We start from the raw sequence: 72089 nt of genomic DNA on the forward strand, positions 1-72089 counted from the left end.
ACCACCAGCCAGGTGCAAACACACGAGACAGAGCATACATGCGATTATGCACATTAGTGGGTGTTCTCTGTTTAGACACAATTTGTCATTTAAACAAAAGCTTAGAATTTAAGTAAAACAGATGGAGCCTGGGTACAAATGCACCATGCTGTACCTCAGCACGCATCCACTACAAGCCGTGCTTTAAAAAGAGGCGTGCCCACCTTGGGTGCTGCCCTGGGGGACACGCACCATCACCAGCCCGCTGCCGCAGGCTCAGCGATTGACACAGCTCACTCAGGTTTGACGAGACCACAAACAGGTGTAATTTTGTCAGCTCTAACGCAGCTCTCCCGGCCGCAGCATCGGAGCAGAGGCACCCCCAGGAGCCTGCCAGTCCTGCCGCGACGCTCCAGGGTGAGAGGTTCCAGGGAGCATCCTGTGTCCCGAAGGCGGGTGGGCGGGCAGAGCATCCGTGGCAGCAGGACGGCCCTCCCCCGGCCAGCCCCGGCACCGGGCCCGGAGCTGCGGGAGCGGCGCCATCCCGCCCGGAGCGCGGGGCCATGGAGACAGCCGCCGACAGCGCCCGCTTCGGCTACATCTTGGACCTGCTGAAGCGGGACAAGGTAGGGACGGCGAGCGGCCCGGCAGCCCCGGGACACCGCGGGGCGGGCAGGCAGCGCCCGCGGGGGGAGACGGCCCCTTTGGCGAGGGGCTTTGTTAGGTCCGGTTTTTTAGGGGAATGTGGGGGCGCGAATGACTCCTCTTTACGGCTAATGTACTCTGGAGGCTCGACTGGGTGTTTGTCGCACACGTCCGATGCTACGGGGTGAAAAAGTTAAGAAGTAATTTCCATGCGAAGTGTCCCTCAGCCCAGCACAGCTGGACGGGCATCTGTCGCGTTTGCAGCCCTGCTCCTGCTCCTGCTCCTGCTCCGCCTGCTCCTGCTCCGCCTGCTCCTGCTCCTCCTGCTCCTGCACCTCCTGCTCCTGCACCTCCTGCGCCTGCACCTCCTGCTCCTGCTCCTGCTCCTGCTCCTGCTCCTGCTCCTGCTCCTGCTCCTGCTCCTGCTCCTCCTGCTCCTGCTGCTCCTGCTCCTGCTCCTGCCCCGTGCGCGGCGGAATGCCCCGCTCCAGAGCGGGAATGGGATGCGCCCTGCCCGGGGGGCTGCTGCTAGCCACCCTCTGCCGGCAAGGCTGGAGAGGGAACCTTCTCCCCCAGGCACTGACTCAGAGTTTTTTGCCGCAAGTATTTTGAGGAAAACTTGCGCGCGCATTTCGTAGGGAAAAAAAAAAAAAAAAAAAAGGAGGGAATCCAATTTCTTGTACTGCTGAGCTGCTATGTGTGAAAACCAGGGAGCACCAAAGATTCAGGTGTGTTTTTTGTTGTTTTTTTTTTGTTTTTTTTTTTTTTAAAAAAGGAAGCACAATATGTTTAAATTAAAAATATATGTTTCAAAAAATGGTGCTATTGGAAAAACTGCTTGTTCCAGACTCATCCTGATGACTTTCCAGCAAATCCCCCAAGGCTACCTTCACAGCCAGTTGTTTGTGCACATCTTTCTCCCCCTCCCTCTCCTTCACTCCCTCTTCTAGAAGTTCTGGAAAAACCTTTAGAGCAGGTGAATGAGGAGTTTCCTGTGTGATTTTCTGCTTCTCCTTGCCTGGGAGTAATCATGCCAGGGCTTTAAAGCAAAAAGCAATTCTCGTTCTGTGCATTTTACACACCAAACAAAATCATAAAGCGTTTCAGGCTAGAAATTCCTTGTGCCTGGAATGTCTCTGTAATAAGGTGCTACATCTGTCCCTTATGCCACAGTTAAGCAGTTTGTACTTAATTCAGACACCCTCTGCAAGAGCATATGGCTCAATAGACAGCAGAGTTGGCACAGTAGTGTGAAATATGCATGTTTATTACAAACAGTGCTGTTGTTTATAGATAGACAGTGACATTGCCAAGTCCCATCATCACAGACACTTGATGTACATGAAGAAAAGGAGAGCAATACCAGTTGTGTGACCGCCACAGACTTCCCATGGCGGTGATCACTGCTTGAGTTTCTCCAACACCCTGCTCTGAGAGCTCTTGCTCTCCATATTTTCCTTTTGCATTTTTTGAACCTTCAGACCAAGGTTTTAGATTACAGCCTCTTTGTAATTTATTGATGTTATCCAGCAGCTTGGAGGTGTTCTACTGGGATAATTAAACTGCTTTCTCAGATGACATAAATCATGCCAGCAAAAGCACTCTTCTGCATGGTAAACTGTATTTGCTTGGGGTCAGGGTATTGCTGCTTAGACGTTACAACACACCAGTTTTCCTGTTCCCATTTCTCCTCATCAATAAAGCTTTTGCAATAAAGCCTGGAAGCATTAACATTCTCTGAGTTAACTGCTGAGCATCTGGCTTTCACTGAACGAAGACCCATTAGAAAATCAGGACGCAATAAGAATGCTTTACACTTGCACACTCACCTCTCAATATGCAGGGTCCCTGCAAGTACGATGCATCAGCTCTTGAAACCTGGGCACATGACCCCTTTTGGCGAGCATGCTGTTTTTCCACTTAGCTGGCAACCTCCGTCAGAACTCTCAAACAGGGCAAATCATTATATATCACTTTTCCCCGGGGGAATGTCACTTCAAAAACCTGTTATCTCTTTTAATGATCTGTACTCATTATTCTCCTGTGACTCCCCTTCACACATACAAGTTGCACAGAGTACCTAGAACAGAAAGATGCATGTAGCACTTTTAGTTCTAATAAAACTGTCCTTGTGTAATCCATATATCCACAACATCTGCTTAGGCTCACTACAATACTCTCTGAGATATTCTGGGCCTCCATGGCACCTGTCACAAATGTCACAGGAGCATCTGAGAAATCTGAAATGCCCCTGAGAGACAGATTAGCAACTAACTGTGTTTTGTATCAGAGGCACTGGTGCAGAAGGAGGTGGTATGACCTTCTTCCAGGACCCTGAAATCTCAGTTCAAACCACAGAAAGAACACTTATCTGTCCCAGAATGATGTATTATTCCAAAAAAGGTCTCAGGCTTCTTCCAACCCTTCCTCTTCCCCACCCCTCCCCCAAATTATTCCCTATAAGTTTACTTTTGCAGTAGTCAAAACACACACACCCCTACAGCAGTTATTCACCCAAACTCCAGCTCAAATTGTGTTACTTTCATAGGTGTATGTTTTCTTCTTTTGAAATACATATGGTTCTCTTATAGTATTAACTTCAAAGAATTTTTAGATGCTATAAGAAATAATCATATCTTACAGGCTAGATTATACCAATACTTGCCATGTGTTTTGTTAAACCATTTTTGAGCATTTTTCTGTAGGCAGAATAGAATCAATAAGCTGATATAAACCAATGTGAGTTTCAGAGGGAAGCTCACAACCCCAACACTCTCCCTGAGATCCCCTTATTTAATTGAAATAAGGATCTTGGCATGCTCCATTTTTTAATCAAGGCACTCACCCTCTCTTTTTTTCCTCACTTGTTTGCATTGTTTTACCATCTATTCCTACACTCCACATGGTTTGCAGAAACTGACAGTTTGTGGTTCATAAGGAACAGCTTTAAAAACTATTCTCCAGAAAAAGCATTTAGAGAGATAGATACTGCTAAAAACAAGCCCTAAAACTGATATGAACATGAGAAATATATAAAAATAATTTTAAGAGCATTTCAAGTTCTGCATGTTTTCCACCTGCAATCTGCAAGTGACACCGATTTCTGTCCCTGCCTTCTGCCTGGTTTCATGTAATGACTAATGTAAAATTCTCCTGTGGTAGCATTTTAGCTTTTGTCCAGGTGACACTAAGGGATAGAGCTAAATAGGGGTTCGAACTGAAATCACAGTCAGGAGCTGGAGAGGAGAAATGCAGCATTTACTGTGGTGCACCACTTGGCTGTGGTGGCTGGCAGGTGACTCTGGGCTGCCTGACTCAGCCGAAATGGAGCTCTGCTCCTCATACTAAAGAAGATAAGGCTTTTCATATTTCTTGCTTATGTGCAGGAAAAGTGTTTCTTTGGGCTTTGGGTCCCTATGAGAAGAATCCTCCTGTTACAGCAATTTTCTTCCATTTACACAGTATTAAAAAAGCATGCCAGAATCTATGTATATTGTGAGGGGTATTTGTGCAAAGAAGTGACTTTGGTTGAAAGACTATGTAAAGATAACTTGGAGCTCAGTGTCAGGCAGCAGCATTAAGTTAGGTACTTCAGAGGGGCCTACGTTTGAAATCTTGCAGTCAAGAGCAGTTAAATTCCAATTTGCCTGTCTACACAGCTTTTAGTCAGTTACTTGGCTGGGTTAGTCTGCCTGTGTGACAAAGGTGTGTTTCCACATGTCAGACATGTCCTCATCACTCCCACAGTTTCCCTGAAGCACCTAGAAGCACATGGGTTGTGACATGGCAAGGGTGAGCTGCCAGCTTTGTCTTCTGTAACAGGGCTATCCACAGTCTGATGCGAGGGAGAGAAGCTCCCCATGTGTACTGTACTTTTTATTGTGTCATATTTTTATGACAGACACTGAACCTGTGACTTGTTTCTTGTAAATTTGTTGGGTGGTTTATTTGTTTCCATGTAAATGGTTTATATTCTAAATCCTTTTCAAAATAACCTTATATTCTCTTTCTGCTAAACAGTAATAATTTAGAGGTAGGACTCTTTCTCAATTCAGAGCTGGAAGATATTTTGATTTGAATGTTCTTGTATTTTTGGGAAGCTTTTTGATTAGAATTCTTTCTTTTGCTTGGCAAGTGATTACAGTCTGTGGAGGGAAAGAGCAGAGTCCTCTGTGTGGACTATTGTATGTAGCTTCTCCGTGGATCCTCTGCTGCATTCCAGGTGTCCTGGAACTGTACTGGAGTACTGTACGTGTGGCAGTCAGGTAAAAAGTAAAGGCACACTGAACCAGTTTAGCACACTTCGAGACATGAAAGCTCGCCCAAATCCTGCCCAAAGTTAATTTCAGACCCAGTATTCTGGCAGTTCAATAAGTGCAGTCTTTATTGACTCAGTGCTCTGTGCACTGCAGTGGCACGTGGGACCTTCTGAACTTGTCCAGTCCAGCTGATCAGGTTATGGGATCTGTTAAGAAACCCATCCATCCTTGAGGATAATGGACACATCTTTGCAGAGAAGACAAACAACCTTGAACCAAGGGATTAGGGACTGATATTTTTGTTTTATGATGAGATCCTCAAGCCATAGTTATGTTCACTTTGAAACACCCAAGGTTCTAAAGAGCCTTGCTAGCTCCTCAGGGTCACACAGTTGAAGGGCAGCCATTGTGAAGACAAAACTGAGCCTCTATTTCTGAGCCAAAACAGGCACATTTCTCTCAGGCAGCATAAATTCCTGCCCTATTACTGAGGGGACAATATATCTTACAGCCTGTATGACTGGGAAAATCCTGTGGATAGAAGTCATCTTCATTAGGTTCAACTGCTCAGAACCAAGTAGAGAAAAAAATTGCATCACTGACAATTTACAGAGAGCAGGATGAGGGCTAATACCTCTCTGAATTCATCCTGGAAGAAAACAGATTGTGCAGGGAGAAAAATGTGTGCTAGCTCAGTCCTCAAGTCAGTCATACTAGCTCAGGAAAAGGTCTGTTCTCATCCTGCATATCTCCACTTTGATGGATTGGCTCTAATATTTTCAGTCAGAGGAAGGCAGACCAGTAGGAAACTGACTCAGTAGCAAGCTGTGCTTGCAAAAACAGCATGCAAATAAATGTCTTGAAAAGCTTGGGTCTGAGGATCTGCTGAAGGCAGGGGAGGTGTTGGCAGAACCTTCTTGGTACTTTGGGACAGGCTTGTGTTTTTTCCTGCAGTAGAACTGCATCTGCACTGTTTAACAAGTGTAGGATTTTTACAGTTTGTTAGAAAGCAGTGCTGCATCCTTCTTGAAATTAACTTGATAGTTAATGCAAATGAGCACTTGGGAGATTTCTGAATAACAATTATTAAATTAACAAGCATATTTAACCTGAGGTAGGTGGGGAAATAGGATGGCAATGCCTAGCCATCCTAGTTTCTGTTTTCTGCTGCTGTTTTGGGAGTGCAGGGTATGCTGTAACCCCTGGTCAGATCCTGTCTGCAGAGGCAACAAGGGTGAATTTTGAAGGATGTGTAGAGCTACTTAAACAATACCCAGGTATTACTCCATGCAAAAGGAGTCCCTTGTGAGCAGAACAAGTGTCCAACTGATGCTCATCTTTGGCTGGAAACAAAGCAGAAGAGTAGGTCTGACTTCTGTAGTCACATTGATCTTATTAACCTTTTAACCTTTTTAATGTATCAGTCATTCTTAGCTATTGCTTTTTCCTCACAATACCTGAAGCTAATAAGACTTTTGGCACTGCAAATTTAGTAGTCCTAGGTCAGGGGAGGATCAAAAGGCTACTAAAAATGTGTGAGTGCAGAAGAGTGAGTTTTGCCCTTTGGAGGCCTTCAAAGACATTTTCTTCCATGTAACATCCTAATGTGATGGAGCTGGTAATTAAAACCTTGCTCTAAACTACCCTTAAACCAGAGCAAACAGGTACACAAACAATCTATTAAGAGATTGAACAAAGAATCATTCACAAGTCTGGGCAGTAACAGTAGCTGGTGCTGTGGTCCATTGAAGACTTCAGGAGAACACGGGAAAATGTGTGGTCTCTGTCTGCTATTAATACCCACCAGCCCTGGCATCCACACCTCTGCCATGGAGCGCAGAATGGTTTTCCTTGCTAAGCCACCAACATCCTTTCTTACTGTTTCAAAGGCAGCCTCAGAGCCAGGGTGTCTTTGTTCTAGTCTGAGGCTGATAGTTTATTTGGCCCTGCATCAACCACAGGCCAGTGTCTATGGTGGGTAGTGTGCTAGTGCAGACAAGTGCTTATTAAAAGCTGCCTGCCTGTAAGGAAAGCTGGAATCAGGAAAGCTGAGGAATAGTAGACATCAGTAAGAGATAATATACTTATTCAGAGGCTTGCAAATCATTATTCAAAACATAGTTGGAAGGCTGACAACACATGACCTTAGCAACTTGTTCTCCCCATGCCCAGTTAAGTGACATGTTTCAGTTTGAATACACATACTGTACACTTGCGGGCATTATCAGAATAACTTCACATGGAGCACTCTGTATTTCTATGACACTGGTTACTAAAATAAATGCTAAATAATATCTTTATAAGTTTTCTGTAGAATGTTCTTCTTTGTTGTACTGGACATGTAACAAATCACCTCTGTCTTCATGATTTCTGAGGGTAAATTTCCATTCAAGTTTCACATCTGGGCCACTGAAAACCAGGTGTAAATAATGCCCAAGTAAGGCATTTCAACTGTGTTTGTTTTATTGACTCTTACGAAAAGTAGTTTTGAGGGGAAAAGGGAACTTCTTATCCTGATGTTTTTCTTTAAATAGGCAAGTAGGTCAAATTTGGTGTTTGTCAAACTGACAACGTTTCATCATTCATATAACCCAGGCTTCAAGTATTTTAATTAACTAAACCTCCTTCTGTGGTGTAATGTGAGGACAGTGCATGCTTTCACTTCAAGCTTGCTAACTGGTGTTCTTCCTCCCTTAGCCTAATGCTGTGTGAACTATTGCCACTGCAATGGCTGTGTCCACACCCTTGCCAAAACATGAAGGTGCTGGAAATTTAAAAGTATTTTTTGTTTGTTCTGGTGGATGGTGAAAAGGGTATTTTACCTTTTCCAATGGAAACATGCTGTAAGAGAAGGGTAGGAGGTGCTGGCAGTCATAACCACTTCCCCGCCCCTTTTTAATCCTAGGTGCCACAAAAGCTGTCTGGTGCATGCCTCCTGCATGATATTTGAGAGCTCATGGCAGTCAGGCAATGGGACAGAATGGGACAAGAACTCATTGAGAGCAGCCTGAGGAGAAGGACTTGGGGTTCTCATGGCTGAAAAGTTGTATATGAGGCAACAGCGTGCACTTGCAGCCCAGAGAGCCAATTGTGTCCTGAGCTGCATCAGAAGAAGTGTGGCCAGCAGCTTGGGGGAAGCGATTATCCCGCTCTACTTTGCTGTTACTCTCTCTGCCTGGAGTACTGCATCCAGCTCTGAGATTCTCAGCTCAAGACAGACACGGATCTGTTGGGGTGAGCCTAAAAGACGGACACAAAAATGATCAGAGGGCTATAGCACTTCTCCTGTGAAAACAAGCTGAGAGACTCGGGACTGTTGAGCATGGAGAAGAGAAGGTTTCATGGAGACCTTATTGTGGTCCTTCAGTACTTAAAGGGAGGCTTATGAAAAAAAAAGGGAGAGGGAGTTATTACATGGCCAGGTTCTGTAAAAAGGGGAAATGAATTTAATGAGGGCAGGCTTAGATTAGATATTAGGAAGAAATTCTTCACTGAGAGGATGGTGAGACACTGGCACAGGTTGCCCAGAGAAGCTGTGGGTGCTCCATCCCTGGAGTAAGGCAAAGTTGAAGTGGAATTGAGCAATCCATTCCTCTGGAAGGTGTCCCTGGCCACAATGCAGGGGATTGGAATTAGATGTCTAGGATGAGAGGACACCATCTTAAACTGTGTCAAGGGAAATTTAGGTAGAACATGAGAAAGAATTTCTTGAAATGCCAGGGAGGTGGTGAAGAAAGAAAGAATCGATGTGGTACTTAGTGCCAAGGTCTGGTTGAGAAGATGGCTCTAGGACACAGATTGGACTCGATGGTCTCAGAGGTCTCTTCCAACCTGATTGAGTCGGTGATTCTGTGATCTTCAAGGTCCCTTCCAACCCAAACCGTTCTACAACTCAGCGATTCTATGACACGAGTACCACGGGAGGCGGTCAATGGCAGGGGCTGAGCGGGAAAGCGCTCAATGCTGCCGGCCGCCGGGACGGGCGGCATTTCCGGTGCCGCTCGCCGAGAGAAAAGGACCAAAACAATAGCAGCGCAATAGCCGGTGTCCCGCGGGGAGCTGCGCGGCGGGGGCGGCTGGACAGCTCCGCTGTGCGGCTGCTGCCGCGGCCGCGCCCGCCCCGCCCCGCCCGCGCTGCCCCGCGCCCGCCCGCTCGCCCGCCCGCCCGTCCGCTCGCCCGCCCGCCCGCTCGCCATTTTGCGCCGGGCGCCGCCGCGGGCGCCGCACCGTCCGCGTCCCGCCCGCCCGCCCGGGCTGAGGGCGCCCCGGCACAGGAGGAGGAGGCAGAGGAGGAGGCGCGGGGATGGAGAGCGATCGGCTGGAGAGCCCGGTGAGCGCGGGGGGAACCGGCGGGGCGCGGCTGCCGGGGCGGGGTGCGTCGTCCGTCTTCTTGTGCTGCGGGGGGCTATAGGGCGTGTGCCTGTCTGTCCGTCCGTCCGTCTGTCCGTCTGTCTGTCTGTCGGTCTGTCTGCCTGCCTGCCTGTCAGTCCCCGCGGTGTGCGGCGACAGGTTCGTCCCTGCCCGGCTGACAGCGCAGCCGGGACGGCGGGCAGGGCTGGCAGGGAGCTCCGACGGGCGCGGTGCGCGGAGGGGAAGCGCTCCCGGAGGGCGCAGGGCGCTGCCTGCGCCCGCCCGACACCCGGCGCTTGGCGGGGGGCGCTGCCAGGGGCGGCCGCGGGGGTCGCGGAATTACTGAAGAGCCGCACCGATCCACAGGCGGCTCTTTGTGCGACAGATAAAAGACGTAAATAAACATATAAACAAACAAACAGACAAATAAATAAAATGATGTTCCTTACTCGGAACTACTACCCTAATGAAGTCAAGACAGTTTCAGCCCTTAAACGTGAATTACACGTCAGGAAAGCCTGTTGTTTGACCAGTCTGACACTTAATTTCTTTTTTTTTTTCCCTCCTCCCTCTTCGTGAGCAGCGAGCAAGCTAAACGTATGGACTCCTATTGTTGAGAAGCATTCGTTTCACTAGGTCCTTGAGTGGAATTAAGACTACTCCCCTCCTTTCCTCCCCTGCAATGCAGACATGACCTAAAGATGAACTGAGTTTGCCTAGTGGCAGTGCTCAGTTCAATTGAAATGAATGCTGTCAGTGCTTTCATAAATGTTAATTGAGATTTGTTTTAGCCCGAGAAGTGCCTCAAACCAGATAAAACTGTGTGTATTTATTCTGCAGGGCTGGGGTTTGGTGACATAGAGCAGTGCCATAAGTCTTGGTGGCTTTCGTTTTCCTGCGCTTATACTTGTTTCTCCCTCTTTCTATCATGAAGGTTGCCATTAAGGGTATTGAAAGAGAGCTTATCTGCCCAGCATGCAAAGAATTGTTTACCCATCCACTGATCCTTCCCTGCCAGCACAATGTCTGTCACAAATGTGTGAAAGAAATACTTTTTGCATTTGAAGACTCCTTTGCTGATGGAGGCTCTGAATCCTCTAATCAGAGCAGCCCTCGAATTAGAATCTCTGCTTCTAGCATGGACAGAATTGACAGAATTAATAGATCAGGTATGTATCAGAATTTCTGCATGTTTGCCTGATTTTATTATTAGACTGGCTTGAGCTGAATGGTGTATGCATTGGTAAAATGTCTTCCTGGTACTCCTGATCCGGTTATAGAGACGACTTAGGGATAGTGCTACTCTTGTTCATTTTGTGTCAAGAACAATGGGAATATTTTTAAGGACAATGCACTCTGTTTAATCTATAATAGATTCATCTTTGTGGCATTCTATACATCTTTATAACCATTGTGTTTGTTTATTTCTGTATTTCAGTTGCGTGGAGAAGCAATAACATCATCTTCAGTAGCGTGAAGATGTAGATTTTGGCGATTTCATTGCCTGCCAGTGGCTTGCTCTGGTTTCAACCAGCCCCAATGCAGTAGCTCTGACTTCCTTCTCAGCCTGTGTAGACTTTGCAAGCTAGTTTTGTCCTGCCCACTTCATTAGGCATACAGTAAATAATTTTTTTAATTGGTTATGATTATTGCACGGTTGCAGATTTGAAGGACAGATGACTGTAAGCAGACAGCCCTAACAGCCTCCTTCATTGTAGTCTGCTTGAAGATTTAAGGAGTGCTTAGCTTTAGGACTCCTCGTACTCTTTATGTTATCGTGGTAGAAAGATTCTTGCAGTCTTTATAATCCATGGATGACTTGCTCTGCTTTTATACAGATGCATTGAAAGTGCTTTGTGCATGATTTACTTCTTGAAAGATACTTCATCTTGGCTTTCAGGCCTTCCTCTGACATAATTATCCACTTTAAAACCACACTCCCTGTGCTCTGGAAGAGTTACCAACAAGACAAGCTCTAAAGCTCTTTCTTACTAAAGTTCACCCTTCCCAGCTTTCAAAGATCAAATGTGCAATTTCACCAGCTTCTCTTAAACTACAGTTTAGTACTATTTAGTACTGAATTGTTAGTACTGGTTCTCTTTCAAATCAGTTTGTTAAGGAAAAAGCCACTAGTTATTGGTATTCCCCCTGCCACCACCACCTTATCCTGAGATACATGTACACAAATTGTTGCAGAATTTGTAATCTTTAAATCCAGTGTGGTCTGACATCATCTCAGCAAACTGATGGGAATATATCTCCTCATCTGACCTGCTAACAGAGAGGTGATTGCTTTCCTAAAGACCTGTTTGATGGGTAGCAAGAGAGGGTTGAGATTTGGAAATAATGAGCTTCCCCTCTCTTACCTCAAAGAGCGTTGGGTAGACGCACATCACAGGAAAATTATCATCTCAGACAGTTCAAATTTGCAGAATGAAAAGCATATGGAAATGGAAGCAATAAAGAATAAATTTTTAACTTCAGATCATGCTGTCTTCACTTCTAATGTTGCAGGCATTATAGCTCCATTGCTATGTTGAGTGTGAGATTTGCTCTCAGACCAGTTTGGTACCAGCAATGATCGCCAGCTTGCAATTTACATTTGCACAGTTGTTGTCTTGCATTTGGAGTACTCACACTGTGCATTGCCTTGCTAAATTGGCTTTGTGGTCTGTAGGGGAATTTCCAAGAAAACAGCTCCATAAGAGAGAAAATGTAAGGAGAAGATCCAAAGTGGGGTCTCACATGCATAACAAAAACCCACTTGAACTTCTGGGAGGCTTGTGCAGGGCATGTCAGTGTCAAGACCTTAGTGTCACATTTCAAAATGCATATGACACCTTCTTCCCATTATGGAATTTTTATTTTTTTTTTCCCCCACTTAAAGAATCCCTGATGTCTCCATAAGGAATGTAATCTATTTAAAATGGGTTGGCATTTAAATTCTTGGTATGCCAGAGGGAGCCGGTCTGTATTTGGTCATATTCTGTGTTTGTTGCACACACACAGCTTGCATTTACAAGTACAATTTATCTTAATTTAAAAAAGACAGAACTTGTTGAAATGGAGTGTATGTGCTGCTTAAAATCCAGTGTGTTGGTTTAAAAATACTCCTCTGTTTATATTGTATTTAAAATAATTTTTAATTAACAAGATTTTGCTGTATATAACATGAAAATGAAGGCTATTTCTTATTGCTGTCCCATTATCTCTAATGTTACTATAATTATAGTGTTGGTGTAATTAAATCATGTAATGTGGTTATGTTGACACTTGTGCAAACGTTTGAAATATCTCTCCCTGTGTCCCTCCCCCTCAATGCCTTCTTTCTCCCTTTTCCTGTTCTGCTTAAATCTTACAGTTGTTTGATATGCTAGAAAATTAAACATTCTTGCCTTTCAACCCTGCAGGATTTTAACAGACACAGGAGAGAAAAGAGTTGATGCTTTTCATTTGAACCATTGTAAACCAATGGTATATCTCATTTTTTGATGTCTAAACAGCTCTCTGTTCATTGTTCGCAGCCTCACAGAGGAGGTCTTTTGGGTGCAGAGGTAGAAATGCTTCACTTCTTGTGTTGGCTAGAGATAGTCTAGCATTTAGATCTCGAGTTAAATATTGTTGGTTAGCATATAGCTTTTTGTCAGTGGTCAAGTCCACAAAAAGGCTTTTGCAGTGAGCAAAGGTACAGCAAAGAAGTTCTATAAGGACAGCTTTTCATTCTGTGCAAGACTGATTTAAAGGTCAACTGGATTGGAATTCAGTTAAGGGTTGGATTATATTTTTTTCTATGTGTGTATATGACTGAAGATACACTGGTGGGTACAAAAATGCACACAGAACCCCAGCAATCACCACACCACCTCCTCCATACCCTGCTTTTTAATTTTCAGGAGTTTACATGCTCAAGTTTCAATGAAACTGCTGTTTTAATGAAGTGAGATTATTGGATTATCTTCCTTACGTTTAGAAAGTGTTTAACTACTGCTTCTGAGTGGAATGTAATATTGGCTCTTTATTGTATCTGAGCCTGCTTAATTTGATGAAGAACAGATTGAAATTTACGCCATGTTGATATGAGTAGGTAGTTCTAAATCTCACAGTTTATCACAGCGCATGAGTATGTAAGGAAAACAAAACATTTTATACTTCTAGACTTGTAATATTTGGTGTGTCTAATGACACAATCAGGTTGAAGGGTAGTCAGTCTTTTACCTACATCTCATTCCCAAAATTGAGCTCGTCTGAGCAGCTCAGCCACTCTGTGGACATTTTTTAATACTGATTATGTTTTTTTGTTTTTTTAATGTAATGGTTGTTCAAAAACAGGAGAAAAGATCCCTAAATTCCTTGTTGCCAAAGTATTGGCAGACACATGAGCAATCCATAGGAATATGGTGTCCTTCAAGAAAGATGTGAACTGAGCTAAACACAAATCTGAATTTCACATTCAGTGGAGGACAAAGCAGCTGATCGAAAGAGGAAGTTTATATTGCCTCAGCTGAAGGCTGAAAGTGTCATGAAACAGAGATACCATGCAATGCCATCAGACCTCTTGGAAGGCTGTCCGTGTCTGCTCTTTTTGCAGAAAGCTCTTCTGATTTGTGAAAAACTAAAGTATCTGAAAGTAACATTTTAGCTTGGCTGACTTCTTTTATGAGGCCTCTCCCTTCTCCCCTCTTCCATTTCCTTCTCCCCTTTCCCTCCCTCCTCTTCCCTCTCCCCTCTCTCTTTCTCTCCCCCTTCCCTTTTTCCCCCTTCCCCTTGATAACACCTTTTTCCCCCTTCCCTTTCTCCTTCCTCCTGAAAGCCCATCCAAAAACATTAACTGAGTTATAGGGTGGCAACATAATATCTATTTAAAAAAAAACCAAAAGAAAACCCCAACCTTTCAAGGGAATCCAGTTGACTTTTAAATATTTTTTTTTTTTTTTAACTTTCACACATTTAATGTCCATGTCTTCCACAACCATGGAATTCTGCTAATACTGTTTACTTGAAAAATACAACTTTAAGATGTCTTATCCCTTTGCTAAGCATTCACTGCAGCTTGGACTTTTCAACATTTTAAGTGTTGGTACCTCTCCTTGGGAAGATGATGTTTAAACATTGTCTTTAAAGGACATACTTAAGATTGCTCTTTGACTTGAGTCTTTGCAATCTGTATGGTAATATTTGTGACTGACCATGAGTGTATGTTGTGATTTTTTTTTTTTTGTAACTGATTGAACAACTTATTCCAAGTGGAGCAATCAGTTTACAAATCACAGTGGAAAATGTTGTGTGATGATTTCTAATATTTTACAAAATACATATTTGCTTGTTGTAAACTGAAATGGCAAAGTTTAAAAGAGAATGTGGGTCAGAGCTAAGTTTCTCTGAGCTGCACATCTAAATATATCTATAAAATCCAAGGGGTTTGCTGCTGTGGGGTTTTTTTTTTTTGTGTGTGCTTTTGTTTGTTTGGATCATCTTTTTTAATATAACAAGAATTTAGTTTCAGCAAATTAGACACAATACAGACAGGAAAGACAGTGTCCAAAGTAATTCATTACTTCATCAGTGCTTTCTTACTAAAATACATGTGTAGGAATCCTCTAGGCAGAAAGCAAACTAGAGTGTTAATATTTTAACACTCTCTAGGCAAAAAGAGAATGTATTATTCTCTTTATATATGTATTCCTTATTTTTGAGTACTGAAGTGGCAGAACATGCCAAGAAGCTTAGCAAATAAATTTACAGGATTTAAAACAGGAAAACCACCCCAACCTAGACTCTCAGAGTTCTGTCAATGAAAAGGGATGAGACATCTGAAGGTGTACAGGACTTCCTTGATACTGGATTGCTTTCCATAAACAATGTCACCAGTCTTTGCAGAGCATGGCTCGTGATGACAGTCTCATTTTGGTCCGCCACAGGCAGAATGAAAGGCCTCCATTGCAATGGATATGAATTTCAGATTGTATTTTTAAACTTGACCACTGCACCATGATTTTTTTCCCCGTGTTATCTTGCTTTGTCATTGTTTGCTCTCTGCTCTAGCATACTACTTGTAGGCAGTCCCGATATGTGCTGCATTGTATGATTATTTTCTTAATTTCAGCAAATGTATGTATTCTTGATCACTTTTTGTAGCTGTTGTCTGCATGGCACTGCATGTGAAGTCATCTTTTTGTCTAGGACATTGTAGAAGTCTGTGTAGAAGATTTCTCTGTGTTCCTGTGTGCAGTGCTAGCTTGGAGCATACACTGGAAATACAGGTTGTGTTTCCCTGTTGTTGCTGTGCCTTGCATGCATGTGTTGCTGTGTATGCCAAGTTATAGGTACTGCAGGATGTGCAGTAATGTATTCACTTCAAGTAAGTACTAAAAAAATATCAAATCAGACAAAAATCTCTGCTCCCTTAGGCAGGAGGTTGCATACCTATTCCTTGTGTCAGCCATCCTGTTCTGTAAATGCAGTCTAGTTGTTCTGCTCAGAACTTACAGAAAGGCATGAGACCAAGCTGGGTGGGAGACTGTCAGTGCATGCACACTTATCCATGCTCTGATTGTGACTTCTTAGCTGACACTCATGCTTAACTACCACGGGTCAAATTTCAAAGATATTTAAAGGAACTAATTCCTTACTGGAGGGTTGGTTTGGTGTTTTATTTGAAGAGACTTGAAAAGGCATGATAGGAATGGAGGTTTTGGATTATTAGGTGAAGGAGGAATAGGAAAAGAGCCAAGGCAAGTTTAGTTTGGATAGCATCATAGGACACTTCAGAAAGAGATAAAGCATTAGCATTTTTGATGGGAAAATACTGATTAAATACAGAGAAGAACAAATTTCCCTTTCTGAAGAAGAGCTGGATTCAACACTAAGAATTCAGCTTTAAGTCATACCTCCATTTACAAATTTGTTAGTGTCCTGGTTTCAGCTGGAATAGAGTTAATTATATATTGGAGTAATAATAATAATAATAATAATAATAATAATAATAATAATAATAATAATAATAATACTACAAAAGAGAGAGAGGAATAAAATCCAAGAGAAACAAGTGATGTCCAATACAATTGTTCACACAGTGCCCACCCTGTTGCACTTGACGGTCCCTAGTTTATGTCCTGGTTATGATATTCTATGGTATGGAATATCCCTTTGGCCCTGTGGGTCAGCTGTCCTGGCTGTTCTCCCTCCTGGCTTTTCATGCACCTGCTCTCTGGTGAAGCATGGAAAACTGGAAAGTCCTGGATTTAGGGTAAGCACTACTTAGCAACAGCCAAAACACCAAAAACACCTCATACTGAATCCAAACCACAGCACTGTACCAGCTACTAAGAAAATTATCTCTAACCCAGATGAAATCAGGACAGTTAGTTATACCAATATGCAGTGCTCTTAAAGAGAACTTAAAACAATGCACCAGTGCTACAGAAGATGTTCTTTTTGGTTTCTTTGTAAGGGGAAGCTGAGAGGATACAAGTTAAGCCTAAAGACTGACTTAGCCTGCTTTTGAAATAAAGGATTTCAAAAATCCTAAAGGATTCTTTCTGGTAGCTGCAGCCTGTGGGTTCTTGAGTGAGATGGGATGCACTCCTGGTTTGATAACCTCAGGAATATTACCTTGTGAACATCTGAGTCTGTGTGAGCCATCTCCTTAACAGAGTCAAAAGGCTTCTTAAGGTAGTGGCTGTTCTTGAGCCTGTGATTTTATTTTGGAGAGAGGGGGAAATTTGTGTAGCTATTTGGTAGGAGTGCAGCGTTGCTGCAGTTCCCCCTTTAGAAGTTAATAAAGATAGATGTACACTGTTTAACAGATCCCTGTGGAGATCTGTGGCCCTTCAGTTGAGGATACAGTAACCTCTCGGATATAACTACTTCGGATTCCCCTCTGATGTGCAGGGATTATTCAGCAGCCCCCCTTTATTGAGGCCTTTCAGGAGGGGCCAAGTCAGCCTTAGCATTTTTTGTCTAAACGATTTGGCTGAGATGTCAGACTGTTCCCTTGTTTTCCTGGTTTTTATGTTGCCACTTGAGATGAATAAAGTAAGTTTGAACTCAACTAAAGCAAACTTCAGGGAGCTCAAGGTTGGCTATATATTTCTGTTGCTCTGGGAGTAAGCATCTTTCACTTCAGTATGTTAGGAAGCTCTCTCTACGGGTAACCAGTTAGTCTAAAACCATGAGGCTTGGCTTCCATGAGGTTTTTTGTTTATTGTTTCAAAAGGTTACAGCTTGAGTGCATCCAAAACTCGATAAAGAAGATGGAATTGGAAGAGCTAAATTTAACATAAAATTAAGCTTTAGAGTAGTAGTTTGTAATGTCCCTTGGAGTCAGACGTTACACTACCTTGTCAGGGCAATCGTTATTTTCTTTGGCTTGGCAAATTGCATATGAATTGGTGTTGTACTGGTTTGGACAATGTGCTACAGTCTGGAATAGATTTGTAAATTCCTGTGCTGCTTTTAAAATCTAAACCGGTTTGGTTTGGGCTCATGCTAAATTGGGTTTTGGTGTCTACACAGGCAGAAAACGCAATTCACTGACTCCTAGATCGACTCTGTTTCCTTGTCCGAGTTGCCAGCGGGATATTGATCTCGGAGAGCGTGGCATCAATGGCTTATTTCGCAACTTCACCTTGGAAACCATTGTGGAGAGATACAGACAGGCAGCCAGGGCAGCCATTGCTATTATGTGTGATTTCTGCAAACCTCCACCTCAGGAGTCCACAAAGAGCTGCATGGACTGCAGTGCAAGCTATTGCAATGAATGTTTCAAAATACACCATCCTTGGGGAACTGTAAAAGCCCAGCATGAGTATGTAGGACCAACCACCAACTTCAGACCCAAGGTAAGTATACTGTACCTTACAGAATTTGGTTTGCAGCATCCTCTAGTAGCTGTAGACACATCTGCAATGAGGGTTGCTTTTTAGGACTGTGATTGCTTTTTTGCCCATTGCTGTTATTTATCAAGTGAACCACAAGCTTTTGCTCCTTGCTGATGTTCAAGTGTTGTCATTGAAGGGGACATTGAGAACATACTTGAAGAGTCCAGTAAAAATAAGGTTTTTTACTTCATGGAATGGATTGTGTTACTTGTGATTTAAGTCTTTCTTTCTTTCCTTTTTTTGTTTTCTTAAGGCTTCATGATCACAGAATATTCTAAGTTGGAAGGGACCCACAAGGATCATCAAATCAGCTTTTAAGTGAATAGTTCATACAGGGATTGTATCCACACCCTTGGTGTTATTGGCACCTTGCTCTTGAGCATCTAGAATGGCACTGCCTAGGGAGGAGGCCTGTGTGCAGTGAATTAAAAACCCCAATAAATCTGGCTCTTTAGGCACATCCCCGTTGGACGCTTTGTGCTTGAACTTGATCCATCACCAAGCATCTTCTTGCTTTCCCTCCTTGTGTCTAACAAGACCAAAACATGGAATTAAGGTCTCTGTTGTTATTACACCATTTTTTTTTTTTTTGTAATCTATAACAGAAGAGATAAAAATGTTATGGCAAAGTTTCTACTTTATAATACACTGGTGCTGCTGTTGCTGTATTCAGACAAAACAGTGATAACAAAAAGAACCTTTATGTCTCATGCTGAGAGTGATGCAATACATGGCAGTGCTTTATTGAATTTGTTACATCACAGATGTTACATGCCACGGATGCTATCTTGCTAACCAGGGACCACAATAATGGCCTTAGTGTCCCAGCACGTGCTGTGTGCCTGTGCCTCCTTGCTGGGGGTCCCACAGATGCCAGAAATGCTGATGATCAAGGAGACATGATTAAATTAAGTAAATTTGATTAATGTGCAATGTGTAAGAAACTCTTGACTGCTGGTGTGCCTTCCTTCTGAGACTGGAAAAATTTGAGCCTCTAAAGTTAGCAAGCTGGCTGATAGTGAACATCCAGAAGTCCACTTGGTGGTGTTTTCCTTGAGTCTAAAACATTAATTCCAGTTAAAAGTGTGCAAGTGCTTCATATGCTTTCAAATGTGCTTGCACACACATTGTGTGAAATGTCCCTCTATTGGATAAATGAGAAAGATGAAAGTTTGCATACTTTCTTCTAGCTCTTGTTTTAAAATGCTATACAGCTCCTTAAAAACTTCTCTTCTATGACATCTAAACCTTCACAGCTGCAACACTGCCATTTGAAAATACCAAAGGTATGTTGTGATCCCTGTGCACTCCTCAAAGTGTACTATAGTGTTATAATACATGCAGACTAAATTCAGGATTAAAAGTCCGTAGCTGAATTCTCTTGAAACAGAGCAAAATGGGGTGAAGTGGTTTAGATTATTCTAACACTGTTGTTCTATGTGCACATGTAGGATTTAGCATTTCTAATTATATGTGAGACAAGAAGAGTGGAAAAAAGGAGAAAAGCATAGTCTAGTTAACTTTAGATACATCTACTTTTTTAAAAAACTTCCCAGCATCTGTAAGCTGATCTTTTACTGTGCTCTTATAGAAACTTTTCTGAGGACTGTTTAAGCTTAATATAAAGAAAGAAAAGTGCATTTTTCATGGCACTGCATTTTTAAGACCTGAGCTGAAAGCATAAAGTATTTGTTGATTTCCTAAACAATGTTCTCAGTCTCCACTTCAATTTACAGCCAGGCTGGAGAGCACTTTGTAGCATGTGTGGTGGGGATGGGAGAAGGACATACTGGGCTGATTGTTTTGAATTTTGAGAGAAGGCAGTCTGTTCTTGAATTTTGAGAGAAGGCAGTCTGCTGACCTCTGCTGTCTCTCACTTGCAGGCTGTAATTCTTGCTTATATGAGGACACGAATGAAAATATGGATTTTCTGTGAGGTGTGGCTATACACTGCTGTGGAAAAATTACTTCCACAGACTAACTGAATGACTGTACTTTTTAGAGATGTTTGCCTGCACAGCTGATTTTCTTGGCAGCTTCCTTTCTTCCCTTTTTTATTTCCTTCCAAATCCAGTAGCCAATTCAAATGGGATTGCTAATTGAATTTTTTGGCTTAATGATAGTCTTAAGGTGCTGGTGAGACTGGTGTCTTTGGGCTTTTCACCATAGCCTAAGATAATATTTGGGACTTGAAAGCTGGTTTTAGGTTTTAGCTTATTGTGTCCATATTTGTGCTGCTCACAATTTTCTATTTTTAGACTCTTTTCTGACCTTTCTTGTGTGGGGCATACTGAAACTGAAAAGCTTCCTCAAAAGCTCCTCTTTGGTACCTTCTATGGAATAGCTGACCCAAATATTGTCTTTCAGTGCTCTAGAAGGAGCCAAAGCAGGCGTTGTTTTTTTTTTTTTTAAACCAACACACATGCACACACGTGTTTTATATGGTTTAATATTTTGCCTCAGCTGGGACTTCAGCAGCAGTTTTTTAACTCTTTGAGCATTTATTTCAATAAGTTCAGTTTTTGAAAGATGATTTTTAGCAAACACCAGCTTTCTTGCAGTGCTGTTTGAGCTAATCCTGGAAGTAGCACTCAGTGTGAACAGCCTGTAACTGGAATCAGAGAGAAAGGTTGAAACACTGGAGTCTTTTGTCTTTAAAATGACTGCAGCTGCTGCTGGTGGCTACACTTTGTTGCTCTAAGAGCAGTGGCTATATGGCTTATCAAAATCTAGCTTAGACTTAAATTGCTACTATGTTATTTCAGCTCTTGTTTTAAGAAGCTGTTCACGGATGTTGCAAGAAATGCTGGCATGAGTATGGTAAAGTTTGTCAGGCTGGGTGTGTTATATATTGCATTTACAGCACTGAGCAGGAGTGTAGGGTGCTGGAGGCATTGCAAATGACATGGGCAGGGTTTAGCAAAAGATTGATTGCTATATGGAGGCTACACAGACACTGCTATATGCTTACTTACTGTAAACCTTGTGAAACTGTGTGTGTTCATCTGCTGGCTTTCAATGGCACTGACAAGTCATAAAAGGTGGAAAATAAAATGAGTATAAAAAAATTCACTGATGGAATCACATTCTGCTTTGGGTTGATTGGGTGTTTTGATTTTTTGTTGAGAACCTCCATTTTTGGAAGTACGCCTGTATTGTCTTTGCACATTTATTTTTCCCCACAGATTTTGATGTGTCCAGAACACGAAATGGAGAGAGTAAACATGTACTGTGAAATCTGCAGAAGGCCTGTTTGTCATCTTTGCAAACTGGGTGGAGGTCATGCAAACCACAGAGTAACAACCATGAGCACTGCCTACAAAACCCTTAAGGTAAAAGAAAATATCACTGGACCTGGCCTTTAGAAGGGAAAGAGTACTTCTGATGTGAGGGCAAACTCACACTGCATAGAAGCCAGGATGTGTGTTTAGGAGACCCTGAACTAGTCTCGAGGCCTGCTGTTGTGCAACATTGGTTAATGTATCTACCAATGTGATGTAGGCCATGTTTTAGAAACTAAACTGTATTTGCTATGATGCTTGAAACATAACCCCTGGAAAGTGCTTTCATCTTATTTTCATCTGCTAATTGTACAGCAGTACAGATGGTGCAGAAGGTTTAAGTAGTTAATCAACTTTACAATCAATTTTTTTAAATGTAAGTGTTCAGGTAGCTTGTGGTAGAGGATACTTGAGAAGCACTTCTGAAAATTTGCATCTGAAGTATCTGCTGGTATCTTTGTATGTATCTTTGTATGTTTCTGAAGTTGCATAGCTGTTAATTTCCAAAGCAAAGCTCAACAGAGAAGACTTGCAAACATCAATTTGTTATTAAAGACAGCACCTACTTCCTCTTCTTCTTTTTCTCCCTCTCTTGCTCTCAGGAGAAAAAAACAAAAAAGGAAAAGACCAGATTAGCCTGCCTTGTGCTCTTTGGCCTCCTCACAGTTTGCAATGCTTTTCCTGTACAACTGCTAGCTCTTGCAGCTAAAGAAGCACAGGGACAAATGTGTGATTTGAACTACACATTTTTCTAGCAACTCCTACTACAAATGAGTTAATAACTATCAACTCCTTTCTGTAAGTTTAATGTTCTGAAGCCTCTTTTTCCCAATCTAATCCTGGGTGATTGGGAGTCAGCTGACACTGATCCTGACACTCATCTAAGGATCTCTGATCCTCAGAGCCTGTGCCATCAGTCTTGCTCACAGATGCTTTGCAGTCACTGCAGGTCACCAAATAATTCTCCACAGGACTGCTACTCATAACTGGTTCATGCTGTTGTCCTTGTGGCTAGTTAAACTGAGGACTAGCTGGATAACCTGACTGTGCTGGTTGTCACTTTGTGTGAGATGCCCTAATCTTGCTGCTTTCCTTCAACAGGAGAAGCTTTCAAAAGATATTGAGTACCTCATCAGTAAGGAGAGCCAGGTGAAAGCTCACATCACACAGCTGGATCTGCTGCTGAAAGAAACAGAGGTAAGAGTGGCTTGCAGATTGTCTGAGGTTGGCCTGTGTGCAGGCAGGAAGGATTCAAAACTGTTTTCGGTGAAGTGTTTCAGACTTTTGGCTTTTTGGGTAAGTAGTGAACCAATTTTTGAACAGTTTATGGTAGTACTGAATCACACACAGTAAGACCTAATCCTGCCAGTATGGGAAGCAGACAGAGAGAAGTTAATTTTTGGATGCTGCTGTAAATTTAAATGAAATAAAACTTACTTGGTACCTTAACCAAAGTGGGTTAAACATAGGGCATTGGTGTATTTATGATGATGCATATTTATGCTGCCTGTTTACCTTGAGAAAGTCAGAATTAAGGCCAAAATATCCCTGCAGAAGAGTCACATACAAGCTGATAGTCACAAAGGCAGAAATTGCAGAAGTTCCTGATACTGGGGTATCTTGATTACAGATTGCCTCTGTGTTTTGCAGTTCCTTTTATCCAGGGCAGTAGTCAGAGGTAGCACAATGGTTCAGAGGGCGTACCCAAGAAGTTGGGCTGGACCCTCAGTTTAGGATGATTGGGAAAGGTGGAAGAGCATCTAGCTCTTGGGTACGAAGACTTCAGAGGCTGACATGTTTTTACAGTGCTTTTTAATGAGCTATCTAGGCAAATGTAATGCATAACTCAAGGCGTAATCAGAAGAATACCTTCCTGCTCTTCATTTTCTATTAAAGACAGCAAATGCTGACTAGCTTGGGTGGTGTGCTGATCTCATTTGCAGTGTTGAATAGCATAACAAAGCTCATTAGTCTCGTCTGTCAAAAGGATGACTAGATTACTGTGATGTCTTGAATGTAAGAATGTTTCTGTACAGAACCACAGTGATACAGAATCTGTCTGAAATGTCTTTTGTTTGCTCTTAGTGCAACAGTGAAAGAGCTAAACAAGAAGCATCTCAGAGTTTTGAGAAATTATATCATGTCCTGGAAGAGAAGAAATCTGCAGCTCTTAGAGCAATTGAAACTTCTAAGAATATAAGGCTGGAAAAATTGCAAACACAAGTGGAAGAATACCAAGGGCTCCTGGAAAATAATGGCCTTGTAGGATATGCTCAAGAAGTGCTTAAGGAAACTGATCCCTCCTGTTTCGTTCAAACAGCAAAGCAACTTCATGTCAGGTATCTTACCTTCTGTTTGGGGTGCAGGTACTGTCTGAGGATGTCTGTGCAGTTGTATTTTTGGGTGATGCTCCTGGTCATGTTCAGTTGGAGTTCCTGCATTAGGAAACAACACTCAGGAGAGGAGTGCCCTTGTCCTGCCACAGTGCCTAGCCTTGTTCAGTGGAACTGCAGTGGAAGGGCAGCTGTTTAGCTCCCTGACAAATTCCTTGTCTCAGAGATTTTATCAGGTATTTCCAAGTTAATCTAACAGATCTATGTTGGCTTTAAGTTCTTTGATCTTTGTGTTCTTTACTAGCACCTCACATCAGTTTTGTTCTTTGAATATAATGCTCCAAATTGTTTAAATGCTTTGCCAACTGAACGACTACCTGTTCATTATCTTCACACTGATGTACAAAAGGCCTTTAAATTTTTCATGAGAGAATCTTTCTAGAGAGACAAAAATTTCTGGGAGAGTAAGTACATAAGGAAGTACATAAAAGCAGAACTTTTTTAAAGCAAAACCTAGCATCTTTACTTCAAGGAATGCCCATTTTGAATTGCCTTTTTTCTCCTGTGCTATCCCACCACTGTGTTTTCAGAATCCAAAAAGCTACTGAGTCTCTGAAGAGCTTTAGGCCAGCAGCTGAAACTACTTTTGAAGACTTTGTGGTGGACACTGCCAAGCAAGAAGACATCCTTGGTGACTTGTCCTTCCATTCCAATGGTAAATTCTGAGAGCATTCAGGTCTTTCTCAAGTTCTAGCTTTAAGGGCTTCTCTCGAGAAAGGCAAAATGTGCACAGACCAGGAGTTGCAGAGCTCAGTGTTGTGGCTTGCATTGTTCTTTCTGTCTCCACAATTCAGAATGCATTACCTGGAAGAAGTGTTAGTTTCAGCTTTCATAAAGAAGCTAAAATTGCCTTCAGTACCAGTTTGCACTGGCTTCCAAAATATCGTAGTTACATCACACTCAGTCTTTCTAAAAGCTTTTTATTGCCTGACAGAAAGTAATAGTTTTTAAAGCTGCCAGAAAGAAAAAGGCTCAAGCCTTTCAAAGTAAAAACAGAAAATAGTGAATTTAGTTAAGTGCATGAACAGAGAACCATCCTCATCTATTCCTTTTAACTCCCCTCCTTTAACAGTGCTATAGCTTAACAAAGAGGTTATGTCTTGGTTTAAGACAATTTTAAGAGGTGAATGCTTTAAAATCAGTTTCCTCCCTGTATAGTTTCAACAAATCCCTTTTCACCAATATGAAAAAATAAATATGAGTAGAAGTGAAAAAATTACAGTTTACTAAAGAAGCAAAATAGCAATGGGCCAAAAATAACAGTAATAGTCCCTAGTTTCAAAGTGGCTGAAGTCTCACAGGGACACAGATAGATGTGGAATACAATAACATTTTGGATTACCCAGGACTAGATGTGTGGACTGTTAACTCCGAAATAACATGTATCTAAATTTCAGAGTTTTTTTTCCTCACGTGTTCCAGGTCTAGAAATACCAGAAATCAATGAAGAGCAGAGCAGAATGTACAACAAAGCTCTGATTAGCTGGGAATGCCCTGGGAAGACGGATTCAGCTGATATCTATGTTCTTGAGTATCATAAACTTAATAAAGAAGAGGAAAGTGTGACATGGCAGAAGACTGAAGTTTGTGGCAAGAGCAAAGTATTATCTGATCTTGATGATGACAGCAGCTATGCCTTTAGAGTTCGAGGATACAAAGGGTCCATCTGTAGCCCCTGGAGCCGAGAAGTTATTATGCATACTCCTCCAGCTCCAGGTATGGGGTTTTCTTATGTCCATCAGTGTTAAGAGCTGAGAGTAGTTCCTGGTAGCTCCCAGGTGTCTCCTACACTGTTACAGTTTCATAAATGTGTAGAGGCACTGTTATAGGTTATGTAGGTAATATACAGAGACTGTTAGCTTGCATGACATTCCTGGTAGCCTTTAAAAGCGATAAATTCTAGTGCCAGTATGACTTAATATGTAGTTTATGAGCACTGAAGGCCAAATATATAACTAAGCAGAATTTTGTCGGGATACTGTTTTTCAGTTTTCAGTTTTCTTTTCGATGATAAATGTGGGTACAACAATGAGCATCTCCAGCTGAACCCAAGAAGAACGTCTGTGGAAAGTAGGGCTGGATTTCCTCTGCTTCTGGGATCTGAGCGCTTGCAGGTTGGATGCTACACAACCCTGGATTACATCATTGGCGACACTGGGATTGCCAAAGGGAAGCACTTCTGGGCTTTTAATGTGGAAGCCTACTCATACCTCGTGAAAGTGGGAGTTGTTCCTAGCAACAAAATACAGAAATTGTTCCACAACACCCATGATGTGACCAGTCCAAGGTAAATTGCATACTCTTGCTTCAATGCATGTTTTACATAAGGAGCTGTCTTTTATAAAAAGTAAATTAAGAGCAAGTCTGGTCTCAGTACACAAGGTGAACCTAACCAGTGAAAAGTCTGAAGGATATGGTGTAAGCAGGTTGTCCCGTCCATCCTTTACTATTAGCAGAAAGATGTCCTGCTTATCCAGAGTCCTATTTTCTTTCTTTTTGGAAAAGAAGGCAGGTTTCTGTAGATGCCAAGGAATGTCAGTTAAAGCAAGAAGGTTAAAAATAAGTGTAAGTTTTAAGATAGAAGCAATGCTTAATTATCAATAGTTAGACTCTGCCTTAATTCCCTTAGCATATAATGTTTGGCAGCCTCTCAGAGGTACAGTATACTGTATGTATTTGTATGTTTTTGCAGCAGCTGTGTCACAGTGGATTCCAAGCCACTGGCTTTCCCCCAGGCTACATGTTTACATACTGTATTGGAGTGCTACTGAGCACCAGCCAAAGTACAGTGGACAAACCAGTAAAAAGATTTCCATCTCACAATTACAATTGTAGCAAGCCTGGATGTGTGTAGGAGCTGTAGGCAGGGAGGCTATCTCCTGGGGACTCTTTTTCAGAAATTCAACAAATGTTTGGCTTCCTCCTGTATAACAGGTGGAAAATGTCAGCACAGTTGAGCTTCTTAAAGCCAGATGGAGGCATTTGCAAAGTGAGAAATTAGATCTAAATTTCCTGATTTCTTTTTCCTTCTCCACATAGATATCTGCAAAATTTTAGCTGACACAGAAACAACTGCATCCCAACATGAAATAACAGAATCCCACAGAAACAACATGCCCCCACAAGCATCCTAAAACTGAAATCCTAAGTAGGGAATGTCTGTACTGAAGAGCATGTGCTTCTCTGTGCATCTTTATCTGGGTACAGAGGTGGAGGGAAAAGGATGTAGACTGACCAAATATGTCTGCAGACTCTTCAGTAACCATCTGGGAAACTATTCAGGGAAGTGTTCAAATAGAGCACTTTAAAAGTAGCCCCCAGACTTAAACCACTAAAATACTACCTTTTGTTTTGTGAATTTTACAGATGTTTTAACACAGCAGCATCATGGAAAACTCAAAAGGCCATGTTCTTGTCTGTAAGGGTTGGTCATATTTGCTAAGTTACTTCTTAAGTTAACTAATTTACTGCACCTGTTGGTTCATTAATGATTACCTAGTATAACTGCATTTAGATACATCCACTCCTTAGTAAAGCCTTCTGTGGTCTTGTCCTCATTGGAGTTCAGCTGTTCTTCTCCACCTCCTAAATGCATCTTCCTTCCTGGCTTCAGTATGTATCCCTGGTGTGAGCAAAGCCTGGTGGGATGAATGCTGTGACTGGAGTGCCCTGTTGGTTACAGGCTCTTCAGAGGGACAGGCAGGACAGATGCGGGGTGGCACCGTCTGTAACATAATGTCTGGAATGTATGAAGCCTGCAGCTGGCAGCGCCACAGCTGAGAACCTCTGGGTAAGGATTAAGGGACAAAGTGGATGTCATTGTGGGAATCTACTACAGACCACACAGCCAAGATGAGGACACTGATGAATTACTCCTTAAGGAACTAAGGAATACCTCTACAACAACCACCCTTGTTTTCGTAGGGCACTTCAGCTTGCCAGATGTTAACTGGGACCACCACATAGATGATACAAATAGGTCCAGAAGAATCCTAAAACACCTGGATGATAACTTCTTGGTATAGGTACTAAGAAAGTACCCTTACCTAAAGGTGCCCTCCTTGATTTTTTCCTTGTCAAGAGAGAGGATCTTGTGAGCAAAGTGGAGATGAGGAGCTGTCTTGGCCACAGCAATCACAAAGTGATCAAGTTTAAAATCTCTGTTGTCAGGAGGAAAAGTGCTAGCAAAACTTCGACTCTGGACATGAGAACAAAATTTGGGCTGCTTAGGGTACTAGTCAGTAAAGTCCCCTGGGAGACCACTATTGAAGGTGCTGAGGTCCATCGGTGCTTTTTTAAGTGTTCCATCAGGCCATTTTTTAAGCACCACCTCCTAAGGGCACAGGAGTGGCCAATTCCAAAATGTCTTAGGTCAAGCAGGTGAGGCAGAAGGCTGGCTTGGGTGAGCAGAGATCTTTTAGAGCTAAGGCAAAAAAAAAAAAGGATATGGCTAGTAGAAGCAAGGTTGGGCAAAATGGGAGAAATAAAGAGATGCTGCTTGACATTTGAGGGTGAAAATTCATGTGGCCAAAGCCCAACTAGAGATGAAGCTGTCCAGGACTGTGGGGAACAACAGAAAGAGTTTTTAAAAAATATGTTAATAGCAAAAAGCAGTCAGAAATACCATTGGTCTGTTACAGGAGGAGGATGGTCACCTCACTGAGAGGGATGGAGACAAGAAAGGGATGTTTAATGCTCTATTGACCTTGGTTTTCCACACCAGTGGTGGGCTTTGGGGTCCCAGAACTCGAGGACCATGACTGTGAGAATGATAAACTCCCAGACAACCCTGAATTTGTGCAGGATTTGCTGTTCCACCTGAAACCCCATAAGTCTGTGGGGCTTGATGGGATTCATCCTAGTGTAGTGAGCTGGCTGATGTCATTGGGAGACCTCTCTGATGTTTCAATGGTCTTTGGAGGTGCCAGTCAACTGGAAGCTGGCAAATGTTGTCCCAGTTTTCAAGATTGGCAGGAAAGACGACCCTGGTAACTACAGGCCTGTCAGTCTTACTTCAGAGACTGGAAAATTTATGGAGAAGATTATTCTGGGAATTACTGAACAACACCTGAAAGACAATGCAGTCACCAGGGAAAAATCCTGCTTGAAAAACTCACTTTCCTTTCATGACAAAGGTAACACACTGATCTGACCAAGGGAAGCCAGTTGGTGTAATCTCTTTTGATTTCAGTAAAGCTTTTGATGTTGTCTCTCCCAGAATCCTTCTGGACAAACTCTTCAGCACACAGCTGGATAAACACATCATGTGATGGGTGAGCAACTGGCTCATGTTTTGGGCACAAATGGTTGTGGTGAATGGGGTTACACCAGACTGGTGACCTGTCACTAGTGGAATCCAGTGGATGTAATCTTCTTGGATTTCATCAGAGCTTTTGATACCTTCTCTCCCTTCTGGATAAAATATTCAGTGCTCAGCTGGATAAACAGCATGCAAGGGGTGAGCAACTGGCTCGGGGGTCAGGCACAAAGGGTTACAGGGGTGACATCAGCCTGGTGACCTGTCACTGAGGGGGTTCCACAGGGCTTCATCCTCAGCCCTGTGCTCTTCATCTCCATAAATGACTTGGACACAAGACTGGCCAGGGTACTAAGCAAGTTCACAGACGATACAAAACTGGGAGGAGCAGTTGACTGCCTCAAAGTCAGGGAGGACCTGCAGGGAGACCTTGACAAATGAGAGGACTGGGCAGGCACCAACTGGATGAAATTCAACAAGGGAGAGTGCCAGATTCTGCACTGGGATGGAGCAACCCTGGATGCACAGACAGACAAACAAATGACAGGCTGGACAGCAGAAATGAGTGCAGGAAAGGGGCCTGGGGGTCCTGGTTGAAACTGACCCTGAGCCAGCAGTGCCCTGGCAGCCAGGAGGGCCCCGGTGTCCTGGGGTGCATCAGGCCCAGCATCACAGCCGGGCAAGGGAGGGGATTGTCCTGCTCTGCTCTGAGCTGGGGCAGCCTCACCTCGAGTGCTGGGGACAGCTCTGGGTGCCACAACACAAAAAAGACATTGAGGTGTTCAGGAGTGTCCCAAGGAGGGCCATGAGGATTTCGAAGAGTCTGGAGGGAAGAGGAGATTGAGGGGAGCTGAGAGGCAGACATGATCTCTTCTCTGGTGACCACTGGCAGGATCCAAGGCAATGAGATAAAACTGTGTCATGGGAGGCTTAGGCTGGGTGTTAGGAAAAGGTTTTTCACCCATAGGGTGGTTGGAACACTGGAGTAGGTTCTCCAGGAAGTGGTCATAGCACCAAGCGGGCCAGCACTTGAGAGGCATTTGGGCAGTGCTCTCAGGCATATGGTGTAACTCTTGGGATTGTCGTGTCCTGTGCGATGTTTTTTGTGGTTTCATTCTAATTCAGGACGTTCTATAATTCTATATAATTCACACAAGTTTTTTTGGGTCATCATGTGGTATTGCCTATATTACAAAAACATTTTCTCCAGTTTACATCACTTATCCCACTTCAGCAGCATTTGACAAAAGTGCACGTTTTTGTTTTTTTTTTTTCTATTCCAGATATGAGCAAGACAGTGGTCATGACAGTGGCAGTGAAGATGCCTTCTTTGACTCATCGCAGCCTTGCACACTGGTCACTTTAGGCATGAAGAAGTTCTTTATCCCTGCTACACCTGCTGCTCCCAAGGATCCAGCAAGCAGAATCCTTCCCCTGCCATCTTGCTTGGGCATTTGCCTTGACTGTGACAGAGGCAGGGTAGGGTTTTACGATGCAGGCCGTATGAAGTGCCTGTATGAATGCGAGGTGGATTGCTCTGGCTTAATGTACCCAGCGTTTGCTTTAATGGGCGGTGCGGCAGTGCATCTTGAGGAAGCTGTCACAGCCAAGTACAGGGAGTACCACAACGACATCTAGTGCAGTAATCTCTTCCTGTTTCTGTCTGGAGACAGAAAATGAAAGCAGAAGAATTCTACCTTAGCTTTTAGTCCTGATAAATTATATTTTGCCTACATGTTGCTCACAAGCCTCTGGCCTGTGATCTTTTTAAACAAATGGTCCAGGCGCTTCCTGCACCAGAGGAATTTGCCTGCATTTCTTGTGATCTGTGCAATGCTGTTCTCCACAGACTTCTTTTCCTGAGGGATGCAGGGAAGAAGTCTGACTAGCAACCAAAATTTACTTTTCAGGACTAGCAACCAAAACTTACTCTTCGGGGTAGAAATCTGCCTTTTATTTAACTTAAATCCTTACATAGTCAGTTTTGTATTTAATAAAATCAAAGCTGACTGTGTGTGATTGCCATTACCCTCTTAAGAAATCTGCCTGAATGCCTCTGTGGGGTCAAATGCTTTCCAGTTAACCCCTGAGCACCACTTGGGCCTTTCAGCACAAAATAGCATATAAAAAAATATAAGATAAAAGAGGAAGAAATTAGAAATGTTGTTGAATGTTTAAGTTATACTTGGAATGATGAAGGTAAACTCGAATCTGATTGCATGTTGTATACCCTTAATGTGATTGTAAGTTAAAACTCAAGTTCTGACACTCAGTGTCATATAGTTGGTGGCTTAATGGTAAGTTTCTTTACTCTTCCAGGCTTTTACTATAAGCTATCTAAAAGAAAGTGCAATTGTACCTTAAATGTCAGAATTTGGAGTCAAAAATCAGAAATGTTTGCATGTGTGAATAATAGTACCTGGTATTTAGGCAAAAGCAAGTGAGTTGCTGACAGAAGTAACCATATGTGAATTAAAAAAAAAAAAATCAGGTATTTCTTTTAATACTTGCTTTTATAGGTTGATTTTTTTTATCTAGTAGCAGCTTGGATTTTTCTTAGTAAGAATATTAAAAATGCACGGGTTAAGTTTTGAGACCTAATTTCTGCCTTAAAGGATGTCTCCTTTCAAATTTCAGTTCCTCTGATGTTAAAAGCTGTATCACATAGCAGTTTTTCACAGAATCATAGAACCATGGGAACAGCTTAAGTTGGAAGGAACCTTTAAAGACCATCTAGTTCCAACCCCACTTCTCATGGGCAGGGACATCTTCCACTAGACCAGGTTGCTCAAAGCTGCATCCAGCCTGACCTTGAACACTTCCAGGAATAGGGCTCTCTCCACAGCTTCTCTGGGAAACCTTTTACAATGTCTCACCACCCTTATTGCTAGAAATTTCTTCCTTATATCCAATCTAAATCTATCATATTTTAGTTTAAAGCCATTGCCCTTTGTCCTGTCTCTTCAGGGCTCGGTAAAAAGTCTCTCTCCATCTTTATTTTAAATCCTTTTATATATTAAAAGGCCATAATAAGGTCTCTCTGGAGCCTTCTCCATGCTGAACAACTCAATCTCTTACAAGGTCTTCACAGGACAGGGGTTCAGCCCTCTGACAATTTTTGTGCCTCTCCTCTGGAACCACTCTGTACTGGGGGCCCCAGAGCTGACTGCAGTATTCCAGGTGGGGTTTTGGTAGAGCAGAGTGGGAGAATCATCTTCCTTGCCCTGATGGCCACTGGGCAGCTCAGGATGCTTTCTGACATTCTGAACACATTGCTGGTTCATGGTCAATTTTTCATCCACCAGGATGCCCAAGTCCTTCTCTGCAGAGCTGCTCTCCATCCCCTAGTCTGTACTATCCCCTAGTCTCCACTATCAATAGTGGAGATTACCTGGATCCAGGTGCAGGACATTATGCTTGGTCTTGGGGAACCTCATGAGATCCACATCAACACCAGTGCCAGTGCAGAGCCTTGAGAGACACTGCTCATTACTAGTTTCTGCTTGGACACTGAGCTGTTGACTGTGATTCTCTGTGTGTAGCTTTGTATCCAGCCAATTCCTTATTCACTGAACAGTCCATCCACTTAAACCCTCCTCTTTCAAATTTAGAAGATTGTAGTGGGGGATCTTATCAAAGGCCTTACAGAAGTCCAGGTACGTGGTATCTCTTAGCTCTTCCCTTATCCACTGGTGCAGTCACTTGGTCACAGAAGACCACTAGGTGAGTCAGGCCCTGCTTGTCTTAGCTGAACTCATTAGGCTGCCCCTGATCACTTTCTTGTCTTCCACTAGTTTTGACCTATCTTCCAGGAGGATCTCTTATATGATCTTACTGGGAATGGAGGTGGACTGCCTCTCTTTATAGAAACCTATGTATAAAAAAAAGTAGGGTGCGTGCACTGCTGACTTGTGGAAAAATAAGGATCTAAAGTGAAGGATGTTTCCTAATAAGTACTTGGTGCTTTCTATTTGGGGATATGCTTTCTAGTTTGGGGATATGCTTTCTAATTTGGGGATAGTGTTGCATCTTAATGAATGTGTGTGAAGTATGCTTACTAAGTACATGTATACAGCTGTAAAGCTGTGGAATGGGACCTGAAAATCACAATACAGTTAAGTGAATGTAGGTCATAATGCAAAACTTTTGTGGGCTTTGCTGTCTGAACTGTTGTACTGATCTGACCTGGAATCCGCCTCTCCCACTGTCTTCTCTCCTAAGCCTGTGACTGTGGCCACTGTTGGAAAAAAATGTCAGAAATGGCTGTCTATTGCCAGCATGAGCATGACAGCCTCTTTGGGGCTACAAAGACCCAGCAAGGGCAACTCCTTGTCTGGATCTCACCTACTAATGTTTCTATCTTGATAAGGCTGTGTGGAAGTGCACTCTACAGATTCAGTGTGAGTTGTGTGAGAAACACTTTGATGTCCCAGCAGCAGGTATGAAGTATGGGGTATCTTTTGGAATTTTCTCCTGCAGGAGAAAAGTTAACTGTCTCTAACTAGTTAGCCTTTCAGTAATTTCTTGTTTTCTAAATGGTTATTGTTATGGCCTTTCATTTCTGTCATGCCCTTCCCTCCCTTTCATCTTCCTTCTTACTGGATTGAAGCCATTGCTCTCTTCTCGCTTGATAAGGCTGACTGAACAGCCTGTCCATAAAACAGTCTGTTCCTCTGCGGGATGACAGAGTTGTGTTTTACTTCTTCTTGTCGTCCAAAAACCATATTTCCCCTTTTTTTTGGTTGATACCCAATACTAGGCTCATGATGAAGCTTCTTCTGCAGTGTTTTTCACGCAGTCCTGATGGTTAGCTGTGCATGCAGGGTTTTCCCCACCTGGTGTGCTGTTTTGCATTTGTTTATGTTGGTAATGCTTGTTTACCTAGTCACCAAGTTCTGAGGGCCCTCTACAGCTCTTTGCTCACTTCTAGACTTGGATGTTCCTGAGTAGCTTCATTGGTAACACAAACATGCCCATGTTTTTGTTTTCAGTTTGCTTTTTCAGGTCGTGGAGCAAACTAAGTTGTAGTGAGACTTGGCAGATCTCTCTGCTGTTAGGCATTTTTGTTCCTCCTGCTTTTTTTCCCCCTCCAATATTTATTGGACACAAGTCAAGCACTGAAAACTCTTACTAATATTAGTATACTCTATTGAGTAGGTGAGTCATGATCTTGCATGTGAATGCAGCAGTCAGACAGAGCCAGGAGAAAGGATTCTCACTTCAGTAGCTGTGACTTCTCCCATCATAGAACCGACAGTGGTCAGTTCATCTAACAAACTGTGTATGGGCTTAAAGCTGCAGGTTGCAGGGCTGAACTTTCTTTTCCAGACCAAATCTCCTTCCACAGACAAATGTTTCATTTTTGATTCCTCTGTTTCAGAAACTGGTCTAAATTAGAGGGTTTATGTCATGGTTAGCATTCCACATTTCCATATTTAGATTTCTCATAAGCATCTGGACTGGTATCTCCAGACCTTTTGTTACTTTATGGAAATATTTGTAAATGAACACTATATTGCAGATATGAAGACAGTGTCTCAGACTCGCTGATCTAAAAAAAGATCATTGGTTTAAGACTATAGAAGTAAGAAATTAAAAATGTAGGGGCTTTTTTTCTACTAGAGTTTCAAATTCATTTAACATGTGTTCTGCTATGCAATTACTTACTCTACTGGACAGAAACTGATGCTACTTTAAACATTTATCTACCTTTTGATATATCTGTTTGTATTTATCTCATTCTGAGTTTAAAAATTGATTTGGCTTTTGGTGTTACTTGAATATTTAGTATGCATTCCAGACAGTACTCTTTGGTGCTTACTCCAGCTTATTAAATAAAAAACACACTGTTAAGAAGCACTGATAACACGCTGTGATATTTTTTCCACTACCATGGAAGTGTCAACATTCAGAAATACAGTTCAGCAGTACTTGCCTATCCAGATAATTATTTTTTTCAAGTTTTTCCCTATGAAACAGCACTTTACAATGTAGACTAAATAAAAATGGTGTGGTATTGTGTGGATCTTTGTGCAATATAGCTGTTTGGTGACTATGGTGTGACTTGCAAAGCTTCATACAGGTGTGAATCATATAGACACTTTTTAGATACCTAAAGCTTTAACAGAAAGGCCTTGTTTGAAAATATTCTGAAATGTAAAAGTGATGTCTTGGGTTTTTTTTAATAAAAGCTGAAATCAAGTATCTTAGTCATTCACATTATTACATCCCACCTCCTATTTCCCACCTATATTTCAACTCACCTGGTTGAAATAATTTTTCCTACAAAGCATGGCAATAGGTGACTTGTGGGGAGAAAGCACTGCTTTGGTTCTCAAGTGTGCTCAAATACCAGTACCTCTGATTTTAGGAGGACTAAAGAGTAGTTCGGACTGACTGCCAGGCTTTTACTTACAATGATTATGTTCGGAACTTGACTGTCTGAGCCTCGCTGCCTCACTGTCATGGTATTCCTCAATTAAATCTTCCCATGGAAACAGCCCATACATATGCTGCTTTCTTCCTTCCTTCCTTCCCCACTGTGGCAGGATGGAGAGGAGAACTGGAGGGACAGAGGCAAAAATCATAGGTTGAGATAAGGAGAATTTAATAGAAGCAACAATGAAATAAGAAAATTAACAGCAACAATATTAATAACAGTGTACAAGACAGGAAAATAGTTGACATGGGATTGCTTAGCACATGGAACCTGGTGCCACCTGAGGGCATACCCAGCACACCTTGGTGAAAAGCCCCACATCCCTCTGTCTCCACTGAGCTGGTATAGAATAACCTGGCTGTGCACCTCTGCAAAAGTTTATTCTGCCCTGGGTGGAACCAGGACATTCACCTAGAGCCAAGGAGAACGGGAGCACTTCCAAGTGGGTTTTGAATGTTTCCAGTGGTGGAGACTCCACAACCTCCCTGGGCAACCTGTTCCAGTGCTTTCCCACTCTCTGTTCCTCATGTCAAGGTGGAACTGCTTGTGCTTGATTTTATGGCCATTACCCCTTGTCCTGTCACTGGGCAATGCTGAAAAGAGTCTGGCACCATCCTTTTGGCACTCACATTTGCAATATTTGTATTTATGAGGTTCCCTCTTAGTCTTCTCTGCCCTGGACTAAATAGGCCCAGCTCCTGCAGTCTCTCCTTGTGAGAGAGGTGCTCCAGACCCTTAATCATCTTTGTGGTCCCTGCTGAACCCTCTCCACTAGCTCCTTGTCATTCTTGTACTGAGAAACTGGACACAGCACTCTAAATGTGGCCTCTCTAGGGCTGAGTAAAAGGGCAGGATCACCTCCGTACTGACCTGCTGGCAATGCTCTTCCTGATGCACCCCAAGATCCCATTAGCCCTCCAGACCATAAGGGCACTGCTGGCTCACGGTCAGCTTGTCATTCGTGAAGACTCCTAGATCTTTCTCCATAGAGCAGGATCTTCAGTAGATCAGTCGTCGACCTCTGCTGGTACTTGGGGTTATTCCTCTCTGTTGCAGTACCCTACACTTGCCCTTGCTGAACCTCACTAGGTTTCTCTCCATCCAACTCTCCAGCCTACCAAGGACTCACTGAATTGCAGCACAGCCTTCTGATATATCAGCCCCAGTTTCATATCACCAGCAAACTTGTTAAGGGTGCATTCTACACCTTTTTCCAGATCACTGATAAACAAGTTGAACAAGTCTGGATCCAGTACTGATCCCTGGGGAATGCTACAGACCATAGACCTCCATCTGGATTCTACTCTGCTGACCCTCTGAGCTCTGACATTCAGCCAGCTCTTGGTCTGCTTCACTGTCCATTCCCCTCATTTCCTGAGCTTACCTACAAGGATGTTATAGGAGACAATGTCAAAAGCCCTGAAGACAAGGTAGGTTTCCCTCACCAATCCATCCTGCCATGCCACCACAGAAGACCATCAGATTGGTAAAGCATGGTTTGACCTTGATGTATCCAAACTGACTACTCTTGATCGCCTTCTTTTCTTTTACATGCTTGGTGATGACTTCCAGAATGATCTGTTCCGTCACCTTTTCAGGGTGGGAAGTGAAGCTGACTGGCTGGTAGTTTCCCATGTACTTTCTTTTGAAGATGGGGTTAACATTGGCCTTTCTCCACTTATTAGGCACCATTCCTGCTCTCCATGATTTTTTTTTCAAAGGTGATGGAGAGTGTCTTAACAGTGATACCTGCCAGGTCCCTCAGCTCCAAACCCTCTTAGACCATGGGGAAATCTTTTTTCCAGCATTCCTCTCTTAACCCTGAGGTCTGAGATTCCTAAGAGCTGGCCTCAGCAGTAAAGACAGAGAAAAACGAAGGCATTAATTCTTCCGTGTCTTCTGTCACTAAGACACCCATCTGGTTCAACAGCGGCCCTGCATCTTCCATAATGCTGCTTTTGCTGCTGATGTACTTGCAGGGGCCCTTTTTGTTGTCTTTGATATCCTCTCGCAGACTCAATTTCAGTTAGAGCTTGGCTTTCCTTATTACATCCCTGCATACTCTGATGATGTTCCTATAGTTCTACCATGTGACCTGATCTTTTTTCTACATCCCATAAACTGCTTCCTTCTGTTTGAGATTTACTAGAAGCTTCTTGCTCATCCATTCAGGTCTCATGCCCACTTTGCTTGAATTCTTTATCATGGGGATACACTGGTCTTGAGCTTGGAGGAAGTGATGTTTGAATATTTACCAGCTCCTTGGACCCCCTTATCTTCTAGAGCCCTAACCCATGCCCCTCTTTGAAGTGCTGAAGTTAGCCCTCTAGAAGTTCAGGATTCTAGTCCTTAGTGCTTTGCTTCCTCCATGAAGGGTCCCGAATTCCACCATCTCATGGTCACTACAGCCAAGACTGTCCCCAGCCTTCTCATCTTTGACCAGCCCCTCCTAATTTGTTAGCACAAGGCAACACACCTTTCCTTCTTGGGTCCTCTTCCACTTCTGTCAGAAAGTTATTGTCAATGGTCAACTTCCTGAACTGGGTGTGCTGAGCCATGATGTCCCTCCAACAGTATTAGGGTGGTTGAATAACCCAGGATATGACCCAGGATAACCAGGCTCTATGACAGTAAGGCTGCTTTCAGCTGTCCACAGAAAGCCTCATCAGCTTCCTTCTCCTGATCAGGTGGCCTGCAGCAAACACCCACAACAGTGTCACCCTTGTTAGCCTGAACCTTAATTCTTACCCATAACCTCTCAACTGGTCCATCTGCTCCTGAACAGAGCTCAATGCATTCCTGGTGCTCTCTCACAGAGCAATGCCATCCCCTTGCTGCGCCGACCTGTCCTTTCTGTAAAATACAACCATCCATGACAACATTCCAGTAATGTGAGCAATGAGATGAAGGCTCTATTCAGGTTTTTAGTTCTTTTTTATTCTCCACGCTGCATGCATTTCTGTACATTTGTGTACATGTACAGGCATTTCAGAGAGGTGATCCAGCATGCAGGTTCCCTAGAAGGGGCACAGAGGACTTACCAAAGCCATACACACCCCTGATGTGGTTAGCCTTATGGTTCTCATCTTGAGAGGCAGCCAAAGGACATCTGTCCCTGCACTGGCTCCCCAGGAGGAAGCAGTGGCAAGAACATTGCCACTTCAGACACAATCCATCCCCTACCCTCAGTCCTTCTGTTTAAAGCCTGTCTCACCAAATTGGCCAGCCTGCTGCCAAAGACTCTCTTGCCCCTTTTAGATAGTGGTTCTTGTTTTTGTCTGATAGGTTATCATCATTAAAGCACAACCCATTGTATTAAAAGCCAAAAACTCCTTGATTGCACCAATCATGAGGCCAGATCTTTATCTGCACTATGGGTCTTCTCTATTTCTTTCTCTCTCTCTATTTCTTTCTCTTCTGTCTCTATTTTTCCACCTGGTAGCATAGATGAGAAGAGGACTTGGGCACTGATATTTTCCACCTGCCTCACCAGGACTTTACAGTCATCCTTGATCCTGCCCATTTTTTGACTTGCGGTGTCATTTGTACCTACATGAAATAGTAGTAATGGCTACTAGTCCGTGCTCTTGGCAAGTTGGGCTGCTCTTTGGGTCATCATGGATCTTAGCCCCCAGCAGACAGCACAGATCTTCTGCCTCTTCATCAGGCTGGCAGATGGAGCCTCCAGTGCCCCTTTATAGAGAGTTGCCCACTCTGAGTAAGCTTTTGATTTGGCTGCCATTCTCTAATATGTTGTTCAAAGGTAAAAATGACAGACTTGTTTTTTGACTGAAATGTAGTAAAACAGACAGAAGGGTGTCTGAGGAAGTACTTGAAAAGGGCTGTGAAGAATATTTTGAGTACCCTACCAGCACATGAATGCAGAACTGTCTGGCGCTTCCCAGGGGGTTTGGCATTAAGGGAAACCTGAGTTGGTTTGTGGTCTTTGGCTCAGTTCCTGCTCAGAACCAAGTGTCTGAAAGCCTATTTTGAGGTTCAGAAAAACAAATGGTGCATCTGTGTGAGAGAGAATTTCAATTTGCACTGGAGTCTCAAATTAGAAAGAAGTGGCTTTGATTTGGCCTGAAGGATATTTCTAGCTCCTCGGCAAAATAGTAAGGCTTTTTGTGTATTTATTGCCCAACTATAAACATTGCACTGAGAAAATACAAATTAGTCTGAAAGGATCCATTTGTTTTAGCAAGGCTGCCTGGTTAGTCCTTGTTCTTAACCCTTTTATTCCTCCTGTCTCTCATAAGACATTTGCATGGGAGAAGTAGGGGGCTTAAACACTATAAAAAATACTTCTCTCAAAAATTAGTATTTTTCTGTCTGTTTATTAATTTCTTCCTCTCTTTTGCTCTATCATAACAGGTTTCCTGCTGTTTTCTCAGACCTGAAAACAATTAAAGCAGCATTACTCTCTGCTCCTCTGTTCACTCTGACTGATGAAGAAAGAAAAAAAAATATACAGAGCTATATTTAAATTATCAGATGAAGGCAGAGAGAAAATTCCCCAGGTAGAACAGAAAACTTTCAGCTTGTTAGAAAATAAAAAAGAAAAAAAAGGACAAGGAATTTCAGAAGACAGGAAAAATAACTATTTTCTTCCTTCGACTCTATGAGTGACCATTCTGCATGGATGGTCAAGCAGGGAAGGGAACCAGAAGAGGCTCCCACCAGTGCTGCTAAACATGGACAACCCACAGAACAGCTTGGTATATTGTCCAGAACTGTTTCTGGGGTTGGTAACTCATTGCAACCTAGAAGGCTATAACAGGGGAACATTCAGTCCTTCCTATATGGTACATATAATGTGCAAATGACTTTGTTTCTGTCTGAACTTGAATAAAAGATTATATTTATACTGTTTGTGTTAGTTGATATAAAAGATGTCCATCTCCAACAAAAACATCATCTCCATATCTATCCATTGTTTTTTTAGAAAGAGAACTGTGGTATAACTTTTAAGAGTATTTAAGTTATAATTTATAGTAATCTAATTTAAGTGAGTCATCATGCTTTACTATATAGCATGCCACAAAAGCACTATAACTAAACTGGTGGAAGAAAAAACTTAAATAATCTCATAAATGTTCCTTCAAAACCAAGGTAAGCAATAAATTAAGATTAAAAAATGAAAATTCATTTAATAAGTCATTTTATAACAGAATTGCAGGGATTTGAACTAAGTTAGGATTTGAACTTGGTTAGGAAAAACTAATTTAATTTCTCACAGAACCTACCTATATATAGACATCTTGGGTAAATGTACTTATATTTGTGCTTAAGTGCATGTATCTGTTTTTCTGGAAAGTTACTTGACTACTCATGACATTTTTAGGAAAGTCAGAAGACATTGGGACTTTTTCAAATAATTTTGATAATTATTCTGAGGCCCATCTTACTCTTGCAGAAATGTGCATATTGCTGGGCTAAGTGCAACTGCAGCCAGGTATTTAGATTATCAAGATGACAGAGGATGGTCCTTTCCTTTCCTCACCTCGGAGTGAACAGAGTGAAAGGACTCCTTGAGACAGGACGACCTGTCAGTGCTGGTGGTGCATCCCCTCTACCTGTGAACATTAAGACAGAAGAATATGTGAAGACGTGGCATTGTACCGCCACAGAGCTGACAGCATTACTTTTCCTCACTTTTTGCCTCACCAAACCTATAGACAACACAGACACTTTCAGCTCTCTCCTTGACATTTCTTGGGAATTACAGTAAGACTTGAGTTGGGAATGATGTTAGGGAACACCTTTCAAGCCCAGCTCCTGTATCTCTAACCTGGCACAGGATGCCCATGCAGGGTCTAGAAGAAGCTTTCTTTGTGGACTGCCTGGGAGCTAACTAGCAAAGGAAACATGTTTTCCACAGGCATTCCAGAATTGAGCTGAATTTGTCACTTCTTTACCCATTTAGAAGACTATAAATCAGGTGTCTTCTGATACCCCAGCATGTTTATGCAGGTGTGAATTTATTTATAATGTTTTTATTGTGACTTTTTTCTGCCACATAGGGAAACAGACAAAACCTTACACAAAGTAAATGTAATCCAAAGTGTTGATTTATATTTTTTTAAAAATGAGAGTAGAGATCATTTTAGAGAGCCATTGAGACAGAAAAACAAGGATGAAGAAGGATAAGACTGAGACTTATTATGAGAAAAAAAAATCACGTATAGTACCAGGTTTGTATTATCTAAATTTTATTTCAGAGCAGTTTGATTTTCCAGACATAAAAAAGGATGAGAAATGTATTTTAAAGGCACCAGAGAGAAAAGTAAGATTTTTCTATGTAAATTCTATTTGTTGTCTAAATACCTTAAATCCCTTGCAAACTCAGATTTTATAATTTTTGTGTTGGTTTTTTTTTCGTTTTGTTGTTGTTTTTTGTTTTTTGTTTTGTTTTGTTTTGTTTTAACTTTATGAGGTCTGTGTTTTGTAAGGCTGCAGAGAGGCAGGCTAGCCAACTTGAAGCCCCATCCAGCTCCCCATACACAGGTCAGGCACCTGTGCACCTGGCAGGCACAGCACCCACAATGGTGCTTTACTGCTCCAATTCAATGGTCAATAACACACAACATACAGATGCGTGGTGTAAATGCATTCAAGAATAACAGTACGAGTTTATCTTCCAGCACGCCTTTTGTGACTTGCTGTGAGACCAGTGAGCACAATAGGACACATTGTCTTGTTCAGCCGTTCCATGGGGCCCTGCCATGTTTTTTGTTGGGTCTCAGATGCTGGTTTTGGAGCAGAGTGAGCAGATGCCTTGGCCTCTTAGGCTGGTTGCTTGTGCACTGCTGTTGTGCATGTAGGGGGATGCCACTGTCCCTCAGAGTTTCAGCTCTTCCTACTCAGGAGTCTGGGACCCCTCTATCAGTACTGACACTGAGGTTTTGCCAGTTTATGAAAACTCCCCAAGGTGCCCTGATGTGATCCTCTACTCCAGGACATGCATGCCTGGGGTAGCTCCAGGTTTATCCTAATAAAGCAAATTGTGTGTATTGGTGAGCCTGGAACACATAATAGGGCAGCAAGGAAAAAAATGTTGAAATATTTTTAAGAATGCATAGTCAAAACATATTGGTGGATAAGTAGAAACAAAAATAGTTAGGATAGATGTGAGATGGTTTCACAGCAGCCATTGGAAGTATTTCCTGGGACACAGGAAATGTGTGCTTCATGTACAGTCAATATGTGCTTTGCTTTGTACAATCTGCAATCTCCCAAGTACCATTTACTTCTCAAGGGAAAGGCGAAAGATTTAGAGATGTGTGAAGTGTTCTTTGACTTGGGACTAAATGAGGGTTTTGGCTTTTGTATATTTTCCGGTGCTGCTGATACAACTGGGTTGTCCTCAACAGACCACACAAGAAATGCAAAGGCACAAGGTCTGGCTGCTTTGAAGTAAATCTGGGAAATTGTTCTCTTTTGAAATGCAAACCCAATGGCAAAGCCATTGCCCCAGTGACTGCCTTTCTGCTCCCTTTGATATGGCACATACAACGAAAATGTATGCTCGAAAGTGACTATCAAAAGGCTTTGAGAAGCAAAAGAAGAGAGAAATCATATTCTTATTTTCCACAGCTGTTATGCTAAGCAATACACAGCCTGTTGAGAGTTCAACAAGTAGGTTTGCAGAGACCAACTTATTGAAAATTAAGTTAAAATCTTGCCGCTCCCCAGTGTCTCAGAAGATGGTTGTACTGTGTATCTCTGTTCACATCAATATTGTTCCCATTTGCAAGTTTTTGCTGGAAGAAATTTAGGTTTGGCTTTGCCAGCTTCAACACTGAGAAATCTGCTGGAAGTTCTTAAGTCATCACTAGAGAATTTGAGAATAATATTCTTTATCAATACAAGAAAGATTTCTTAGTCACTAAGTTGATTTCTTAGCTGTCATTTGTTCCTGTTGTGGAATTAGCAAAAAGTGAATTTTTTACACTTGATTTCTTTTTAAAATGATACATAACTTTTTCCTCCCTGTGATTTCCTCATTTTGAAGATAACAAAAAGAAAAACAGGTTCTATTGAGGAAAAAAAAAAAAAAAAAAAGGACAAACTTACAATTTTTTCTAATTCCAAAACAAAATTATATTTATTTTAAAAAGGACAAAACTCTTAAGTGATCCATGAGTTACATGTTCCTGAACTGAGACTAAGAAAGTAGATGTCTAATGCAGACATAATTATTTCTCCTTTTCTATGCAGACAGGATTGTAACCATGTCTCTAACCCAGTATGTCTGTCTTTCTAGCCTGAGTTTACTCAGTTTCCAAAGCAAGTTTAGGTTTTATTCACACATTTACTTTGTGTGTGACTAAGATGTTCAGCCCCAAACTGCTTGATCCTATCAAATGGGCTTTGTTCCATGGCTTGCTGAAGCAAGTAATAGAGCAGAAGAAAACAGCTTTAAGCCAAGATAATGAAAAATGAATAAAGGATATGATTATTAATACTGTGGAAAGATTAGGTAATGTTATAACTTTGTCATACAGACAACTTTCCAATTTTACTTCTCTTTTCTGTAACTAAGTTACTAGAACATTTTTTATCTCTCTGCCCTTCTCCTTCTTATAAAATATTTAGTCTAAATGCTTGCAAATTACTGTATATGTTGACATAAATAGTGCTAGGAATGCTTAACAGATAATCAATGTTTATAATTTAACAGCTAGGGCTTTCTATCTTAACAAAGTGCTAAAACTACAATACAAGTATTGTACAATGCAAGGTACCAAACTATTGAAGAGAAAGGACAATCCTGTTTTACACCTTCATTAATAAGCTCTGATCTGATCCTTGGGTAGTTCATTTGACACAGTTAATTCCAACAAGCTTATTAACTTATTTAAGTTTTGTGTTAAATTTTTCACATTGAATTATTAAAAAGTATTGTTGGATTCAACAGAAGAGAGAAAAAAACATGTGTTGAACCTCGACAGGGAAATACCAAATAATCTTTCTCATTTTCAAACACAGCTGTACTATACTTAAGAAAGTACTCTATTGACAAAATACTGACTGATCATTTCCTTTTGTAAAACATGTTCCACATAGTAAGGCTGTCAAAAGCAAAGCGAAGCAAATGAAACAAAAACAGCTTTGAGAAAGTAATTTAAACCCATCTTGATTGTATTAATTTAAAGACCTTACCACTGAACTTCCATAGCTTCATAAATTCCTGAATAGACCTCAAAAGAAGAGAACACATTTCATTAAACCCCAAACCAGTTTTCTGCTGGAGGGATACAAGTGTATGCTTGCACGGATGTTGCAGAATGTGAAGTTCTTAAGAACAGACATGAAAGCATATCGTATTAAAAAGAAAACCTAGATTACTACGAAGAATCAGTCTTGGGCTTCTTTGTGTTTCAAAAGAAAAAAAATCTCTGCTGTTTCCTTTCTCCCTCGCCTGCATGTTTTACTTTTCATAGCATGATCATTTTTACACACAGTGATGACAGGCAGCTGGAGTTTTAACCTCTGAAATCACGGCAGTTAGCATGATCATCTCTGCTTCTACCAAAACAATCAGGTTCAGTTTTAAATAGGTATTTTTTCAGCCCAAAAGCCTAGCACTGTGCTATCTGCAGTCTTCCTGATAATTAATATAATTTAGTAGTGAGCTTAGTTCCATTAAGTTGCTGTCATTAAACCATCTGTATGGTGATCACAGCACCTCTTGTGAACTATTGTGGGTACAGCCCAGAGAGAACCCCTCTCAAACAGTGCTTTTAGTGAAGTATTTAGCTCCTTATTCTTCAAAGCAGTTATATATTCATTAAATACTGGAAAGATATAGGTAGAAGCTTATAGAAGTAAGTTAGTGCCTTTCCCTATTTTTGTAAGGTAGTGCCTTGTGCTTTTCCTGAGGGAAGCCAGCAGCAAAGTCTGCTCCAGGAAGACCAGAGTCCATTTTCTGGGCTACTGGCAGGACAGTTGCCAACTGCACCTTGCACACAAAAGTTGCAGACCTTTGCCTGGTTGGTTTGTCACTACCATTTTCACTACCAGGTTGAACTTAGTAGAGGGCAAGAGGGGTTATATTGGGTGCCCTCCCAGAGTGTCCATGGGGCAGATGACTGGGATGAATTATGAGAGAAAGACTAGGCAAGAGAAACTCTTCTGTAACTGTACCATTGGAGGCCTCCTGTGTCCTGGCCATGGCATGGCTGGCCAGCAGCTGAGGGGCACTGCTGGACAGGGCCAGTGACTCCTTCACAAGGGTCACCTGGAGATCCAGAGGAATGCAGTGCGTTTGTGCAGACAAGAAGCTGAGGTTAAGATGTGTCTCCTTTCTGCTTGACCTGACTGTAATACCATGAAGAAAAATCTGTAAAGGCCAAAGGAACATGTATTTCTACTTGCCATGATACGCAAGGAGGTTGGGATAAGAAAGTGGAACTTAGAAATAGGATACCTGCTTCAATGTAAAACCTACAGCTGAAATTAATATACTGCACTGTGGAGAGGGCCCACAGAAGGCTGGGGTCAGATGAAAGAGCCAACAGAAAGAAGGCAGCAGAATTCCTGTGTTTCCGTCAGAAGAAGAGAAAGAAAATAAAGGTAGAAGAAAACAAAGAACAGCTGTGCTGCGAAAAACACCATGGAAAAACAGGATTTATCTGTATTTTGGTTTTTTGGGGATTGCTTCCACTAACGGACTTGAGGGGTGGTGTGATGATGGCCAATGAGATGGAATGCACTATGGGGTCAGAAGGGTATAAAAACACTATGTATGAGCACAATAAAAAAACTTGGAAGAAGTCTCTTAAGGATCTGCTTTGTGTCATGTCTGCTCCAACAATGACACTCCACTGCTCAAAGTGAGTTACAGGATTGCTGCAGGTGGTAGAGATATAGACGTATTAATTTGTGCTGTAGGAATAGAAGAAGTTATTTGTTAGGGTGCATTTCAATGCAGACAGATACAGATTCGCTGCCATAAAGGCAAAACATTTCTAAGTGTCAGCAACGGAAAAAAAGAAAAATGTACTTAGAAGGTCAAAAACTGACTATCTGAATAGTCTGTTCCAAAGAATGTCTGGTCTCCAGCACCCACAGCACCAATCAGTTAAAAACTCTGTTGCTTTAGAGCAGAAGATATTTGCCTCAACTTCAGTGTGTTTGGCCATCCATTTGGACGAGACGTGGGATTTTACTAATGTGGCCCTTCCAGTGATCTTGGAAGTAGTCATGTGAACAAAGCTTGTGGCCCCAGACAGCTCTTGCCGAGGAGCACCTGAAATTAAATCCTACCATAAGCAGAGCCAACCACTCCAAACTGTGATTCAGAAGGGACCCAGCCATAGACCAGGAATGGCCAGCAGCAGGTCTGTAAGGAGCACAAATTCCTGTCTAGCACCAAGGGGTGGCAGCTCTATCTATTGACTCAACCCTCCCCACCCAAAAAACTTCCACCATCCAAACCACAACATGAAAACTTAACAAACCAAACGAAATGAAAACAACAAACAAAACAAAACAACAACAACAAAAAACAACAAAACTACAACGAAACCCCCAAACAACAAACACCGTCCAAAACATAAGCTAGCAAACCAAACGCGATAATTAAACGGGCCCCAAAGCGGCCGGCCCGGCGCGCTGTGGCGCGGCGCTGCCGGCAGAGGGCAGCGCTGCCCCGAGGCGCCGCCGGGCCCGCGGAGCCGCCGCTGCCGGCCTGGAACGCGGAGCGCTCCCATCTCCCAGGGAAACAGCCGGGGCACCCCAGCGGCTGCACCCGCAGGGCTAGCGAGCGGCAGCAGTGGCACTGGCTTGTCGAGTCTCACCCGTGCGCTCGCTGGTTGCCTTGGCCGGGTGCCCGGGGAGATCCCCAGCCCCGCAGGAAGCACCTGTGAGTCCTGCAGCCCCTCCAAGAGCTGAGAAATAGGGAAAGAATGCTTTGCCAGCAGGTTCCCACTGAGAGCGGAAGGCAGCTAAGGCCAAGTCTCTGTTGGACTGCCGAAGAGCTGCCGAGTCTTTGCTTACCCAGATTCCCCATGCAGAAGTGAATCTGTGATCTGTATCGCCGGCAGAGCTGGGCACTGTCATGGTCTGGCCATTTGTGGGCCATCTAGGTGTGACAGGAGATGCAGGATTACTAGCCCTGCACCGTGTCTGCTTTTTTTGCACTGGTGCTAAGAGAATTGCTGCAAAGTGCAAGAGCAAATTGTACACATTAGGTACTAGGCAGGATATATATATTAGGCTTACATCTTAGAGGGGTAAAAATCTGCTGTGCCTTACTAGTTAATATAAATAAGAGAGATTTCAAAGGCTAGCCAACAAGCAAAAATGTAAGACAGATGTAGTGAAATAAAACTGAGGTAAAACCATATGGCAGTGTGGAGGATCAGGCCTATGTGCACTAAAAGATGTTTCTATGTGCACTTGGTTAATGCATCTACCAAAGATGCTTTAGACTTACAGTTCAGATCTCTTTAGAAATGCCAGAAGCACTCAGCTGTATGCCACCATCACAGGAACAACTAAAATGGAGTGCTTCATCGGGTACTTGGTCTGATTTTGTGACTGCTGGATCAGCAGGTGGTCAGGGGTTGCTTGTGTGAGTACATGAGCCAACCAAAAATGTTATACACCTTTTCTCTTCCTGAAAGTGTGCCGAGTCCCAGGCATGCTTTTGAAACACCTGGGTTTTTTTCACCCAGGATTAAATTTGAACAGAAGCCAGCTACCTTCCCTTCTGCATCCTTCCCATGCTTGTAGTTGAGAGGCAGCGTCCTGTTCACAGTGCCTACGCAAGGCCAAGGCACTGCCTTTGTTCCCTGGCCCTGTGCAGGGGGACAATACGGTCTGTGGGCAGCACGCCGCCCCAGGTGAGGTGAAGCAGAGCCTTCCTCTGGCCGAGCTCTGGTTGTCTCAGCTGGACGCTGTTCTTGGCATATGTTCACTATGTTCCCAGAAGGACATACAGCTTGTTCTAATACTGAACACTCAATTTGCAGGCACTGTGCGTCCGAGACTATAAATAATTGTAAAACCAAAAGACTTGGAGAAGATCACAGTATCATTTCTTCATCTGGTAATGAATCCATAGGTGGAAAGAGGACACAACACCCATTTACACAACAGGCTTCTCAGTCTAGAGGACATTTAAAAAAAAAAAAAAGGTGTTTTGGGGGGGGTTACGTATCTTTCCTTTTCTCCTTTTTACTTAGGGATTTTTTTTCCCATATGTTGCTAGGAAACACTAACAACTGGGTAATTAAGAAAAACAGAAGTGACTCAGGGGACGAGGGCATCTGATTGCACCTCTCTTATCTGGGAGTTTCTTTCTGAGGGGCAGATATACCACGAGAATTGGGCAGGGGCAGCTGCTGGCTCTCTCTCAGCTTCGGAGCAGGACGGTCCGGGCTGCTGCCTGGGAAAGGGAGTTCGCAGCTGCAGCTGGAGCCCAGCCCAGAGCTGCTGCTCCTGCCGTGGGTGAGCCTCTGCTCATGAGAGCAGCCTCCGAATTGGGATCACCCAGTCTCACTAAAAGAGGGACCCATCCCCATCTGCTCGGCTGCCGGGGATCCTGAGCTCGCCTCCCCCTGCCCTGCTCAGAGCCGGGCCGCCACTGTCCCACCCCCTCCGCTTCTCCAGCACTGCTCTGGGTTTCGCTGCACTGCAGCCCCACACCCCGGCCTGCCGAGACGTCCTGCTGGCCCAGCTCGCTGCTCCCGAGAGTCCTGCAGGGGCTTGGTGCCCCAGGCTTTGTGAAGCGAAGCCTCGCCCCCATCCCCTCCCGTCCGGGCCCAGCCGCCATTACCGCGTGCTGCCCCCGCCCGCGCCACAGCGCCCCCTGCCGGCCCGGAGGAATCCCCGCCCCGCCCCTTCCGGCGGGAGCAGCAGCGCCCCCTGGCGGCCGTGCCCGGAACTGCAGTGAGGGGAGAGCGCCCGGGGCGTGGAGCGGTGCCGGGGCCGCTCTGCTCGGGAATAATGCCAGAGCTGCTGCTGCTTGTTTGCTTTGTCAGACACACCGGTGAGGAACTCTGCCTGAGAGACCCTTCATTCATTCCATCATTATAATAATTCACAGGGAAGGGGTTTGCATTTTCCATTCCAAGGGAGACTCCTGCCTTCCTCAGCAGACTCCTGTCTTTCAGACCAAGACAGTTGTCTAGATGGGGCAGTGAGCCATCTAAAGCGGTCTCTGGTATCTCAATATCTGGATCTCCTACTAAGCAATGCAACTATTCAGCTTTGAAAAGGCTCTCTACTGACAAACATATCAGCGAGAGTATCTCAGATTTTTTTTTTTTTACATTTCTTTTATGCAACACATAGGAGGTATTTTTTTCCCCATGATTAGCTCAGTAAATAATTTCTTCATAATAAAGAGCCAAATACCAGAATAATTGATTCAGAAAGATCTTAGCCATGGTGTGAGCTGATCTCACTGATGACTATGTCCTGACATAGAGTAACCTAACATGTTACTCTTACTTACAAACCATTCTCCACATGGGAATTTCCATAGATTCCCAAAATGGTACTGGTAGGGTCCCCCTCTCCTGCAGCAGCATAGCTTGCCTGATTGAATTTTACGTATGGTGGAGTTCAACAAATCACCCTCTTTCCAAGTCAGAAATTCCCAAAAGTTTTAAAGATCCTTATTACATCACTTCCTTTTCTGTCCTTTCTTTTTAAGTACAACACACTCTCTTGCCAAATTCTTTAATCTGTCTCTAAAAGTCATGCTTTCTAGCTTGCTGATTGCTTCCTCCACCCTCACCATGCTTCTAGTCCCTCTCAAGCAGCTCCTATTTTTATGGAAAGACAGGCCCACAGCTGAACACAGCCAGAGAGAGTAGGCAAGTGCTTCACGTCTCATATTTGCAAGCATGCAGTGTAGAGTCTGAATTACATATGTCTGTTTTCTCACACTCTTGCCTGTTTCTGCAGATATTTTTTTTTTTCTCAAAGGGGAAAGAAAATTAATTCAAGAAGAACACTGCTTCTCTAAGGCAGTCCAGAAACCTTCTAGCTAATTAAACATATGTAAGCTATAAAACTGGTTTTTTTGAAGGTGTTGACCAGAAGACTGTTTGTTCACCTGGCATTATTAAGCCAGTTTCTCAACATCTAGGGCTTGATATCTGCTGGTTTTATAAACTGTGTTCTTGAAAATGGCCCTGGGAGAAGAATGAATTGTTTTGGCACATTCAGCTACTGCAGTGCCCCAGGGTATTTCATGTCTCACATTTCCAAGGGATCCAGCATGCTGACTATTTCTTCATGTGTTTTATCTGCTGTTTGCGTCTTTGTGCTTTTTTTTTTCCCATTGCTTATTACCTCAGCCTCACTTAGTAGCATCATGAGTTTATCCTACAATTAGCCCAAAATTTGTAATAATTTTCTCTACTCTGACACAAGAACACTGGTTTCTCTGAATCATCTGTGCCCTGTTTAGAGGCTATGCCATCAGTGCTGTGTCATGATTAAGTGAAGAAGGGATCTGTTCCAGGCCAAGGCTGCTAAGTCACGTTTTCTGTAAAGAGCAGTGGTGTAATTCTGTATTACAGTTTTAAGCAACAAAGCTGATTTAAGATGCTTCGGACCACACTGTCACCAGCTGCCTGACTGCTTTTTTTCACACCCCCAGCAGAATTTTTTTTTTAAAAGGACAGAGACTGATACTGCATGAAAATGAGCAACATGTAGTGGGAAAGGGTAAACATCTTTGTCAATTAAACCACATTATGAAAATGTAACATTAGGAGCTAGATACTCTGTAACCAGTACCAGAAGATGCATACAGTGATTTCTTCTTTATCTTTTTTTTTTTTTTTTTTCCTTGTATGATTTATTTTTATTCAGATCTCTTCTGGTTGTCTTTGATGATAAACAATGCTGCCAGGTTTGTGGAATTCTCTCCATTATTATGCTGTAATGTAACTAGATAAGCAATTTTTTGAGAAGCCTACTGGGAACCTAAGCAAAAGTGATCAGCACTGACTTCCAGAGTAGAGTCCCCTCAAAAGTCTGGAGACCTTATTTTATTAAAAATAGGTATTTATATACTGCTCAACAGACTGGGAATTTGGTTTTATTCCAAAACTGATTTGATAGGTTCTTTGAAAGTTTCCTCTGGCAGTAATTCTTAGTAATGTGTTGCTTATTCTTTTGATCTGCTGATGCCAGCCCATCAAATAGTGGAGGGCTTGGTTACAGTTTTTATGCCTGCTTCTGAATCAGGGTGCAGAAGAGGATCTCCTCCACAAATGGCTGGGTAGTTATTTTGTGTGGGGAAGTATAACTAAAATCCTGATAGGGTAGAAAGAGAGCAAACAAGCCTCTGCAGACTCCTCCATTAGGAATGCTGCCTATCCGTGCAAATACTGGTAAACTGAGGCAGTTGGTTCCGGGGAGCAGTAGTAGTGGAGTGGCTGTGTGAGTCCTGGCTGGCCAAATGTGGCTGCAGGAGGCCACTCTGTCAGGAAGCACTGCCTGAGCACAATACAGTGACAGTCATGTAAAAGGGCTCTAGGTAACCTGGCAGAGACAGTCAATGTCCTACAACAGAGATTTTTCTCTTTCCGTAGTTGAGAAGGTTCATTTAGTATGCATGTATGTGATGGAGGGGTAAACAACAGAAAAATCCAGTAAGTTTGGCCTCTAACATCCCATTCTGTAACTTTGCACTGAAATGTGGGGTTTGCTTTTCAGGGCAGTTCTGAGATACACATATTTTCACATGCATGAATCACAGAAATGGAACCTTGCAGCCAGAAAACATCAGGAAATAACAAAATGCTGGTCAGGTTCCAAATTTGCTTATACATTGCAGAGGTTGTACATAAATGCAGATGTTTAATAAATGGTTTTGTGTCAGGGCAAGAACATATCACTAAATACATCTCATTCTGTGGCATGTATTTTTTTCTTAGATGTTTGTAAAGTTACCTTCATTATGGTCCTTTTTAAATAAATCACCTCCTTCAGCAATTTAGGGCTACTTGTTATCATTCACTTACCTTTAGAAAATTCTAATTCCAGACTGATAGGCAAAGAAACCTTTAAAAAAATTACATTATTTCTTTGCTTTGGGAGTTGATATTATTACATTTGCTGTTCTGTGAAGGTTGCTGATAAGAGGAATAAAAATGGATATTTTAAAAAAAGTTCTTGCATCATGGAACTTTGGTCTTTGCCTGGATTGCAATGAAGTGTCTTAACATCAGTCAGTGTTGTTTCCACAAAAACTGATATCATGAAGCTGTTGCTTTTTTTTGAAGGACATACACAAAACTGATTCCAGTTGGTTTCTTAATGGGTATATTCACAGTTCAAAAACAAAAGGCAGTATTTCAGGTTACACAAATACTAATTTGTAACCCCGTGATCAAGTACCTGTGTGCCAGGCAGCTGTCTAATTTGTGCTCAGAAGTAGATTGCTTCAATGCTTTTCAATCACTGTCTCTTATACACTTAGTGTTTTGCTGATCAACTTAGCAAAGTTGGTGCCTTTTTATTAAGGCTTTTCTAATAAGTTTATGGATAAAACAAGATGCATGGGATGGGGACACTTGCTTTGCTAAGCTGTCTTTTAACTATTTAGTGTTCTGGGATGATTTTTCATAGTAAAAACACTGTTCTGGAGGCTGAAGTACTTCTTCATCTTGGTATACTTCCAGCTTGGATAAGAACTAGGTAAGTTATGGCATGCCATGACCCTAACTAATGCCTTCTCTATGAGGAGTGATGGAAAAAATTGATGTACATTCGTGATCAGGCTTGTTCCCATATTTGGAACCTTGGAGGGTCCTGGGATATCATTCTACTGTAGGTTTCCCCTGGCAGTGGAAGTGATACAAACCCTCTCTTCCTTGTTGCTAGTAGCTGTCCATGTTATAAGGCAGTGCTTACTCAGGTCGTAGTGCAGCTCCCCTAAGGATGCCCTGACTTAAGATTGATCTTCAAAGCTTTCTATAATGTTCAGAATATGCCTAAAATATACCTGCATATACCTGCATATGCCTAAAATGTACCTGCAGTCAAAATGGCCAAATTCAGCTGGTGATGGAGTCTCCAACTCACCTGAGTTTTTACTGCTAACTGTGGGTGAAATTCTCCTATAGAGGTAGAGAGTACTGTAGTGAGGAAGGAAAGTGCTCCCTGTTGCTCTTGATGTAGTCCATGAGCTCCAAGGAGCTCAGGGCATTCCCAGTCCAGCCGCAGGCGTGTCAACCAGAAGGGGTTAGTCAAGCGCTAAAACCAGGGATTTGGCTCAACAGTCCCATTAGAAGAGGCAGAGTCCTCCTGTGCACAAAGCTGAGTCACCCTCTCCATCTGAGTGAAGACACCTGATCTGTTTACTTTGATTACTCTCTGGAAAATGACTGGAACACACAGTGTCCTCGGGGCAATGGCAGTTTTGTAAGCTGGGTATTTGTGCTGTAACACTGAGAAGAAATAGTGTTTACTTTGATGGTTAAAAGAACAGTAATTCCATGAGATACAAAGAGCTGTGTCCACCTAAAACAGCAGTTAACTTGTCCCTGTTTTGTTGATGACTGTGCATCTCTGCATGGCAGATCTCTGGTTTGGCTGCTGCTGTTCTCATTAGATTTGTCAGTACGCTGGGGCTCTTTTTTAAGTTCAGAAAAAAATGAGGTTCTTCTGTTACTCCCCGTTCTGCCTAACGTGAAATTCCATGCTCATGTCATCTATTTCCTAACTTAGAGACTAGGTCAATCCATTATCAGCAAATGTCATTTCCCTCAAATAATCTTGTCTAACTTCAACTGGCCAAGACAAACATGTCTGTCTGAGCATCCAACCTGACCAGCTTCAATACTTTTGCTCTTTAGCTTGCATTCTGGCACAGTCTGGGTATGCAAAATTCATTATGCTGGCAGTCCATGCATTCCCTTGATGTTTGACAGCACAGGAATGATTATTAACTAAAGAAGGAGAAAACCTCCTGCAGCTAGGGTCACAGCCATTAAATTAGCAGACAGAACCAGTCACTAGTGCTTTATCTTTCAGGTCTCCCTATGATTGTTAGGATTATTCTTAAAGAGGGATGGAAGGTGGAAATAAATATTTTTCAAGACCCTGTCCTGCTGTACACTTGGCCATTGTCTCACAAACTAGATGAACAACATAGTGGCCTATTAGATAAACTTAAAAGAAGTTAAAAAGCAATATTCAGCCATTCAGATCACTTGAAGATAGAACATCCCCAGTCTGAAAGGCTGCCTGTACCATGATGTTTAAATAGATGTTTAGTGCACTGTAGTCAATACTGTCCATGTCTTTAAATAGAGATTGAAATCTAAATAATAAAACCATTGAACCAGCTTCTGTCTTCAAAGGGTGCCATTGGCACAGATGCTGGGGTGAGGCATGAAGGAGAAAGTTCTGAGCAGGCAGCAAGCAATGATTTACCATGAAAAATACATTTTATTTGCAGTTACCAGGTACTGGTAACAAAATAAACCTGAAGTTTGGGCCTTAAAGACATTAAAGGCCTCAGCAGAGAGTTTCACCTCTGACTTTACTGTGACTGAGCTGCTCCTCACTGTTCTCCTTCAGGCCTGAAGGTGAAATGAGACATGCAACACCATGGCCTTGAGACCTTGGTGCCAAGATTAATTCGTATTTTAGCATGTCTTTGCTGGAAATGCTGCATGACTATATGTTTGTTCAAAACCAACACTTTTATAACTTTCATATGCTTAATTAGCTAGAAGGCTTCTGGACTGCCCTAGAGAAGCAGTGTTCTTCTTGAATAAATTTTCTTTCCTCTTTGAGAAAAAGACATAAATCTGCTGAAACAGGCAAGAGTGTGAGAAAACAGACATATGTGATTCGGACTCTACATGGCATGCTTTCATGTTATGCAACAAAGTGAGTTTGACTTGTGAAATGCCCTCTGAGCATGTCAGTAACATGCTCAGTTTTCTGGACTGTCCTGAAAGTTAGAGGTAAGTCTAACATAAAGAGTCTGCATAGGGAAACATAGCAGCAAGGCCTATCTGAGAATACCTAAGTCTCTTACTTTCAGTCACTTTCATTTAATGGCTGAGATTTTGAGGCCTTCCAACATGCATTTTATCATAAGTGCTAATTATTTTATATATATGGACTAGTTGCTACCCTGGTTTGTTTTTTCCTTCCCAACACTCTTCCTGATACAGTTTTTTTTTTACTCTTAATGCTGTCATCACTGTTAAATCAGAAGAAAGCATAGTTTTGATGGCTGTGGTTATTGAGGTATTCATAATAAGAAAGGCTCTTTTGAAAGCAATGAGATGGTGTTCAAAATAAAGAGAAGACAAAGTCCAGGGTCCTGAAAGGAAAATTACCTTAGAAGAAGTCAGAAATTTAGTAATACTTTAGCCAGAAGGAAGATGTGTGAAGAGGGGTGAATTCAAGAACAAACAGCCTGATAATGCTCTAAGATGTTAAGATTCAAGTGTTGATTCAGAAGAGTAATATGATGTAAGCAGTATATAATCCAGAATCATGACCAATTATATTTTAGAGGGACTTGCTTATTTTACTCAGTGGTATTACATTTCCTCTAATCCACAGCACATCCTAAGGGACAAATCCTTTTCCCCCAGCTGGGTATATTGATTCACATTGCTTTCCTGATGTTTGTGCTCTTCTTCACAGGGACAAGTGAGAAGCCTGAGGAATTTTGCAGAAGTGCAGGTTGCAAATTCCTTAGCACAGGACTGGCTGTGCCCTAATATGCATTAAGATTTTTAGGAGAGAATGGCCAAATGGGGTGTATGAAAATAGTAGGGATTAATGAGATACCACCTCCATCTGCATCAGACGACACAGGTTGGAGGTCTGAGTTCCACCTGTCTCTTCCCTCCGACAAGGGTAACAAGATGATAAGAAAATGCTTGTATTTGTAGTAGACATATCTGAGCTGTGTCTACCATTTCTTGTAAAGTTGTAACTCTGTGTGTTCCAAGAGACAAGGGAGAGTATGAAAGTCATGACAATATTTTTAGAAAGGTAAGTGAAATGACCTGAGTAATTTTAGGTCAATTTTGAATTGATTTGTGGCCAGAAGATGGAACGTTTAAAAGATTGAAGCAGAATTAGTGACAGTCAATAGGGCTTAAAATAAAATAGGGTTTGTCAAATGTACTTAATTTAATTGCTTTAAATCGTGGGTTCGATTGATTAGAAGTATAGTGGTTTTCTCGGACTCCACTATTTTGTACACATGGCAGTCTGCTATGTTGCTTCCACAGCCTCGACCATTGCCTGCTTTAGGGTTTTGTGGAGGTTTCAGGTATTGTCTGTGGTTTGGTAGCCTTTATTTGGAGCTGCCTGAGCCTTGGCATGCAGCTGAGAGGGCAGCCTTGCTTGTAAGTCACAGATGCCTTTCCTCAGAACCCCAGCTAGCTGGGCAGCCCTTTGGAGTACAGAGAATCACAGCAAATTTTTCTTTAGCAACTATTATTCATGAAATTGAATCATGAGATAAAGTTACTCATATTGGTGGTTCTGGTGATTCATGTTACACTGAATTTAGTCGCAGTCACAATGACATAGACGGTGAAAATGTGAGGTTAGGAAAGCACCATGAGAATGTTTTGGAGTCTGATCAACTGCCCTACCAAAGGAGATTTATCAGCTTGGTATCTAGCTCACTTACATGGTATAAAAGTCCTTTCTGGGGTATTGTATCTAACTGTTTATGTTCTTAAAACCTATTCATGAATATCATGAGAGAGCATGGAAGTCAAAGTGAGAAAATGTATGCCTTGAATAATCCTATCAAGGGTAAAAGTAAATAAAAGGTCAGTAAAAATACTGAGGAATATGCCAGTTGGCTGGTGTCTTTCTCCAGGATGCATTTGGCTCAGTTTTTAGATTTCTGACAGAAGATAATGGGTGTCCTTTCATAGCTTCTGCTATTTTTGACTTGAATACACTTATGAACTGATCAAACATACAGCAGTAAGCACCCACCAATAATTACAGAAGTATTCATCTTCTCAGGTCTGATTCTTGACTGAGATGCTTAAGCTCATACTGAGATATGCATTATGTTAGATTCTCAGCTGTTAAGGTTTTATTTAGTGCCATTAGCTTGTCTGGGGCTACAGTCATTATCACCAGTTTGATTTTGCTTATGAGATGCTAATTCATGTCATTTCAAGGCAAGCATTTGAAATTCAGTTATCTCTGGTATCTATATTGAGCATCAAATGGAAGCTTTTTTAAAAGAAGCCATGTCTTCTCTGGGGGAAAAAACCGGATTCCTTGATTTCCTTCTAACTTCAGTACACTATTCAATTATTGTTTCATAACATGGCTGACTAAGTTTATTTGTCATGTGCCCCTGTAATTCAATGTTCAAATCCAAGCATGACAAAAGGGAAATAAATAATGGGTCTTTTGTTATGCCCTAATCCTCCAAAATGCTTTTTTAAAACTGATTCTTTGACTATACCTAATGCTTTAGTATAGAATAGAAACAAAAATACCTGAGGACAGTCAGCTGTTTGGTCAGCTCTGCAAGGCCAATATTAGACACAGACAGAGGAATACAAACACACAGAAAATGCAGCTACTTGAAAGAATGATCCTTTTGGAAGTGCAGCTTGCAACATCTATCTAGAGCATGAAAACTGCTGTATTCCAATGAGATTCCTATAGATATTGATAGAGCAGATGTATTAACTACAGTTTTTATTGCAGTAAGAAATAAGCACATGCCTAGAAGTTTTGCTAACTACAAATTTATTTGCAAACTTACCTGAATAGAAATAGCCAATAAAATCAAGGGCCTATAAGATTTTTTCTGGTATTGCATCCATAGCAAACACTTTGTGAAAAATCCTGTGACTTATAACACTGTCCTCTGTTCAGCATCTTTAAATCTCTTCTTATTTTTTTACCCCCTGTCATCTCATACAGCGGTAACAAAGAACAGATAGCTGAATCTGTTTAATAAATTATAGTCTGAATTTTTTACCTCTGTTGAATAGATACGCAAAATGCATATTCATTTCTCTAAACAAAAAGAAAATTGAAAGTAGAAAATTCTGCATAATCACACTATCATAAAATTTGGCAATAGTTTACTTTAAAGAAAATAAAATAATACACTTCTAAGATCACCACATGCATTATCACTAGTCAATCTTGAAGATGCATCTTCATTCTTTGTACTCAGGAGAGTGCCTGACTTCATTATGATAATTTTCTAACTCAGAACATATTTTGTGTCTGAGCACTTTTTGTGAATAGTTATAATATCTACTTATTCAAATCAGTGGCTGTGTTTACAGAGTAAAGAGGACACCACAAATAGCAGAGATTTAACATTCAGTACCTCACAGAGCGATTGCACATGGCTTCTGTGCTCTTTTCTCTTGAAAACACACTTGCCTACTTGTCATGTTATGGCTGGCAGTCCTGGTATATGAGCCTGTGAGTTCAGTGCTTAGTTCAGAGGCCTGTTTTATTTCTTCAAAGCTGTTAAAAGAACTAGAAGTGGTCAGTGATCTACATGTGTATCACAGTCACGTTCCTGATGGACAGCCCAGAGGGAAAAAAAACACTGCGAAGAGCTCTGCTGAACTCAGAAGTTTTTGGATTGAATCTTCAGTGATGGGAATGGCAAGAGAAGAGAAATGGTATACTAGTTCTAATTTTGAGTGAAGAAAGCAGGTTACTAGGTCATGCTAGTCAGCTATCTGATGGGAATTGCTCTTTCATGCTTCCTGGAGTTTCATACAGCTTTTTATCTAGGGTATATGCACAATTCATGAGCAGCTGAAACAAGTAAAGACAAAATTTAACAAATAAAATAAAAAGACTTACAAATATAAAAGATTATAACATAGTAATAAGAGAAAAATTATAGATTAATAGATTAATACTCTAGCAAATAATGGATTACTATCATAGCAGAAACAGTCATTCACTGCTATTATTCATGCTGCAGGTATGAATATTAATAAACTCAAACAGTTGCATCTGTAACTCAGACTACCTTTTAGAAAGGGATTTCTGTCATCAAAGACTAAATCAGTATTCAGAGATTGTAGGGTGGAATGGGTGAGACAATAACCAGTGAACACTCTTCAGGGTTCCTGAATTTTTACCTGGTGGTGGTGAAACATATACTGATTTATTGGGTCTTGGCTTATAAAAGTGGTATTAGAAGAGGAAGGAGAAAAATAACAGGCTGTGAAAATCTGAGCTTTCAAAAAACATTCCATTACAGAAGAGGGAGGGAAGGAAGAAGGAGGGGATGGGGCAGGACTGTGGGTTTTGAGGATAGCCCCATGTAGACTGCTGCAGAGCTCAGAGTCCTCTGGGAGATTTGACAGCCAAAAAAATTGCTCCACTCCTCAGGAGAGGCCGTGTCAGTGTGTGTCTGTGTGGAGCAGCTCAGGCAAGCAGGAATCTGCCTTAGATTGTGCCTAAAACATATATGTGACAAATTATAGCAGAGTTGTGGGAAATAAAACAACAGTGCTCCACAAACATCCCAGTTCTGCATGCATATCAGGCTTTGAATTTTGACAGGTCTAAAATCAGCCCAACCCCATCCTATTGTCTGCTTTAGATTCATATTTGTGGTTAGAGGCCCATTTAACTTAAAATTTGATGGGCATCAAATAGGCCCATTGGAACAGAACTCTATCTTTCATTTCAGAGGGAGCCTTTATAGCTTGGGGGGAGAAATGACCAGAACTGCAACCTAAAAATGAACATTTAAAGTTTTGCAACTGCAAGCCAGCCACTTCATTGAGAGAATTATTAATCTCCAAGATCCTAGAACCTCTACTTCTTGCCCCAAACAACTGCTCCATTACAGCTGTTACGTATTAAAAGAGATATCTGCAGGGACCTGCCTATCAAAAATGTGGGTACAGAGCAAAGCAGTAATTAAACATAAATGCTGTGCTGTGAGCTGAAAAACTCAAGTGATGAGCACTGCCTGATGTCTCTCTCAGCCCAGGACATGTGGCAGGTGTCTGCTCCTGCTGTGGTTATCTGAATTTACTTCATGGACTTCATATACAGCTTTTGATTTTTATCTTACTGTGCTGGCTCTGGCCAGGACAGGATTAATTTTTGCAGTATCCAGGAGAGGGCATGGCCGGGACCTGGAGGTTATTCTTTACCACCTCACTTCATTGTCAGAGGCAGGGGAAAGGGAGTGTGTTTTGAGAAGGAGTTCCTGCCAGCAGAATGATGCAGACAGGCTCCAAAGTGAGCATTTTGCATGTGACTCATTCTCTCTTCTGTTTAACACTTTTGTTATTAATATCATTGCTATTATCATTTGTGTTGTTATCTCATTGCTGTTTCCAGTAAGTTGTTCTTATCTCAGCCTGTGATCTTCACTTTTGTGCCTCCAGTTCTCCTCCCCAGTGGCCCACAGAGGGAGGAGAAGGGAGAGGGCAAGCAAATGGGTGCATGGTTTTAGTGAAAGCATGAAACTGGAGAACACCATTCCTCAACCACAAGACTTCTCAACAAGCTAAATGTGTCAGGAATATGCTTGGTAAAAGACACATGAAAGTTTGAGAGTTTATTTTGCAAACCATTACAGTCATACTGTGATTGACTTTTCAAAAGTCAATTTGTTTTTTAAATATTTTCCTTCTTCACAAATGAATGATAACTTTGTTGTTATCATTCACATTGTTTCTCCCAAGCAAAGGATGATAAAACAGTATATAACATTAACATTTGCATATAATGTGCATATCCTGCTGTGAAACATAGCCAACCACAGAAACATTTCAGGTCTGGCCCCTCACTCTTGATAAAAAGGTCCTATCCCTTCTTAGCACAAGTAATCCTATTCATCTGACAAAAAGGATGCCAGTTTAATACTAAATATTTGCTACTTAATGGTCTTTTTTGGCATAAAATCTTGCTTTATTGCCATTTTAAAACATGCTGCTTTAGGAAATGGACTAAAAAAAAATGTCACATTTTGGACTGTTTTATGAGTGTTTATTTTTGTAAGTCTGTTTCTGCTAATGCTTTCTTGATTTATGCTGAAACTTAGCTATGAATGCATCAGTGCTGAGGCAGTACAGTACAGGACAAAGGATCAACAAAGACTAGAAGCATTTCAGCATAATTTTCATGCCGTGAAATGACACAGTACTTGCATGAAAGACTAGGCAAAAAATATTTTCTGGATATCTCTTGATTTGAGAGCTATATGCTATTAAATATTTTCTTAAGAATATTTTCTCTTTTTTTTTGTGCTTGCTATTGAAATGTTATATATTTTCTTAAGCCTCTCAAAGCTTTTGACAGAGAAACACAAGAGGGCACTTGAGTCCATTTATTTATTCAAGCTGGTATCAAGGAGAATCCTCTCCACTACTCTGACTCCTTGAAGCGATAAACCAACAAAAAGGTATTTTTAGCACTCACCTTCTTGCCCAACAGAACAAAACTGAGGACCCTTTGGAAAACCACTAGAGGTGGTGAACTAGAAAAGAGAGATAATTGAAGAAAATGTGTTCTGTGCCTTGGGAATGGAAAATGCCTCTTGTTAAGCAACTGGTGATCACCCCTATTTAAACCAAAATACTGGGAATAGGCACGGGTAGCTATAGTCAATTTGTAAAAAACACCTTAAAGAAGGTTCTAGAAAATGATGCTGCTGATTAGGTGACTTGCTTCCCTTTAGGTCTAAATCAGGCTGGGAGTACTAAAGTTCCAGAAATGTAAGCACATGAAATATGAAATAATGTTTTTCGCTTAAACCTCTTTAATGACATTTTCCTTAGGAACAAAGTTGAAGCCGAAGGTCTCAGTAACAGTCATTCTGCAGTGGAAGTTCTTAACTTCTGAGTTGGACCATGATTATAAAAATGGGTTTATTCCAGCCAACGAGGCTATATTCAGCTGCAGGATGTCTACTACAGTCATCAGTTAATGCATTAAAAAAAAAAAAAAAAAAAAAAAGCCTGAAAGAGGGTGCAAGGATAATGGCAGTAACCTATTTTCTCAAGGACCAAAACTTTCATTATTCTGCTTCCAATGAGGTACTTCCAGCAGCACCACACAACCAGAAGATACCTTTAATACACCAGGAAGTTAATGATCTTTGCTGGTTTTCAGTGCAGTATTCACATATATTTTCATTTTTTTCCTCTTTCTTATGCCCATTTTCAGTCATTATTATTTTGGAGCGAAGCGGGATATTTCAGGCTTCCTGAGGTACAATTGTCCTTCATTATGATTCTATACAGCCAGGGACATTTTGCAGTGTTCCAGGTCCCTATCCTTTCTGTGTCTTCCATGTCTCACTACAAAAACATGCTTTTCAGGATAGCAGCTGGGCAGACTAATTTTAAGTATTGCTGTGGTTTTAAGCCCAACTTGAAAAGAAACACCGCACAGCCACTTCTCAAGTTCCACCATCTCTTCCCCACCACCCCAGTGGAATGGGAAGGAGAGTCAACATAAAACTTGTATGCTGAGAAAAAAGCAATTTAATAATTAAAAATATTAAAAAAAATAATAAGGGATGATGATGATATTGATGATAATGAAGAAGAAAGAGAAGGAGAAGGAGAAGGAGAAGGAGAAGGAGAAGAAGAAGGAGAAGGAGAAGGAGAAGGAGAAGGAGAAGGAGAAGGAGAAGGAGAAGGAGAAGGAGAAGGAGACTCAGAAGAGGAAGAAGAAGAAGAAGAGGAAGAGGAAGAAGAAGAAGAGGAAGAGGAAGAGGAAGAGGAAGAGGAAGAGGAAGAGGAAGAGGAAGAGGAAGAGGAAGAGGAAGAGGAAGAGGAAGAGGAAGAGGAAGAGGAAGAGGAAGAGGAAGAGGAAGAGGAAGAGGAAGAGGAAGAAGAAGAAGAAGAAGAAGAAGGAGAAGAAGGAGAAGGAGAAGAAGGAGAAGGAGAAGAAGGAGAAGAAGGAGAAGAAGGAGAAGAAGAAGAAGAAGAAGAAGAAGAAGAAAGAAGAAAGAAGAAAGAAGAAAGAAGAAAGAAGAAAGAAGAAAGAAGAATGGAAAAAACCAAGTGATGCACAATGCAACTGCTCACTGCTCACTGACACATGCCAGACCCCCATCCTGAACCCAGACTGGGCGACCTTCTGGGTGACTCCCCCTGTTTATGTACTGGGCATGACGTTCTGTGGGTGGAATATCCCTTTGGCCAAGTCAGGTCCCCTGTCCTGGCTAAACTTCTTCCCAGTTTGTTGGGTTTTATGCATACCTCCTCACTGGCAGAGCATGAGACAAGAAAACAAACAGTCCTTGACTTTGGATGAACACGACTTAACAAAACACCAAAAGAGCAAAACACCAAAAAATCAGTGGGTTATCAACACCATTCTCATTCTGAACCCAAAATGCAGCATTGTAACAGCTACCAAGAGAAATACTGTAGCTGTAACCAGGACAGGTATTTAGTTGCATAGCTACCTGCCACAATATGTTGCATGCCTTGTTAGGCCATGCTGCTGAGCACTTTTCACCTGTCCCAAAATCCCAGGGCTCAAGCCTCCCACAATTAGAGTGCTTTCCTGTCTGGATAATAGCACTCACTCCTTGTAGACATATTACTGTTTCTCAGTTTGATTAGATTAATTGACAAGAAAACATGGAGTGTTTGTAGGATAATTTCACCCTTTTCTGTCTGCTTTTCAGGACCTACCACACAGTCAAAGGTTACTTTTAGGAACAGACGAGAAGACAATTTGGAAGGAGCTCAAAGGAGCTGGAGGCTCAGTTGCATAGGATGCAGCGGATTATCTCTCATCAGTTCTCATTGGTATTGCTAGTTGCTTGGCAATGGGTGAACAAATATAAAAGTTATATTTGATATAACACAAGCTCTTACTAGTTTAGATTCCCAGACATTGTGCTTACCTAATTAGTTGGATGTGTCCTTGATATATCTAGAATATGAATCTACTCATTGAGAAGCTTGTTTCCTTAGTTCAAGCTGTAGACATAGATGAAGATACTCTTTGAATGATAAAGGTTGCCACGTCAATTCCTTGTGTCAGCTGTGTTGAAGCTGCATCATACATGACAACAGCAATATGACATGTACTGTATATGACTAAAGAATTCCTTGAATATTAAGCGGTGCATAGTAAAGTCAAAGAAAACAATAAATCAAAAAAAAGATATTTTTTTTCATCATCACAGGGAATATAAATAACAGGCATACATGCAAGTATTATACACAAGGCATACACCAAGTATTATATTTTTCACAGATGAAAGTTTCAGAGAAACTTTTATTTTTTTTTTAATAATTAGCTCTCATATGTAGTAAGCCATCTCTGCATATATTTATAACCATCTGTAGAAATGATGTTAATTTTCCTAAGGTACAACATTGACCTGAAAAATTCTTTTTAGCCTGTGAGATTCAATCTAGTTTTATTTTCATTGGTTATGAATAAATAAACAATGAGTGGCCACAACAAAGTTTTTAATGAAACCTCACAAAGATGAAAAATGTACACCTGGAAGGGAATATTTTTTAAATCTGTATTATTGAAATGAATTAGAGTGCCCATGGTACATGGGGTGTTTTTTTAATCATTCTGAACTTGGCTGAGAATCTCCTTGTGAACTAATTAGGTCTGAGTTGCCAAAGGCCAGAGTGTGTGTGACAGAGGCACGACTCAGCTTCAAAAGGCAAGGTCATGTGTGTTACTATGGAATATTCTCAATGTGCAGTTAGGTTGAAAACCAGATAATATACCAAAATTACTGCATATATAATACAAGCATATAAGCTGTATATGACAGACACACAGAAAATACAGTAGTGCATATATATACTATATATGATGTAATATTTTAGCTATAATGTCACTGTGCTATTTTATTGTCAGACAAAAAAAAAAAAAAGCAAAAAACCAAAACCATTTTGTAAATGATGCTCTGGATGTTAACAGCTTTTGTAATGCAACACACTTATTTGGTTCACAGATCGCCTCAGTCAACTCTGCACAGCTACAGGAGATTAAGAGAAGATGTGAATCTAGGAAAATACTGTTGTAGCAGGGTGTATTCACAGATTGTATTAACAGCAGACATATGTCTGAATGTTTTCAGACATATGTTCACATTTTCATGCTGGTGTTAAGAATGGCTGGGATGTATTAGTTATTATAATGTTCTTAATTTGTCTTGCAGAATAAACTGTAACAGATTAATCTTCATTATGAAAATGTATATATGAAGAGTTTATGAGTAGGGGTATAACTTGAATCACTGGTAAAATGCTTGTATTTGCATAAAGGTGCTTTCCATTTTCCTTTGAAAGAGGATGGGATTGCTTTTCTCTATAATTTACAAGAAAATGGGCTCTCATTCATACAAACTGCTCATGCTTTGAGATCTAACAGAGTTATGGGGTATTTGCAAGTGATGAGGGCAATGCTTGCTGATGCCTGCCTTTACAGTCCACGCAAACTTGTGTTTTGCTGTTCCTCTGCTGTTATTGTCAGCTGAACTGTTGCTGGCCTTTCCCTGTAGGCTTTTCTCCACCTCCAGGGGCTGTTACAGCTCCTCTGCAGGAGGACTTGAGGCCTTTATATTTTTGCATTACTGTGTTAACACAGTAATATCAGTGGGGAGGAGACATGCTAAGGGCACCCCTGTTTTGTCTTTTGCTTGTCTGTGGCTTGCTCTTGCTAGCCCTTTCCGGTAGCTGCAAACCTTTGGGTTCATTGAAGGGAGACTTAGTGAAATTTGAGAGGAAGCTGGAGAGCAGCTGAAAGGCCAGGAACCAGCATGGCCAGCAATTGCAAAACATAATTTATATCTCTGACTCTGTCACCGGTGAGCTGTGTAACCTTGAGGAGGTTATTTTTATTGCATAGCCTCTGAGACAAAGAAAAAGCGAAGGGGACTGCAGAGCTGCTGGCTCAAGAGATGCGATAGCACAAACCCTTGAGCAGAGCAAAGTGATTGCTGTCCCCACACTCCTTGGTAGGACAGACTCCCCCACTGATTGCTGCAATTGTCGGGGCTGGGAAGTGAGGAGCTCAGAGCAGGGCTCGTGTTGGGTAACTGCAGCTTGCAGCAGTGCAGCCCCATGCCAGGGAGCCCTGGCAGAGTGATCTGTGGCGAGCAGCTTCCCTTGCTGAGGAGGTCTGCTGCAGGTGGTGCAATTGATTATGTCCAGGCTGATTGCCATGAAGCAATAGGCTTAAAAAGCAAAGCAGTGATGTGGACTAGCGTTCTAACAGCTTTGTCTCACCACATCTGAGAGGTTAGGTTTAGTTGATACAAGTACCAAGGGTAACAAGCTGCCAATTATTGCAAACATTTTCTTCCTTTGCCTCACAGTAACATACGATCCTCTAAAAGCTGCAGTAGTGATGTGTTTTGTTGCTGCTTTGCACTTTTACTGGGGTGTCCCTGAGTGAAGGTGATTATTAAGACAGTTATTGTCTTTTTTGAGTTGCCTCCCTGTGAGTCCTGGGGAGCAGGGGCGCTTTCCTCTGCCTGGCCCTACAGCCATGTCCCACTTTGTGTACCCTCTGGTGCTGACACATCAGTCAGCAGAGGTTTGCTTCCTCTGGAGAAAAGCCGTAACCTTAGCAGCTTGGCACACTCTCTTAGGATTCCCTGGAAGACTGAATTTGGATAGATAAGATGACACTGTCATTATCTTTTAGCTAACAAAATCAAAGTGCTTATAAATTATCTTCTTGGTAGCAAGGCCATATGAATGAATTCATGTATCAGAATATCTGAGCTATACTTTTTTTAAAACCCAGAGGAGGAATCAAGACCACACTGAGATCTTCCTCTGGGTGCCAGGAAATCCAGCCAGGCTGAGGAGGGCACACCTGGCCCTGGCCCTCCCCACAGGGCAGAGGGGCCAGTAGAACCAAGGAGGGGGTCGTGGTCATGCCATGTTCTGAAGGTTTAATGGGAGTTCTGGTCCTGTGTCCCAGACTGCATTTTTGTGGGAATAGTGAGGAAATGAAACTGGGGGGCAGGGGCTGGGGCAGCATGCTCCCTCACACCTCTGGGGGTGGGGGGAAGAGGATAGAAAATGACAATACTTCCTCTTGCTTGCTTCCTACTTCAGTCATTGCCACCAAACAGTCAGGATCTGCTGCCTGAAAAACAGAGAGCAATTTTGCTTATTAATGAGTTAATAACAAAGTCCTTCACATGCTGACTTTAAGAAAAATAATAAAACAAAACAATGCAAATTAGTAAATACCTGTTCTGAGAAGGAATCCAGTAGTCTTAAGGGAGATTACAAAAGGAGAACAAAGGGTCTTGACTGTCTTGCAGTTATGTTGGCAATAGGGGAAACATATGAAAGCTGCAGGCACCAAGCAGTCAAATGGTCAGAGCACTGGAATAGTACACTAGACATGAATGTTGTGCCGTATTTGTACAGAGAATCAGCTTTCCACAGGCATAAGTGTGATGACAGCCTGTGATTCCCAGAAGTGTAGGAAAAGCTAGTGTCTTAACTCTTCACAGCATTGCTCAGAAATTCAGAATAATAAGATATTTTCATTCTTTGTTTGCAGTTTCTTCCTGCTGTTTGCAGTTTCTCCCACATAATCTTCTTGATCTCTCTCCTTTCTCTGCCACTGGTGGTAGGCAGCTTACATAAAGAGGAGCACTTTAGAGTACATAAATAATAGTTTCTTCAGCACACTGCTGATTCAAAGCACAGTAGTGCTTATTGAAAAGGCTGGGTACCTTTTCTGGTTATTCAGTGTATGTGTGTGCCACTCTAGTGCCAGTGGGCTGCTGCAGTGGCTGCCCAGACAATACTGTCCTACCAGGTCAGCTGGGAGCCTGGGGAGCTTTGTGGGGGCTTCGATAGTGCTGAGCAGCACAATGTGTGGGGAACCCTCGCATTTTATTGTTGTGCTAATGGTTATTTGTTTAAAAGAACAGGTTTTGAAAATTAAAATTCATAAATGGGGGGTTGATTTTGTCAGGACTGCTATTACCTTCTGCATTAATCGAGTACTAACCAGTTCTGAATAATATGCTTATTTACATTTATCTGCTGAGTGGCAGGGCTAGAAATGCACAGGGCTTTGGCAGGATAATAGTTGGGTTCTTGTGAGTAAGGCTTTCCACCTGCTGGTGGGTGTCTTGTTCCAGAGGGCTATTTCTCACTGACCTACCACTGAGCAATGTGAATGGCAATACTTAAGCACTAAAATAAACTTTAATTTGAATCATCAGGATCTGTTCAACCACATGGGCAGTGAAAGTATGGCTACTCAGCTCACAAAACCTGAACAGCCAACTCTTGAAGTGGGAACTGACCACAAAGACAGATGTCCCTTCTCACACAAGTCTCGCTGCATGGCTCATCTGGGGCCAGTAGGTTTCAAATACACTACCCAGAGCAGAACATAAGGTGTGAGGTGGAATGGTGCCATACTGCTGCATCACAAACTTCTGTACATGCAGATTTAATTTCAGAAATTGAATTTTTCTGGCTTGTTCCTAAGTAATTTTCTTGACTGGTTGTCACAGCATTGCTTTTCTCTAAATAAATGTTGTCCATAAGTAAGTTAAGTTAGGTAAATGCTCTAGGCCTTACAACAGTCAAGTTTTTGAGCTTGATGTTTTCTCAGTCTTGCTGATGAAAACTATCATTAACTTCTTGTTACCTCTATGTCACTGATGTTTTCAGGACTGTCTGTGTTGCTTTGGGTCAATTCCATAGGTATTGCAGTGAGCTGCCCAGTGATAATGGTGAGGGAAATTTAAATTTTCATTCTATAATGAGAGAGGTACAATAAAAAGCATCCCTATAACCCTTTGTATGAACACTGCTTGGTGACATTCTGAGGGACTTTTTTGCCTCAATTTGCCTCTAAGCCCAATGGGTCATCTTGTCTACCCAAGTTCCTGGTAGCATGTTGGGGTTTTTATTATACTACCTGCAGAGAAATGATTTCTTTGAAAAGGCTTGACAAAATTATGAAGAGAATAGTTGATCAGATAAAATCACCTAGTTAAATGAACAATGCCAGTAAAGATTAAAGAAGAAGTCTTGTGTAGAGACTGTGCTGGTCATGGTAAGAAGCATTAGGAATATTCTGTTTATGAGCTGTAGCTGCATAACTGCCTCTGTTTTTCTCACCATTGAAAGTGATTTAAATACAAGGAAATTGCCCTTAATACAAGCATATACTTTTGATTATGCCCTGAAGTTCTGCTACTGTTGTGGAAAATAATAGGCAGATGTACCCACTGCAGCTGATAAAAGATGATGCATCAGTAAAAGATGAAAACCAACCAAAAAACCCAACCAACCAACCAACCAACCAACCAACCAAAACAAACCAAAAAACCCAAAATAATCCGTTTGACTTTGGATTCATGTAAATATTCAAATATTGTTCAGTATAAGGATGAGAAAAAGGTCTTAACAAATACCAAACATCATTCCTTTGGCCAAATATTAATGTAAGGAACTTGCCTATCATACAACATTCTGAAATCAATGTTAGGTTATTGTCTGTGGAACAGCCCAAGAAGAAATAAGTGCAAGATAAAAACAGAACAAGAGAACTGCTTAAAAAGTCAGATTTGCCTTACCGGAAACTGACTCAATGCATACTTTTAAATTTGGAAATGTAACTTCAAATTCACAAGACAAAAGTATTCTTCAAACTGAAATAGTTTCCTTCTTGCTTTCCACTCTGTGTACAGTACAGGAAAGAGGAATGTTTCACTTTCTCTGTCTTTCTAAAGTAGATCAAACTGAAAGGGGTAATTCTGACCCCTTACAATCAGCAAGTACTCACATGTGGAGAAAAATTCTGAGCTTATATGATTTACGGTCTGCATGTCACTTGGTCATTAGCAACTCCAGAAGATGTTGGTGTATTTATTAATGTCTTCTATTATAATGACACCCATTTTATCTTTCTTTCTGTATATGTCCTTACCCCTATGTGTTAAAAGCTGAATATCTGTTATCTGGAAATATGGCTAAGTGTCTCATGATGATATGTGAAGTCCATAAGTTATTTACCAGAGTAGGAGAAAAAAAGGAAGAAAGATTGTATATGTGGAAATAAAAGAACACAAAGTCTAAGATGAAACAAGGGCTTCAACAAAGCAGTTACTTCAGGATGATGATTTGTAGCAATTTGGGTGCGTTTTCTCAGTTTCATTTGCCTTGAGTACAAAAAGGATAAAACTCCCTATTTTTAAAAATCTTTTACTTTACATATTATTGGTGAAATGTTTTGGCACTGTTTCAGAAACTTAAGACAGAAAACTGTAGAATAAATGCATATGTGAAGGCCATTTATTGTAATGAACAGCACTACAATCAAACTTCATTCTCAAACTAAAATCTGAAAAGATAAAAATCAGTGAGTTTTAAGAGTTCCAAGAAATACAAATCTTCATATGTTGTAAATAGTGTCAATTCTATGGCTATTTTTAGAAAATAATTTGAAACTGGAATAGCAGTGATGAGACTGTTTGAATGTCAGTAATAAATTGCTGAATAACCTTTGAATAAAAGATTGCTTTGTAACAACTTATGTGATTAGGTTTCATATAGAAGACTGCATATTTTGTGCATTCACCAGTAGTATTCACAACATAATCACAGACTGCAGCTGTCAAGGAAGGATTTGGGAGATTCTTCTGTAAACCAAAGAAGAATGAAATAGAAGGTATGGCACTCCTGGATCTGCCAGGCCAGCCTTTACAGACCCTTTGCCAAACCTTCTCTGTATCCAATGGTTCTCATGTCAAGAGTAGGAGTCAGACATGAAAACTAATCTCACCTGGTTGAAGCATAATATCTGAGGTTATGTTCTGCCAGTGCAGCTGTGTGCTCAGACAAATATCCTTCATTACAATTTCCCTTTGAGAATAAAATTTCAGCTGAACTACTCTGATTCAGATAAATGACACTTGTGCTGGTCCCACAACAGGTGCTGAGTAGTGGGGAAACATGATTTGGCAGATTCAAGGCAAGCCCAGCTGGTGACTTCTGACCTCTGAGACCTTGACCTTTCTCATCAGTTGGCTGAACATTTGCATAATTCCAGGGTTAGAAAGTTTGCTTCTTATGTCTCAGAGATTTCTCACTACAGAGCTGTCATTTGCTTGAGTGATGTCCTTGGTCTGGGATGAGTTCTATGTTTGTACCATGCTAGGCACAGAGAATTGCTGTTTCCCTGGAAAGAAAAAACATCCACAAACAGAACATAGTCCTCCATCTGCCCATAACTTTTCAGCTATCCACTTCAGTAACTATTTGTTCCAGTCTCTGTGCTTGACTATAGCAAGTACTGGATATCCTGTGCTGCCTCTCTGCCTCCTGGCATTACAGATGCTGGGCAACCATGTCCCATACTATCACTGAAATGAATATGCAGACCTTTGGGAAAGTCTGGTGATCTGTTCTCCTGTTACAATCTGCCTGAGATCTATTCTTTCAGGAGTACTTGGGGGTCAGGAAGACTGGCTAACTCATCTATAGTTGGAATTTTCTGTTTATCAAGGGCTAGTACACAGAAGGTGCTGGAAAATTCCAATTGTCTGTCTCCTCAGCATATTCAAAGCCTGACTGGATGTCACAGGCAGAAGCCATAATGCAAGCCTAACATACTCAGTCCACTGTGAGTCAAC

The 72089-nt window shown here is 41.8% G+C and overlaps 1 protein-coding gene across 2 annotated transcripts; it reads left to right on the forward strand.

The window, feature by feature from the left end:
- The first annotated feature begins 541 nt into the window (after window positions 1–541).
- On the forward strand, window positions 542–35231 carry TRIM36 (tripartite motif containing 36). 2 transcript variants are annotated; one of them, XM_058827684.1, is made up of 10 exons: window positions 542–605; window positions 10168–10402; window positions 17748–18073; window positions 21298–21444; window positions 22495–22590; window positions 23479–23732; window positions 24317–24441; window positions 25209–25502; window positions 25776–26073; window positions 30327–35231. In XM_058827684.1, the coding sequence occupies exons 1-10, from the start codon at window positions 543–545 to the stop codon at window positions 30679–30681; spliced, it is 2193 nt and encodes a 730-aa protein (XP_058683667.1). In that variant the 5' UTR covers window position 542; the 3' UTR covers window positions 30682–35231. The 2 variants fall into 2 exon arrangements, with proteins under 2 accessions (XP_058683667.1, XP_058683668.1); XM_058827685.1 differs by lacking the exon at window positions 542–605 and adding an exon at window positions 9169–9213.
- Window positions 35232–72089: the final 36858 nt, after the last annotated feature.

Source organism: Poecile atricapillus, chromosome Z, assembly GCF_030490865.1.
Source record: "Poecile atricapillus isolate bPoeAtr1 chromosome Z, bPoeAtr1.hap1, whole genome shotgun sequence".
Lineage (NCBI taxonomy): Eukaryota > Metazoa > Chordata > Aves > Passeriformes > Paridae > Poecile > Poecile atricapillus.

Bases quoted from the DNA above. Each gene is read 5' to 3' on its own strand.
- TRIM36 (XM_058827684.1), top strand. From the start codon at position 543: ATGGAGACAGCCGCCGACAGCGCCCGCTTCGGCTACATCTTGGACCTG. The intron at 18,074-21,297 runs GTAAGTATACTG...TTTTCCCCACAG, and splicing joins CCACCAACTTCAGACCCAAG to ATTTTGATGTGTCCAGAACA. The intron at 24,442-25,208 runs GTAAATTCTGAG...CACGTGTTCCAG, and splicing joins CTTGTCCTTCCATTCCAATG to GTCTAGAAATACCAGAAATC.